Source organism: Bufo gargarizans, chromosome 3 (genome assembly GCF_014858855.1).
Source record: "Bufo gargarizans isolate SCDJY-AF-19 chromosome 3, ASM1485885v1, whole genome shotgun sequence".
Taxonomy (NCBI): domain Eukaryota; kingdom Metazoa; phylum Chordata; class Amphibia; order Anura; family Bufonidae; genus Bufo; species Bufo gargarizans.
In genome coordinates, this window is record NC_058082.1 from 484,714,052 (window position 1) to 484,786,140 (window position 72,089).

The 72,089-nt window shown below is 43.0% G+C and overlaps 1 pseudogene; it reads left to right on the forward strand.

Moving 5' to 3' along the window:
- The first annotated feature begins 16,236 nt into the window (after window positions 1–16,236).
- On the forward strand, window positions 16,237–44,362 carry LOC122931697 (annotated as a pseudogene).
- Window positions 44,363–72,089: the final 27,727 nt, after the last annotated feature.

Below are 72,089 nucleotides of genomic sequence, written 5' to 3' on the forward strand. Positions count from 1 at the left end.
ACTACACCCATCAAGGTATTCAAAACGGATTATACTAACTTTATTAACCCTTTAGGTGTTCCTCAACAGTTAATGGCAAATGGAGATGAAATTTCAGAATTTCAATTTTTGGTAACCTTGCCTCACAAAAATGTAATATAGAGCAACCAAAAATCATATGTACGCTAAAAATAGTCTAGTCCCCCCAAAAATGCCACCTTATCCCGTAGTTTCCAAAATGGGGTCACTTTTAGGGAGTTTCTACTTCAGGGGTGCATCAGGGGGGTTGAAACAGGACATGGTGTAAATAAACCGGTCCATAAAAATCAGCCCTTCAAAAACTAAACAGCGCACCTTTCACTCTACGCCCCACTGTGTGGCCGTACAGTAGTTTACGGCCACATATTGGGTGTTTCTGTAAACGGCAGAGTCAGGGCAATAAAGATACAGTCTTGTTTGGCTGTTAACCCTTGCTTTGTTAGTGGAAAAAATGGGTTAAATCAGTTTTGAATACCTTGAGGGGTGTAGTTTCTTAGATGGGGTCATTTTTGGGTGGTTTCTATTATGTAAGCCTCGCAAAGTGACTTCAGACCTGAACTGGTCCCTAAAAATTGGGTTTTTGTAAATTTAAGAAAAATTTCAATATTTGCTTCTAAACTTCTAAGCCTTGTAACATCCCCAAAAAATAAAATAGCATTCCCAAAATAATTCAAACATGAAGTAGACATATGGGGAATGTCAAGTCATCACAATTTTTTGGGATATTACTATGTATTACAGAAGTAGAGAAACTGAAACTTTGAAATTTGCCAATTTTTCTAATTTTTTTGTAAATTAGGTATTATTTTGTGCAAAAAAAAAAAAATGTTGGACTTCATTTTACCAGTGTCATGAAGTACAATATGTGACGAAAAAACTATCTCAGAACGGCCTGGATAAGTCAAAGCGTTTTAAAGTTATCAGCACTTAAAGTGACAGTGGTCAGATTTGCAAAAAATGGCCTGATCCAAGAAATACCCCAGGCAGGAAACAAGTGACAAAATGATGGCCTTCAGGGTGAATGTAGAGAGAGAATTGAGACAAAAAAAAACTAGGAACAGAAATAATCTAAGTAGAAAGGAGATTGAGACGATCCAACAACTGCAGAAGACACACAACATTACTATACGCTCTGCAGATAAGGGTGGTGCCGTTGTGATCTTGGATACAGAGGCGTATAGAGCAGAGTGTCTTAGGCAGTTGAATGAGGATGGTACATATAAAAGATTGAGAAGGGATCCGAAGGGAAGACTTTTTTCAAGTACTAACTGAGCTAAGCCGGAAGGGAGCAGAGGGAGGTTTTTTATTAGAACATGAGTCTCGTTTTATTGTAGGTACTGATAAGAGGATCCCAGCCTTTTATTGTATCCCCAAGATCCATAAGGATTTAAAATCTCCCCCCGGTAGGCTGATTGTATCGGGGATCGAATCTATTTCGGCTAATCTGTCGCAATATATAGATGAGTGGCTCCAACCAGTGGTCAAAAAAGTCCCATCATATATCAAAAATACAACTGATATAATTAAGACCATAGAATTGTTGGAATGGGAGGAACACTGGATCATGGGCACCTTAGATGTCAGTTTGTTATATACGATAATTAGGCATTTTGTCACACTAAGGGCATAGAGGCCTTGAACAGCCAACTCAGAAAGAATAGTGGATTGGAAGACGTGCAGATTGGTTTTATTTTGAAGGCAGTTCAGTTCATTTTGTCACATAATTATTTCATGTTTGAGAATCAGTTCTTTTTACAACTGACAGGTACCGCCATGGGCACCAGATTCGCCCCCAGCTATGCCAACCTTTTTTTGGCCCAATGAGAGGACGACATCATCCGTCCAAAGCTGGGGACGAGTCTGGTGCTCTGGCGTCGATACATCGATGATGTATTTTTCATCTGGCAGGGTGATCAGGAATCATTAAATATGTTTTTAATTGATATCAATCAGAATGACAGGAATTTGAAGTTTACCCCTGATATTAGACACGGAGAGGCCACGTTTCTGGATATTAATTTAAAAGTTGAGGGGCCCCAAATTATCTGTGGTACCCACTTCAAAACGGTTGCCAGGAACAGCTATATTAGGTTTTCAAGTTGCAATCTGCCTAGATGGCTTACCAATATACCTGCTAGTCAGTTCAGGAGGTTGAGGCGTAATTGTACTCATAGGGACCAATTTGAAACAGAGGCTTCAATATTAAGGGACCAGTTTCTGGAGAAGGAATACCCACCCACGATCATTATGGAAGCTATGGACAAAGTAAGGGGAATGGAAAGGGATATGTTTTTTAGACCGAAAGAGGCCATTGAACAGAACTAAATTTTGAGACTCATTCTACCATTTCATACACAACACAAGCAGGTAGAGAGAATTTTCAGAAAAAGCTGGCACTTTTTATTAGAGGACAAACTTCTGGGCCCTTTTCTCACAGAATCCCCACGAATAACATACACTAAAGCTAACAGTTTAGCATCGAAAGTAGCTCCCACCATTAAACAACAAAAGACCACAACGGGTTCCCTGTGGATGACTCCGAAAGGGTTCTTTAGATGTGGGAGGTGTCTGAACTGTAAAAATACTTTCTTCCCCCAAAAAACTATAAAAGTCAAATCTTCACAGAATGAGTTTGAGATTAGGGAAACATTAACATGTGATTCCCAAAATGTTATTTATCTCCTCGAATGTCCGTGCCGCAAACAATATGTAGGCAGAACCAAAAGGCCCTTGAAAAAGAGAGTGAGGGAGCACGTGTTGAAGATTTTAAAGGGAGATGAATTACATTCACTCTCCAAACATTTTAAGGTCTTTCACAATTGTGACCCAACCTCTCTCCATTTTACAGCTATTGAAAGGGTACACCAATCAAAAAGAGGAGGGAATCCCATTATTCGTATGTCCAGACAGGAGTCCTGGAGGATATTCGAGTTCGATACGTTGGCCCCAAAAGGGTTAAATGCAAAAATGGAGTTGTTTGGGTTCCTATGATTGAGTCAAATACACACCACTGAGGGGGGTTGCCCGGTGGGGACAGGGGATACAAGTCAGGCTGTTTCCCAGCACTTGGATCCCCTCTCCCCACCTGACTGCCCCTCCGATACTTCTGGAACCCACCTCTTGAGTAACAAAGTATGGTTCCGTGTAATATTTTTGCAAGTGATTGACAAGGTTTAAATATATAGGCTATTTTAAGTGATTTAAGTGTTTTTACATTGTTTTTACAGTGTTTTTTTACATTGGTCTGACCGCAAACTGTGATCAAGCAGGATAGCACCAAAAAACGCACCTCTGCAGCAAAAAACGCACAGATATCGCAAGTGCGTTTTTCAAAACATAGTGCGTTTTTTAAAATAGTTTATATTGGTTCATCCATAAATTGTGATTCAGCAGGATTGCCGTAGAAAACGCACAGATATCGCCAGTGCGTTTATTGAATTTTTGAAGTCTTGATTTAATAATTTTATGTGGAAAGAGCTAGCAAGTGGTTTTATGGTGTTGTAATTCATATGTTGGACCTAATGAATATCGCATGTTCGGATATATATATATATATATATATATGAAGAAAATGAATACGTTGCCAAAAGATGTGATCCACATCAGGATCTCAATGTGGCTGAGGTCCCAGAATGCCTCACTGAAATGAAGGAGGGTATATAAGGGAAAGTGATTGTAGTAACTGTCATCACCGCTGAGGAAGGGGCTTAATCCCCCGAAACGCGTCCGGTTCATGACAGCAAAGGTTTTACGTTGATGTCCTGAGGTGCCGACATTGAAAGGCAGCCCCCCCGGACCCCCGTGGAGTGAACTTTTGTGCGAATACAGGCACACCGTCTGGACTCTAGGACTTAACTCACTCACCAGTCTTCCAAAGAGCTGTGTGAATCACGTGGGATGCAGCCAGGTCACGTGGGACGCTGCGTTCGAGACCTTCAGACCACACGGGACGCCGATGTGAGTCTAAGTGGGTGATTAAGGATTTTCCTATGGTGACACAAGAGGGGTAACGTACTTTGCCCCACGGGGCTATATTGATGCATCAACTTATGCGATTTACATCAAGTGCATACGCCACACTTGGCGATTGAATGCGGTCATATACACGCCACACACGGCGATTGAGTGTGGTCACGGATTCGACCATATAAGATCGCACATCTCGATAATAGCACTGCTGCTAGATTCAGACTACCCACATTGGGATCCAGTCCATAGTTTGGATCGGCGGTTATTTGTGCATTGACATTCGTGTATTTGTACGTTACATTGTAATAGGGTCCAACAGGTGCACTCTTTATGCATATATATTTTTATCACAGCCTTTTATGTCAGTATTTTATTTGTAATAAATAGGTTATTTGACACCCTATACTGGATGTTTTCAGTTAATTGAGTGCCCTCCAACAAGTTATTTATCTTTAATTTAGACGCCATGCCTCACCTGTTTTTGAAAAAATAACTGGCGCCGTTCACTATATGGTGCATGGATCTCTCGCCATGTGAGCAGGGAGCGCACGCCAACCCCGAGGTCTGGAGGAGGGGAATTGCACGAGTGTACAGGCGACGCCCGTCCTCACGGAGCCCGGAGCGCACCACAAACGCCATATTTGGTGAGGGCAACAAGGCTGGCAATAGTTTTAATATATCAGTATATGCAGTGCCAAAAAGGCAGTAAGGCTGTCAATAGTGTCAATGTGTCGACATGTATAGTACCTTAGATGGAGGTAATATATTGTACCTAAATATTAATATCCTTGTGCTAAAAGTGAAAGTTGCATAAAGAACAAAATGTATGAAAAATATTTTTTTTAAATATAAAATAAAGTGTGCAAACTATTTTTGAAAAAAAATGTGAAAAATTTAGTGTGTATGGTGTAACATACATAGTAACATAGTACATAAGGCCGAAAAAAGACATTTGTCCATCCAGTTCGGCCTGTTAACCTGCAAGTTGATCCAGAGGAAGGCAAAAAAAAAACCTTGTGAGGTAGAAGCCAATTTTCCCCACTTTAGGGGAATAAAAAATTCCTTCCTGACTCCAATCAGGCAATCAGAATAACTCCCTGGATCAACGATCTCTCTCTAGTAGCTATAGCCTGTAATATTATTACGCTCCAGAAATACATCCAGGCCCCTCTTGAATTCCTTTATTGTACTCACCATCACCACCTCCTCAGGCAGAGAGTTCCATAGTCTCACTGCTCTTACCGTAAAGAATCCTCTTCTATGTTTGTGTACAAACCTTCTTTCCTCCAGACGCAGAGGATGTCCCCTCGTCACAGTCACAGTCCTGGGAATGAATAGATGATGGGATAGATCTCTGTACTGACCCCTGATATATTTATACATATTAATTAGATCTCCCCTCAGTCGTCTTTTTTCTAAAGTGAATAACCCTAATTTTGATAATCTTTCAGGGTACTGTAGATTATCAAAATTAGGGTTATTCACTTTAGAAAAAAGACGACTGAGGGAGATAAAAATAAATATGATGAATGTAAAGGTGAATAAATGGATGACAGTTGTGATTGATAAGTGAATGCAATAAATCTAAAAAGTATTTTTTTACAGCAATTAACAAATAAAATATAAATACATAAAAAAAAATCACTACAAAAGATACCACATCACATCAGGACTACAAGCGACATGGAATAAGTGAGAAAAATTCATATATGCAACATAGTACATAGAGCACAAATGATGACAATTTTAACCCATAAATAGATCATCCTCGTGCCCAAGCCATTCAAAGACATTATCTGCACTTCCTTCACTATGAAACCAAATACACCACGCATCCAAGGGAATAGGTGATCTACGTAAAATCCTCCCTAGGGACCAACAACATGAAGACCTACAAGATAGAAACATATATATAAAGTCACCACCAACATTTACAAACATGATAAAAAATAAGGATTACAGAAAGGATGCAAAAGGAATCTTATCGTTAAGGCCATTGCCACTGCATTTTCAATTTGACAATTCACCTACTTTTCACTTGTTCTAGGCGTCTGAACAAATCACCTCCTCGAGAGCCAAGCAAAACCTTGTCGATACCTCAAAACTTCAAATCTTGCCAGCGATTGCCATGTTTCTGTCAAAAATGTCCTGCTAGCTGTTTCACCTTAACAGTCTTGTCCCTCTCATGGTTCTCGATCTTAACAGCTGCACGTATATATCTTTCTGATGTTCCTGAATGCAAATGCGTAACTCTCGTGTGGTCATACCCACATATATAAGCCCACAAGCGCACATAGCATAATAGATAACTCCAGATGTGCTGCAATTAATGAAATGTACTATGTTGTAGACTTGTTGACCTGTTGAGTCACAAAAACTGTCCGGTTTCATCATAACTTTGCACGCACTGCAATGACCACACTGAATCGAACCCTATTTCGGGCCACTAGAATTAAATAGGAAGCGCGATTTAGGTGGCACATAATGACTTTGCACTAATAGATTTTTGCTACGTTTAGCTACAAAGGCTGGAGCCAATGGAAGCACCCGTTCTAGATCCAAATCCGATCTCAGGATAGGACAGAATTTAGTAAAGATCTGTCTCATGCTGTGCCACTGTGTATTATAATTGGTGATCATACAGACCACTTGGGAAGATGAAGAAGCGTCCCTGTATCTGGGAGTAAGTAATGTTTCCCGTTTTGTATTCTTTGCACGTTGGTATCCCCGCTGAATGTCTTGAGGTGAATATCCCCTTTGTTGGAACCGTTGTTTTAAAATGTCAGATTCTCTCTCAAAATCGCCACTAGAGGTACAAATCCGTTTGGCCTATAAGAATTGTCCAGTAGGTATGGATGCCTTCTGGTGCCTATGGTGAAAGGAAGAGGCATGAAGTAGGGTGTTAACGGCAGTTTCCTCACGAAGCACAGATCTCTGTAACTGTCCATCTTCAGACACATTAATCCTGATGTCCAAGAAATCTATTTGTTTCAGGGACACGGTTTGAGTCAGGACTATATTCCAGTCATTGGTGTTTATAACCTTAAGAAACAAGTCAAAAGCATTCTCTGAACCCTGCCACACGAACAAGATGTCGTCGATAAAACGCATCCATGACAACACTTGTCCCTGGGCCTCAGCCATGGCAACCTGAACAAACTCACGTTCCCAGTACCCAAGAAAAAGGTTTGCATATGAGGGTGCGTATGACGCAGCCATTGCCACCCGTTCATAACTGTAAATAATTATAATCTTTGAAAAGGAAATAATTGTGAGCAAAAACAAAATACATCAGTTCCAGTAGGAGGTCTACCAATTCAGGTGTTAAATTACTCGTCTGTGAAAAAAAAACTAGACGCTCCCAAGCCCAAATTGTGACGGATACACGTGTACAGAGATTCAACATCACAGGACACCAAGACCATGTTACTCTCCATCTTTATGTCCTCAAGTTGTTTAAGTACATCTGTGGAGTCCCGTACATAAGAGGGTAAACATTCAACACAGGATTTCAAATAATAATCCTAAAAGCCATCCACGACCTGAGACAATAGGCCTGCCCGGTGGTCGTGATAGGGATTTGTGCACTTTAGGCAACATATATAAAGTGGGGGTTACCAGATGTTTAACTATAAGCCCCTCATAAACACTCTTGGTGATGATACCTGTTGCCACAGCTTCCTTGAGAATAAGGTCCAATTGGGTTTTGAAATTGGTGGTGGGATTGTCAAGAAGTAGTTGGTAACACTCCTCATCACTGAGTTGGCGAGAGGCCTCAGCCTCATACATGTCAATTGGCCATACAACCACATTCCCACCCTTGTCAGCCGGCTTAAGAACCACCTCCTTCTTCTCTCATAGTAGTTTCAACATATATCTGTGATCTTTCGTTAGATTATGATACTTTCGTCCGCCGGGAAGCTTGTACAATTCCGCCACCACCATTCTGACAAACATCTCAATAGGCGGACTGAGAGACAGGAGTGGGAATGTGGACAACTGGCCCCGAATAAATGGTGGAAATTTGGAGGCACCTACCTCTTGTTTGACTAATAAAGATTCTAACGCCCTGAGTTCTTCTAACTCCTCTGGGGCTGAAAATATATAATCAGTCAAAGTTCTAGAATTTTTTTTTTTGAAAATCTATTTTCTAGCAAACAGAAAAGTATCCTTGATGGCTAAAAAATTATCATAGGCCAATACTGGACTGAAAGACACCCCCAGAGACAAAACTTAGTTAACTGTAGTTTGAAAAAATTTATTACCTTAAGTTCACTGTTTCCAGAGTCGCTAGAGTGGTTATATTTTCTCTTCATGGGTGTACGTGCTTGTGGTAGTGGATATCCAGCCATCCGTGGCACCTGTGGCTGTTATAAGCATTACTGTTAAATTAAGTTATTTAACTGGCCCCTGACTTGTATGTCTTACGCCGGTGTTGCCATTTGAAGATCCTATTTTGTTGGTAATCCTGGATATCTCTTTGAAATTTCCTTGCTTTTATTTCCTGAATCTCCTTATCCCATCTGGAATGTTCAATATTTAATTCCTGTTCAAATCGTGCCCATCCCTCAGAATCTGCCACCTCACGCAACTTCTCTTGTAACAGACCAATTGATTTCTCAATTTCCTCAAGGTGCTTTTTCTCATATCCTATGAGTACTTCGATTTGCACGCATCTTCCCATCTTTGTTTAAGTAGATCATCATCTAGTGGAAAGGAAGGAGATACTTGTACCCGCAGGCCTCTTAGGGTCAATAATAATCATTTTCCCACAGTGCCAGTAGTAATAATGCCACCATAGAGCCCCAATATTTATAATGCCCCTCCTGCAGTGCCACCTGTAGCTCTTATGCCCCCACAGATATAACTCCCCTGTAGTGCCTATAGTGAGACACGACACAGGAGTGGTGATGTCATGTGGACCACCTGTGACGGGTCTCACACAATGACATGATCATGTGGGATCCAGTGAAGGAGGTCATGGCGATCATCGCAGGTGGTTATCTCTACCACTTATGCCGCTCTACTCTAGCAGCCTGAAGCCTATTAGACTGAATGGCCACAGATGTGCTCCCTCTTATGGTTAGCAAGGTGGCACCCAAGATGGGCGCCTACCCTTGCCTGCCCATTGTCCCGGCTCTGACACTAGTTACAGAATCAATCTGCATCTCTGCTATGCCTTGGGGGTTCTGGGGATATTTTCCTTCAAATCTTGTCATTCTTGCAGTACGTAATGTGATCAGGACATCTAAACACACTGACATCAGGAATAATGTTAAAATTCACACTGGTCTTTAGTTGTATAAGCAAGGGCAACAGGACATTCACATAAGAAAATACTTAGGCTTAAAAATAACTGTAAAAGTTGTCCGAAATTCACTGTGGTTACTAGGATGGGATGATACTGCTAGGGATGAGCAAATTTTTTGAAATTCGTTTTGGGTCTAATTTGCACAAATTGGTTGTCGGATTTGATTCAGGTCTGAATAAGTTTGAGCCAAATCGGAGATTCCCTAGTTGCCCTAAAGTTGTGTAAAACACTCTGAGATCTCCTAGGACTCTATTCAACCCCTGTCAAGCTCTTTGAAGGGGTTGTCCAAATTATTTTCTTGTTCTTTGTATGTTTTTAACTAAGTAAATGGAAAGGGTTTTCAATTCACTTACTTCATCTACAGTGGCCCTGTTTTCCTAGTTAAGGTCACATGACTTGTGATGTCAGCTTCGTTCCCTGCTCTGATGACGTCTCGTATTTGTACTGAGAAAATACCGGTTGTTATTACAATATATGTTCATTGCTTTTGTGTATGGTTACAATAACATCTTCAATGCATTTTACTTTATTCAATACATCCCTCACTTCAAGAAATCTACAGTACGTCCAGTTGCCTTGATTTATTCTTTACAGATATTCCATGACCTGGACAAATGAGAACCTTCACAGACATCCCTCACTTATGTTTATGGTTACTGTAACTTATTCATGGCATGTTTACTTTACTCATTATATGCATTACTTGTGTGTATGGTTACTGTGACATATTCATGACACATTTCCTAAGAGGGGAAATCCAGAGAACTTTACTGATTCAATAGTCTCACTTAAAGAAGTTTTCCCAACACTACAAACATACCCTGTATGTACATGATTGCGGGGGGTCTGACTGCTGTACTTGGAAATCTCCAATAGTCCCATGGTAAATAGAGTGGCAGCATGCAGACTCAACATCCCGCTGCATTCATTCAGGGGGTCAGGATCCCAATTCGCATAGTTGGTGGGGTCCCCAGTGGTCGGACCCCATCCTGTGGATCACAGTTGCCAACCAGAATTTTTCTTTTTTCTGGAAAATGTATCCCAAAATCACGGACAGACATTTTGGAAAATCATAATGAATTATACATATTATAATTAATAAATGTCTATAGCTCAACATACTGATAACACCTCATTACCACCATTTTCTGTGAGCTGTAAAATTATGATAATTACCTCCAAAATAATCTAGTCAAGTACCACCAACCTCAAAAAAAATCACAACTATTTTTACAGACTGTCCAGGAATTTCTAGATGGTTGGCAACCCAGCTGTGGATATTGGAGAAATCAGCAAAGATAAAACTCCATGTGAGCAGGGCCTAATGGAAAGACTTGTGGCTCTTCCATGTTGCGGACCTACTACTGGATGTGTCTTACAAAGGCCTCATGCACACGACCGTTGTTGTGTTTCGTTTCGCAAAACGGGGTTCTGTTGTTTCGTGATCTGTTTCCGTTTTTGTTTCCGTGTGTCTTCCTTTATTTTTAGAGGATCACCAGACATGAAAGAAAGTAAAAAGTCAAGTTTGCCATGCAAACAATAGGAAAAAAATGGACGCGGATGACAATCTTGTGTGCCTCCGCGTTTTTTCACGGACCCATTGACTTGAATGGGTCCGCGAACCGTTTTCCGTGAAAAAAATAGGACAGGTTATATTTTTTTGACGAACTGGAACCACGGATCACGGACGCGGAAGAAAAACGGTGCATTAGCTGAGTTTTCAACGGACCCATTGAAAGTCAATGGGTCTGCAGAAAATCACGAAAAACGGAACAACGGACACGGAATGAAACAACGGTCGTGTGCATGAGGCCAAATATTGATGAAAAATGCTGACTGTGTGAATGTGGCCTAAAGATTGTCTGATAATGAACTTTTCTCTCATTACTTTTCATCTCTTCTTGTTGTCTTATGTAAGAATGGTTTTAAGTCGAAACATTGTACAGGGAATTTGTCATGCAGAGTATTTTGAAGTCCGTTTTTCCGGAGTCTGGGTTGACATACTGTAATTTGTGCCAAATTTATCACAGTACAATTTTTTTTACCAATTGATAGTTAATAAATCTGGCGTACACCTAATTAACTTAGATAACCATGGTCACTTTCCCATCCATTCTTCAAAAGTGGCAAGAGTGGTGCAAAATCACAAAAAAGTTGCAAAGTTTTGGCCACAAACAATAAAGTTCATCAAAGTTTCTGACTTTTTCATGGCAGAAAATCAGTGCATATCTTTATGTTCTGTCATCAAATGGACGAGCTGATTCCAGCCCCTCACATCCTTTTACTCTTCTATGTAAATGTCCTGCTGTAGGTGAGGTAGACACTGGTTAAACAAGGACCATTGTGGATTTTAACTTCATAGAAATGACAATGACATTTTCATTTCGTTATTGTTTCCTGGAAAGGGCCTGTTTCACACGGTCAGTATTTGGTCAGTATTTTGAATCACTATTTGGTCAGTATTTGTAAGCCAAAACCAGAAGTGGAACCTACAGAGAAAAGGTATAATATAAATATTTTTGCCTCTTGTGTGTTTTGGACTCACTCCTGGTTTTGGCTTACAAATACCAATGCAAAAATACTGACCAAATACTGACCGCGTGAAAGAGGCCATAGTCAAATTTTCTGAAGTCCCAGCCACATTATCTACTGCCCCATACAAGTCCTGGTAAACATGGCACAAATTTTACCAGTGTTTGCCAAAGGTATAAAAGCTATCTCAGCCCTCGTTGTGTGTGTCTGTCCGGGTTGTGTGCCATAACCAAACTTCTCGCAGTGGCATTTTGTTAATAAATCCCAACAGGCCCAGATTTACTAATCCTGTAGATGGCGTGAACTTAGAAAGGTTGTTTAGATGTTCACCAGATTTATCACAAGGGCTCCAGCTGGATGATAAATGTGGTGCAGCGACAGGCACTTTTGTTTATCTCTACCAATTATTGATTGGGATAGTTTGAGACAAAATTTTATGCCAGAATTGTGTCACAATTATATTTCTAAATGTAGCCACCTTTCCGGTAAGCCCCACCACTTGTTAAGCTTGGCGGAGAGGATTTCTTAAGGATTTCTCTTACACCAGTTGGATAAATCTCCCCCTAGATGCGTCAAGGTGTGCTAAATATGCATCAGATTACATTCAATTGTGTCAGTTTGTCTTAAAATTTTGGTGCAGTTTACAGTACTGCCAATATTAAATTAGCCATTATATTTTCATATAATGTATATTTTTCTATTTATACAAATACTTCCTTCTAAAAATCTAATATTGCAACACATTCTTTTCATATACAATGTGACATATGTATACTTCATTGTTATCTAGAAAGAGTCAACAGTTTACAAAAAGCCTTGTAAGGTTCCCTAGGTATTTCTTTCTCACTCAGTTTTTTTTTTCTTTTTTTTTTACCTGTAATTTCCTGTTTCGTGATTGACAGGATCTCATCAACAGTTGCTGCAACATTACTAGGCCTGCCCATGGGGTGTATCTGTGTCCAGGGACAGTACTCAGCCATTACTATAAATTGTGGCTGTCCAGTAACAGCTTTTACCTTTTAAGAGGGAGGTAAGAGATGCTCAGAATCTTCTAAATACTTACAATAATATATATATACACAATATGTAAATACAATATCTTCTACTCTACATATACTACTATGTTTTAATATATTATAATTTTTCCAGGAATCTTAAAATGAATCATCAACATATTTGTGCTGTATTTCTGCTAGCATGTTTCCTGGCACAGTCAAATCCAGCTTCCATTCAAGGTAATTTTTTGCCATGTCATTGTGTCATAATATAATAAGATCTAAATGTAATCAAAATTGAATTAAAAAAAACCATTGTATTACTTTTATGTGCAATGCAATTGTTACAAGCATTCGTATTGATCCATGACATATGTATTCTGTCTAAATAATGCTAATAAATTGTGCAATGGGAAAGGGGAGAATTTATTAAATAAGTTTTGACCCTTTTGTGGTGTTCAAAAGTTTCAAATTTTGACACATGCCATTTTTTGCACAATTATTTGTAACTTTTTTTTATTTTTGCCCCACACTTGTCTATTTATTCACCTAGTGGGTGATGTTAGCTATGTTAATTAGGTGCACGCCAGATTTATGAACTCTGACTTTTTAAACAGTCACAAAAAATGTAACAATTTATATAAAAAGCTGGATTAGGGCTTGTTCACATCACCATTATGGATTCCGCCTTGTTTTCCATTATAACATGGTTATAACGGAAAGTAACGGAATCCATAAGACGGAAGTCAAAACGGAAACCTTTTAGAGGCATTTAGTTTTGATCCTTCATAACACAAGTCTATGGGCTGCATAACGGATCCATCCTGGTTTCCATTATGCAGGAGTCCAGTCCTGCATAACGGAAACCAGGATGGATCGGTTATGCTGCCCATAGACTTGTGTTATGACGGAATGCAAAACGGAAGGCTTTCCATTTTGCTTTCCATCATAATAGAAGTCTATGGGAACAATAACGGATCCATCTGGTCTCCGTTATGCTGAACGGAAAAAAAAGTCCTGTCGACAGGACTTTGTTTTCCGTCTTGCACAACAGGAACAAGATGGATCCATTATGCTGCCCATAGACTTCTATTATGGTGGATCAAAACGGAATGCCTCTTTAAGGCTTCCGTTTTGATTTCCGTCTTATGGATTCCGTTTTTCCCCCCGTTATAACCATGTTATAGCGGGAAATAAAAGGAATCTATAACGGTGATGTGAACCCGCCCTTAATCTGTAGATATATTTAACAAGGCACTACATTTATCAAAGTGCAACGCTCATGAATAATATGGCAACAAAGACATAATAAGGCCTCTTTCACATGATCATATGGCTTTTTCAGTGTTTTGTGGTCCGTTTTTCACAGATCCGTTGTTCCGTTTTTTTTGTTTCCGTTGTGTTTCCATTTCTGTTCCGTTTTTCCGTATGGCATATACAATATACAGTAATTACATAGGAAAAATTGGACTGGGCATAACATTTTCAATAGATGGTTCCGCAAAAACGGAACGGAAACGGAAGACATACGGACGCATTTCCGTATGTGTTCCGTATTTTTTTTCAGACCCATTGACTTGAATAGAGCCACGGAACATGATTTGCGGGCAATAGAAGGACATGTTCTATCTTTCATATGGAGTACATGAAAGATAAATACGCAAAATATATGGATGGCATCCGTGTTCATTCCATATTTTGCGGAATGGAACAGCTGGCCCTTCATAGAACAGTACTATCTTTGTCCGTAATGCGAACAATAATAGAACATGTTCTATTTTTTTGCGGAACGCAAATACGGACATACGGAAACTGAATGCACACAGACTAACTTCCGTTTTTTTTGTGGACCCATTGAAGTGAATCGTTCCGCATACAATCCTTAAAAAAAAACTGAATGGACACGGAAAGAAAATATGTTCGTGTGCATGAGCCCTAACTGATACAACCGAATCCTGTTATTTTTTTCTCTTCTTCTGATGGATTAGAAGAACGGAAAGCTAAACGGTGATGTGAACTCAGCCTTAGGGCTGATTTTTGGGATCCGCAAAAAACTGATGCCGCCCGTGTGCCTTCCGTAATTTGCGGAACAGAACAGGAGGCCCATTATAGAAATGCCTAATCTTGTCCGGAAAACGGACAAGAATAGGACATGCCTCATCATTTTTGCGGGGCCACGGAACGGAGCAATGGATGTGGACCGCACACAGAGTGCTATCCGCATCTTTTGCGGACCCATTGAAATGAATGGTTACGTATACGGACCATATAAGGAACACCAAATACGGCCCGTATACGGAACGCAAAAAACGTTCGTGTGAACGAGCCCTTAAACACACAGTGGCCTAGATTTACTAATCCTAAAGAGACAAGCTTAGACAGGGTGTGTAGACCGGCAACAGATTTATCACAGGGACTCAGGCTCTGCTGCAATCTTTGTTTAAATAAAGTTTTCTGACATTTTTTAACTGATAAATAGAGATGAGCGAATCTAATCCCTCGAAGTGGAATTCGATCCAAATTTCAGGATAAATTCAATTCGCCTAGAAGCTGAATTCCTCGTGCTTCGTGTCAGCGAATCGATTTAACCTGAAATAGTATAAAAAACTAAAATTCAAACTTACCTTCTCCATTTGCTCACGACGGGCCGCCAGCCTCCATCTTGCTTAAAGATCTCGGCCGAAATCCTGTGCGGCGCAAGATTACATCATTACGCGGCCGGCGAGAGGTCATATGTCACCACGCCAGCCAGCGTGATGATGTAATCTCATGCCACACAGGATTTCAGACGAGATCTTCAAGCAAGATACAAATGGAGGAGGTAAAAAAAAATCCTGTGTATGGCAGATAGATGCTTGGTAGCTTTCCAATAGCGGATCAGTTGTTGCACTTGTCAATAGCAATATATTACCAAGGACATCTCATGCCAACTTGCCAGACAAAAGTAGCTTTTAGGTTATGTACATTCTACTAAGGCTACTTTCACACTGGCGTTTTGGTTTCCGTTTGTGAGATCCGTTCAGGGCTCTCACAGGCGGTCCAAAATGGATCAGTTTTGCCTTTAATGCATTCTGAATGGATAAGGATCCGCTCAGAATGCATCAGTTTGGCTGCTCGCAGCGTTTTGGTGTCCGTCTGACAAAACTGAGCCAAACGGATCCGTCCTGACACACAATGTAAGTTAATGGGGACGGATCCGTTTTCACTGACACAATCTGGCACAATAGAAAACTGATCCGTCCCCCATTGACTTTCAATGGTGTTCAAGACGGATCAGTTTTGGCTATGCTAAAGATAATACAAACGCATCCATTCTGAACGGATGCATGCGGTTGTGCGTTTGTGCAGATCAATGATGGATCCGCACCAAACGCGAGTGTGAAAGTAGCCTAATTTGTTCAATCAAAATGAATGAACTTTAAAGCATTAGAAGACCAACCCCTTAAAGCTGTTGTATTGTATGATAAATTGATCTTTACTTTTTAAGATGGAGAAAAGATCCAACTTGATGACAGTGTTATTCGAGAATCTGTTGAAGAAGCGAAGAAGAGGGTGGATTCGGCATATGTCCAGACTAGGAAAGAGTAAGATAACTGCCGACTGGGTTAAAAAATGCACCACAAGACAACTATTGATGTATGAGCGCTTAAAGAGCAATGTTATTCCCCTAGTGTAATGTAATCTAGGCCAAGATATACAGGTTCGTATGTAGCAAGTATACTAAACTAATGATCGCGAGGGCCACTTACGATCAGGTGAAGGTCCGAACTGCAAACAACAATCCTGGAATACTAAATACGTGCAAAAGTTCATTTATTTCAGTAATACAACTTAAAAAGAAGTTGCAAGGTTCAATATTCTAGGCTCACACTCTAGTCAGCTAATTAATCCATATTCCCTGAGCAAAGGGTACCTGAGATTGTGACTTTGGGGTTTTCATAAGCTGTAAGGGTGGGTTCACACTAGCGTTAGGGATTCCTTTATGGCTTTCCGTTATAATAATGGTTATACCGGAAAAAAACGGAATCCATAAGACGGAAGGACGGATCCGTTCTTCTTCCCATAGACTTCCCAAATCTTGAAAAACGAACTTTAATCCCCTGCACGCACTATGTAACAGCAGAGTTCAAAGTCAAGGGGACAGCGGCCTCCTCGCTTCAAGTCAGGATAACCACGCCCCCTTTCTCTGCCCCTTTGCTTTTAATTATCGGCTAGCTGTCAATTCAAAGCGAAGGGGCAGGGAAAGGGGGCGTGGTTATCCTGACTTGAAGCGAGGAGGCCGCTGTCCCCTTGACTTCGAACTCTGCTGTTACATAGCGCGTGCAGGGGATTAAAGTTTGTTTTTCAAGATTTTGGTGCATCTGGCCGGAGGAAGAAAAGGAACTTTAGAAACATACTGCTGGCGACTTTAAGGTAATGCTGGTGGTTTGGGAGGTGTTTTTAGGCGACAGGTTCCCTTTAAAGCTGCACTAACTTTTCAAAAGAACTTTAGATATGTCAAAGAGATATATGAAAAGCTTTGATCTGTGAAGGTTTGAGTGCTGAGAACCTCACCAATCTCTAGAAGGGTAGAAAGGCATGTACATATTGCACAACATCTCTCGCTTCTGAGGAGGGAATCGAGACAGCCCATACACTTCCATGTCCCCCTTCTCATACAGCGAGGAGAGAGAGAGAGCGCAATATGTGCTTCTCTCCCTTCATTGTAGAGATTGGTGCGGGTCTCAGCACTCACACCCTATGACATATCAAATGTTTTTGGGAAAGTTAGTGATGCTTTAAAATCAATTAGAACCCAGACTAGCCCCTAAAATTAATCAGACCTGAGATCAGAGGGAAAACAATGAAGAGAATCACTTTCTACTGTATTTTGACATTTTTGGGTTATCATTTCACATTAATAATAATTCCTTTGGAGAGAGTTCAGAGAAGAGCTACTAAACTGGTACATGGATTGCAGGATAAAACTTACCAGGAAAGATTAAAGGACCTTAACATGTATAGCTTGGAAGAAAGACGAGACAGAGGGGATATGACTAGATGGGCCAAATGGTTCTTATCTGCCGAGACATTCTATGTTTCTATTGATGGTGTGGATCTTATGTGAAATGATAAAAACATCATGACATGTTGTTGGTCTGTAAAGTGGGTGGTGGTGGGTCTTCAAACAAAATTTTTCCAGTGGGCCTAAGATATTACAGTCCGACACTTAGTCTCCCTAATCATTAATGTCATATCCCTACAGAAATCTCAATGTTGATCACTAGATCCTCCTGGATATGTTTATTCAGTCCAGAGTTTAAGCAAGTATTTGTGATGCCCTTGGATAAAGGTCCAGGAATATTAATTTGTCCCTTTTATCCCTCTTTTCTAAGTTGTCTTAGATAATTAGAATATTTTTGTCTAATATTCTTACTAATTAAAAAATTTCAATGTGCTTTAAGTTTGAAGGAACGTTCCAAAAGGGAAGCTGCAAGACTTTCAGATATTATGGCATTCTTCAAACAAGCAGTAGGAGCAACTAGAAATATCATCCGATCAGCAGATTACTTTGACATCACTCATCAGCTCATAAATGAAAAGCTGAAAATCATCTACCCCGATTCTTTAAATGTTTCAGGTATTAAAATAAACAGCGCTCTTATCTCTTATGTGCATTAGAATATTATTAATCGTATTGATGTGTTTGAGTTTTGTTATGTAAAAGCTGTTGAAAAGGCAATATGTTTTTTTTTTCTAAAAAACATTGTCAAAAAGTGACAGCTGGAATTCGACCAGCTGATAATAATTATATAAGACAACATAGTCGTATTCATTTTTCATTGCAATATTTAAAACCATCCTCTAAAAGTAAACAGCAATTAGTCCTTTTTAGTAATCAGTAGAGGTAGAATAAGCTTCCATAGTAAAGCTGCACATTTTAAGATGTAGCCAACGTGAAGCAATTAAAAGATCTCTGTTTGCTGTCGTAGAGTAGGAACTTTGTTTGTTTGCTGTCGTAGAGTAGGAACTTTGATTGTTTGCTGTCGTAGAGTAGGAACTTTGATTGTTTGCTGTCGTAGAGTAGGAACTTTGATTGTTCACCAGTGAATAAAAAAATCTGGATCATGTGATGGATAAACCTGGTGCACAGCTCATAGAAGGTACAGAACAATTATCAGACTTGCATCTTGCAATAGGCCAAGCACGTGTGGGACCATCACCTCAGATAGGTCATCAATATCAGATTGTCAGGGGTCGGACTCCCGCAATCCCTGGCGATCAGCTGTTTGAAAATAACACAGCATTCATACGAGCGCTGCCTTACCTACACTGTTTACCTGCATGCTGTTGCAATCGCAATGGTTAGCAGGTGTAATTACAACTTCAATGGAACGGCTCTGGCTTCAAGTGAATACGAAGGAGCCATCCCATAGAAGTGAATGCGAACGGCTTATTTGTAATTACATCTGCTCACCTCTGCAATTGCCGCAAAAGCAGGTAACAGGGAAGAGAAGGCGGCACTCATATGAATGCTGTGTTATCTTCAAACAGCTAATCGGTGGAGGTTCTAGGAGTCGGACACCTGCCGATCTGATATTGATGAACTATCCTGAGGATAGGTCATCAATATAAAAAAAAACAGACAGCCCCTTTAAAATATACCTCTAATTATAAACAACTGTCCATAAATAAAAGCAGTGATAATAAACTTTGTATTAGTAACATAGTTTGTAAGGCTGAAAAAAGCCATCTGTCCTCCAGTTCAGCCTGTTATCCTGCAAGTTGATCCAGAGGAAGGCAAAAAAAACTGTGAGGTAGAAGCCAATTTTCCTCATTTTGGAGGAAAAAAATTCCTTCCCAACTCCAATCAGGCAATCAGAATAACTCCCTGGATCAACGACCCCTCTCTAGTAGCTATAGCCTGTAATATTATTACGCTCCAGAAATACATCCAGGCACCTCTTGAATTCCTTTATTGTACTCACCATCACCACCTCCTCAGGCAGAGAGTTCCATAGTCTCACTGCTCTTACCGTAAAGAATCCTCTTCAATAATCCTTTTCTGCAATAAAATATTTTATTGCATAAAAAAGGCCTCTTTCTCCACTTACCAGATTTCCTTTCTCAACATCCTGCACTGATCAGTTATTCTCAGAAGAGGAGATGGATTTTCAGAAACGCTTCAAATATTTTAACATCACATTCTTACCTCTTCCTATTGCATCTTCGATGAATTTTTATACTATCATAATGGAGCGGCTTTTTATATGTATTTACTCAGCCTCTGATGTCAATGCTGAGCATTGTACAAATGTTTTTGATCGCTCTACAAACATTTATCTGCATATTGCTCTTTCATACAATGCTTTTAGGGGTGAAAACATTCAGAATACAGCCAGTAATGGAACATGCTATGATTTTTTACTTCCCACAGATTCTAGAGACTAAAGATCACACGGCCAGGTTTCCTGATGCAAAATTATGAGTGGATATTACAAGGCGAGAAAGTATACAGGACATGTACCGTACATCTTTTCTTTTTTAGTCACTTCTAATTCACTCCTGAGTTTGACTTCCAAAACTGCATCAGGAAACCTCACTGTGTGGCCATACCCTAAATCTCTGCATACCCCCTTAGGAAATCAGAGGTGCACAGAGGTATAGTACAGGCCCCTTAGCATCTATTGCAAATCCATACAACACAGATCTGAAAAGGACAATTGTATGCGCCGTTACACGTGTGCAGCATTCTTCACTCACCTCCTCTGTATAGGTGACCCTTACTGGAAAGCACAGAAAATACTATGTTCCCGCACTGATTTCACACATCTACAATGTACATTTGGATGCTATACTAGTAATACAATACAATACAATATCATGTTGTTATTAATGTGCACGTTTCTTGGTAGATGTTTTAACAGAGGAACAAAATAAAATAATTTCTCAGCTAACTGGATGCGCCTATCAGTTCTTACCAAAAGTGTGTGACCCTTCACCGTACCGCAGCATCACTGGAGAGTGTAATAATAGGTAAGGAAAATCTCAGCAGAGGAGTAATGACCTGCCTTATATCAATATCAGTCAAAGTATTAAATAATCATACTATCTGAGATAAAGCTAAGAATTAATTGTTTTCAATACTCCAACCTCTAATCAGGGGAAATATCTAAGGCCCCTTTCACACGGGCGAGAATTCCGCACGGGTGCAATGCGTGAGGTGAACGCATTGCACCCCCACTGAATCCGGACCTATTTACTTTAATGGGGCTGTGCAGATGAGCGGTGATTTTCACGCATCACTTGTGCGTTGCGTGAAAATCGCAGCATGTTCTATATTCAGTGTTTTTCATGCAACGCAGGCCCATAGAAATGAATGGGGGTGCGCAAAAATCGCATAGCATCCGCAAGCAAGTGCGTATGCAATGCGATTTTCACGCATGGTTGCTAGGAGAGAATGTTAGTAAATTGATTAAAGTCAATGTACTATATTATTTTACCTTATAACATGGTTATAAAAGAAAAATAATAGCATTCTTAATACAGAATGCTTACTAAAATGTTGCTTGAGGGGTTAAAAAAAAATTATTAACTCACCTCATCCACTTGATCACGCAGCTGGCATCGTCTTCTTTCTTCTTCTTTCAGAACCTGCAAAAAGACCTTTGATGATGTAATCGAGCTCACCATTTATTTATGTTTTTTACAGAAAGACAGCTATTCTCGGTGCATCCAACACTGCGTACAAACGCCTTCTCAAACCAGAATACGAGGATGGTATATCACTGCCACGAGGCTGGACTCAAAGCCGTCCCATCAATAGGTTTACTCTACCATTGGTAAGAGTATCTTACACACTGTAGTTGCATAGTTCATAAGGTTGAAAACAAACATCCATCTAGAGCAACCTATAATCCTACTGTGTTGATCCAGTGAAAGGCAAAACCCTTATGAGATGGTTTCCAGTAGCCCAGTATTGGAGGAACATTTCATTCCTGACTCCAAATATAGCAATCAGAATAAATCTCTGGATTAATGTCCCATCTTCAGAAAGCTAGTACCATAAAATCAAGAAAGGCGGGGGGCGCATGCGCGAGGCTCACGAGGAGGACATGCTTCTGTGAGCTCCGCTCCGCTTATCGAACCGACCTGCTCTAAGCGCCTTTTATTAGGCTCCAATCAGCCTCAAATTCGATGCAGGGATCCCCGAAGATGACCCGCACCAAAGGGAGGTCAAGAATCCCGGGCACCCCGGTCCCGTCGCAGACTTTACCAGAGCTCTTCAGACAGACCAGGCAGACTGTCATGGCGGACGCACCTTCAGAGCCCACCAGTCCTGTTTCATCGGACGGTAGCGGTCTCACAACAGACACGGCGGCTCCGGTTACAGGTCAGAACGACTTATACAAGAATATAGCGGCCCTGTTCAAAACGGAGTTATCCCAAGCCGTTACCGAATTCTCCCGCCAAATTCAGGACCTGGGGAATAGAGTCTCTGACATGGAGACTAGAATGGATGACATGTCGGACGCCTTGGAGCGCGACAAGGAGGACTTAGTCTCCCATGATGCCCACCTGATTGAATTGGAACTTAAGCTCGAAGACCTCGAGAACAGATCCAGGAGGGGCAATCTGAGGGTCAGAGGCCTCCCGGAGTCCTTCAATGATCTGCAAGCCACCCTCACCACACTGTTCGTCGCCCTGCTACCACAGACTGAACTCAGTCTCCTCAAGATGGATAGAGTTCACAGGGCCTTGGGGAAGCCTCGTACTCCGGACCTACCCAGAGATGTAATTCTTAAGTTTCATCATCCGGAAATGAGAGACAGAATCCTGCATGCAGCGAGAGACTTACCTGAACTCCCTGGACTTCCAGCCTCAGTGCATCTGTATGCGGATTTGGCGCCGTCCACACTTCGTAGACGCCGGGAGATGAGACCAGTCACACAGTCCCTGCAGAAAGCTCACATTCGTTACAGGTGGGGATTCCCCTTTAACCTGTCGTTTCAGCTGAACTCTCGCCTTCATACAGTCCATTCATCGACGGAGGGGTTGGAGGTCCTGCAGAGAGCAGGGATACCCTGCGAACCTCAAGTCCAGTTACCCACATCGCCGAAGCCTCAAAGGCCAGCTAGAGTTTGGACCAAGGTTCCTGCAACCCCGAGTGGATCGAGCAGATCGAGAACCACATGAACTACTCCCTACAGGATTTTGGCAAGGTTTTATATTGCTGATTGCGGTCTCATTGGGGTCCCATGTTGTTTTTCTTCTTTTAGATGGCACGAGGCCAACCCTCTTGAATCAGGGGTTCGATAATGTGGTTTATCATGTTGTCCCTGTTTATGGGTTTTTGTGAGAGAGTAAGGCCAGTCAAGTACGAGCTGGCTCTCTGCTCACTCTTCCCACTTACGATAGCTTTTTGTTTAGGGCCAATCAGCCCTACTTTTTGTTTTACGTTATTCTATGTTATTTTGTTATGTAATTGTACGGTTCTATGCTTCTTGGAGACGCGGCATGGAGTTTCATACTATGAGGTCCCGGGGGGAGGTACTGCTGGGGTGCGGTTGTCCCTGGAGGCGGATGAGATCAGGCTTCACTATTGCATTGCTCCAACCCCGATATCATGTGTAAGATACTAACACATAATGTAAAGGGTATTAATTCCCCACGGAAGAGGAAAACAGCATTCTCCATTTATGTTAAACACAAGCCGGATGTCATCTGCCTCCAGGAGACCCATTTCACTCCCACATCCCACCCTAAGTATTTTAATCCACAGTATTCTACTTTCTATTCCTCCTCATTCACTTCAAAATGTAGGGGTGTAGTGACACTGCTGAAAAACTCCTTCCCTTTCACCGTATCCCAAACTTGCATAGACCCGGAAGGGAGATACGTAATTTTATTGGGGACTTATAGGGATGAGTCCCTTTGCCTGGTCAACTCGTATGCCCCTAATGAAGATCCCATTACCTTTTTTGAAAGGGTTGGAAAAGTGATTGCATCCCTAACTTTCCATAAACTAGTGTGGTGTGGGGACTTTAACTTTACTTTCAATCCGGTGCTAGATCGCTCCTCCCCACCTTCTACCTTGCGACCTATAGCGCAGACAAATAAGATCCAGCGAGTCTTCCAGTCCTTGGCCCTAGCTGACACCTGGCGAGAACACAATGGCGCACAGAGAGGTTATACCTTTTATTCAGCAGCTCATAGGGTGTATTCACGCATAGATATGATTTTATCTTCCACCTCCCTTCTCCCCTACATGTCCTATTCCAGACATGTAGTGTCCTCATGGTCGGATCATGATATGGTTATATCAGATTTTACGGTTCCACAGGTCAGTCCGGTTCCGTTTCACTGGAGGCTTAACGAGTCGCTTCTGACACATACGATACAATTTGCTCAATTAAAAGATGACCTCTCAAACTTCTTGTCTGAGAACGTCTCTCCTGAAATTAATCCTATGACTTTGTGGCTGACACACAAGGCATTCATGAGGGGAAGGCTGATAGGTTTAGCCTCCAGGAGAAAGAAAGAACGAACTCAGGCTCAAGTTGGGCTGGAAGCAAAGCTGAGCAGACTTGTATGGGCTCATCAGAGATCCCCATCCCTCTACCTACTTAAGGCCATTAGAGATGTCAAAGTACAACTTAATATGATACTTACAAATTCCACTGAAAAGGCCCTCAGATGGACAAACTCCTTCTATTACAGGTACGCCAATAAGCCAGATAAACTTTTAGCCAGCCAACTTAAAAATAAACAGAAGATCAACCAGGTATTTAAAATTAGTACGAGATCAGGTCAGACCACCTCCAACCCTGACACAATCTATGCTATGTTCCAGGAATTCTATACGCGCCTTTATTCAGCTCCCCTAGGAGACTCTGGATCAAAGATAAATGAGTTTTTAGCGTCGGTCCGTCTCACTGTTCTGCCCTTGGAGTCCCAATCGGAACTTAATAAACCAGTCTCAGCGGATGAAGTACAATATGCTATCAATTCCTTAAAATTAGGGAAAGCCCCAGGCCCTGACGGCTATTCAGCCTTATACTACAAAAAGTTTGCCACACTACTTATCCCACATATAGTTAATTATTGCAACTATATGATGCAAGGATCTACCCCTCTAGGAGAATTCTTAAAGGCTTCTATTACTGTCATACCCAAGCCCAACAAAGACCCTCTTCTCATTGCTAACTATAGGCCGATCTCCTTATTGAACATTGACAACAAACTCTTCACTGCTATCCTGGCCGGAAGACTCAACAGATATCTCCCAAGTCTTATTAATAAGGACCAAGTGGGTTTCATACCCGGCAGGGAAGCCCCTGATAACATCAGAAAAATACTTAACATCATCCAGTACTCCAATAGGTGCAAAACCCCACTAGCCTTATTGGCCCTAGATATAGAGAAGGCCTTTGATTCTGTTACATGGTCGTATCTATATGGGGTTCTCTCGACAATGGGAATCAAAGGTCCCTTCTTGGCCGCTATTCAAGCCCTATACTCCAAACCTGAAGCTCAACTTAAATTACCCTCCGCTAGGACCTCTCTCATCCCCATTAGAAGGGGAACTAGGCAGGGGTGCCCCCTATCCCCGGCCCTATTTGCCCTAGCCATTGAACCACTAGCAGCCCACATAAGATCCCATCCAGATATTACAGGTCTGAATATCGGGGGAACAGAATATAAACTTAATCTATTTGCGGATGACCTTATGTTAACCGTCACCAACCCCATTATATCTTTTCCCTCGCTACTGAAATTATTGGACTCATTTTCCAAAGCCTCGGGCCTCTCCATAAATCACGCTAAGTCTGACTTACTTCTGTGTAACACCCCTACTTCTACTAGAACACTGCTCACTCAAAATTTCCCTTTCCAGTATAGACCCCAATATCTCCCATATTTGGGAGTTATGCTGCCGAACACTCTAGACGCAACATATAGGATTAATTATCTGCCCATGTATAAAAAAATACGTCAGGACTTGGGGAACTGGCAATCCCTCCAAGTATCTTGGGTGGGAAAGATAAATATCTTTAAGATGGTTGTCCTCCCGAGACTCCTTTATTTATTCAGGGCTTTACCAATTCCAGTTCGGGTTGGGGACCTGAGGGCAGTTCAGGGAGATGTTCTGAGATTTATATGGGCTAATAAACGTCCGCGTATATCCAAGGCTGTGATGTGCAGGCATAGGTCTCAAGGGGGTCTATCAGTACCGGACTGAGTAAAATATTACCAGGCGGCTAGGCTGGCTCAAATGTTTCTGACCCATTTGAAATCGCAGGATCATCCCCTATGGGTCCCGCTTGAAAGTGCTGTCCTTCTCCCTTACACATGGAAGGCTCTGGTCTGGAATACTGCTCCCATTCCCTCGGCAGTTCGTAATAATTCCCTTTTGACTTATTACTCACTGATCCTCTGGAGGTCGGTTAGGTTTAGATTTTCCCTGCAATCTAGGCCTTCGCCCTTACTGACCATTGTGGGTAACCCGGCTTTCCTTCCAGGCCTAGGAAGCAATAACCTTAGTTGGTGGTCATCTAACCAGCTATGTACCCTTCACAAACTCCTGGTGAGAGGTAAATTGTTATCCATCTCAGACTTTAAAGAGAAATACGCACCTCCTGTAGGTGGCTGCCTCCTCATGAACCAGGTTTTCTCTTATTTTAGGTCCAACCTGATACCAGACCGTAGTGTAGAGTTTTCTCCCTTTGAGCGCTCTATTAACTATTCGCTATACTGGCAGGGCCTCCTTTCAAGAATGTATGCTGCCCTGAATTCCGTTCCCGAAGGTCATAAATTAGAATATATGAGGGCGTGGGAGAGGGACCTGCAACAGGAATTCTCTGCCTCTAGATGGTCTCAACGCTCACTCACTCTTACGAAGGGTTCTTGGCAGGTTACCCTGGCGGAAACTTCCATCAAAGTGCTGCATAGAACCTATATGGTACCAGCAAGGCTCCATACGATTTACCCTGAGGTTTCTCCCTTATGCTTTAGAGGTTGTACGGAGGAGGGAACCTTACTTCATACGTGGTGGTCATGCCCTGTGGCCGAAAGGTTTTGGACCCAAATAATAGACTTGATATCTGCTGTTTTGGATTGTAGTTATCCACGTACACTGCCTATATGCATTCTGGGAGATAAACCTCATTGGCTGCCCTTTGCCAGATTCAAACTTTCCCAATATATTCTGTTGGCTGCGAGAATACACTTAGCTTTTAAATGGCGAACTGATTCGCTATCTTACCAGAGTGTTATTGACAGGGTTAATAAAATAATGGTCTTTGAAAAGTTATCAGCTATACGCACAGACACATTCCCGATGTTTGAGAAGGTTTGGGAACCTTGGCTAGCCTCCTCCCATGCTCCGGACTTGCGATATACTATCACCCTGTGATTTAGCTATCTATACATTCCAGTGCCGCGTCTTTGTCTATCGTTGCTTCTTTCTCCTTTAAAAAGCACTACTACTTTCTATAGTATGATGTACCAATAAGTAAAAGAAAGCTTAGTTCTCCGAGAATTGTTAATGTTTGTGTATAACATTTTATTACTTGTTCATGTCTATGCAGGAATACGGCTGTATTCGATAATATGACGTAACAATGTGCATTATGACTTATATTTTTCCGAGAATTGCTTTTGTTCTTGTATACCATATCCTTTTATTTGCGCATGTTCACGCATGTCATTCTATGCTAATGCCCAATAAATATTTTTTGAAACATAAAATCAAGAAAGGCATCCAGTCTTGTGAAATGAATCAACATCTCAATATCTTGTGCAGATAGTTCCATAGTCTCACTGCTCTTACAGTAAAGAACCTCCAGCTAAGATGATAGACGTAAAGGATGCCCACTTGTCATGGTTACAGGCCTAGATATAAAAAGGTCATTATACAGATCTCTGTACTGTCCAGTCATATATTTACACTGTAATTAGATCTCCCCATCTTTTTTTAAGACTAAGCAAACTGTGTCGGTACTACAGATGACCTTCTTTATTACCTTGGTCACCATCCTTTGCACCCGCTCTAGTTCAGTCATGTTCTTGTTATATACAGCTGTGCTAAATCGTACACAATATTCCACATGTGCTCTGTGATTTATATAGATGCAAAACTATGTTCTTCTCATGAGTATCTATGCCTCTTTTCATGCATCCCATGACTTAGCATTGGTAGCTCAAGTGGCAGTGGCAATGTCTACCAATATCTCTAAGTCTCAGTGGGAGTTTTAGTCAGTGCTCTACTATTTGCTACATAAATGTACTTTCTGTTTCTTGGCCTACATGCATGACCATATTGATCTTAACCCCTTAAGGACTCAGCCCTATTTCACCTTAAGGACTTGGCCATTTTTTGCAAATCTGACCAGTGTCACTTTAAGTGCTCATAACTTTAAAACGCTTTGACTTACCCAGGCCGTTCTGAGATTGTTTTTTCGTCACATATTGTACTTCATGACACTGCTAAAATTGGGTCAAAAAAGTTAATTTTTTTGCATAAAAAAATACCATATTTACCAAACATTTTGAAAAATTAGCAAATTTCAAAGTTTCAGTTTCTCTACTTCTGTAATACATAGTAATACCCCCCAAAATGTGATGACTTTACATTCCCCATATGTCTACTTCATTTTTGTAGAATTTTGGGAATGATATTTTATTTTTTGGGGATGTTACAATGCTTAGAAGTTTAGAAGCAAATTTAGAAATTTTTCAGAAATCTTCAAAATCCAGTTCAGGTTTGAAGTCATATTGTGAGGCTTAGATAATAGAAACCTCCCAAAAATTTTAACCCCATTCTAGAAACTACACCCCTCAAGGTATTCAAAACTGTTTTTTCAAACTTGATTAACCCTTTAGGTCTTCCACAACAGTTAATGGCAGAATGAGAGGAAATTTCTATTTTTTGGAAAATCTTCCAATATAATCAATTGTTTCCAGGAATAAAACAAGGGTTAACTGCCAAACAAAACTAAAAATGGGTTGCCCTGATTCTGTAGTTTGCAGAAACACCCCATATGTGGTCGTAAACTACTGTTTGGCCGAACAGGACGACATAGAAGGAGCGGAACACCATATGGGTTATGGGAAGGCAGATTTTGCAGGACTGGTTTTGTTTATACCATGTCCCATTTGAAGCCCCCTGTTGCACCCCTAGAATAGAAATTTCAAAAAAGTGACTCAATCTAAGAAATTAGACCCCTCAAGGTATTCAAAACTGGGTTTACAAACTTTGTTTACCCTTTAGGTGTTCCACAAGAGTTAATGGCAGATGGAGAAACAATTTAGAAATTTCTATTTTTTGGAAAATTTTCCAATATAATAAATTTTTTCCAGGAGTAAAACAAGGGTTAACTGCCAAACAAAACTCAAAATGGGTTGCCCTGATTCTGTAGTTTGCAGAAACACCCCATATGTTGTCGTAAACTACTATTTGGCTAAACAGCAGGACATAGAAGAAGGGGAACATCATATGGTTTTTGGAAGGCAGATGTTGCTGGACTGATTTATTCACACCATGTACCCTTTCAAGCCCCCTGATGCACCCCTAGAGTAGAAACTCCATAAAAGTGACCCCATCTAGGAAACTACGGAATAAGTTGGTTGTTGTTTTGGGACTATTTTAGGGGTAAATATGATTTTTGGTTGCTCTATATTACTCTTTTTTGAGGCAAGGTAACAAAAAATTTAAATTCTAAAATTGTTTCTACATTCGCTATTTAGTTTTGTGGAACACCTAAAGGGTTAACATAGTTTGTAAAGTAACTTTGGAATACCTTGAGGGGTTTAGTTTCTTATATGGGGTCACTTTTTTTGAGTTTCTAGTCTAGGCTACATCAGGGGGGCTTCTAATGGGACATGGTGTCAAAAAAAAAAACAGTCCATCAAAATCTGCCTTCCAGAAACCGTATGGAGTTCCCTTCGTTCTATGCCCTGCCGTGCGGCTATATAGCCATTTACGACCACATATGGGGTGTTTTTGCAAACTACAGAATCAGGGCAATAAATATTTAGTTTTGTTTGGCTGTTAACCCTTGCTTTATTACCGGAAAAAAGGATTCAAATGGAAATTTTGCCCAAAAATTGGTGTTTTGGCACGTTTTTTATTTTATATTTTTAACACCGTTCATCCGAGGCGTTTGGTCAAAAGTTATTTTTATAGCGACAACTTTTACGCACACGACGATGCCCAATATGTATGGCTCTCAGACTTTGGAGACACTAATCAGGCATCCTAAAACTGCGGCCCTCCAGATGTTGTAAAACTACAATTCCCACCATTCCCTGCTGATGGCTGTAGGTTGTCTGTGCATGCTGGGAGTTTAGCAACATCTGGAGGGCCGCAGTTTATGGATGCCTGCACTAAAACTAATATTTTTTTTGGGGAAAAAAATTGTTTCCGTGTCTCCAAAGTCTGAGAGCCATAGTTTTTTATGTTCTCTAGTGGACTGTTGGGGATTATAAAAATGTAGTACTCCATGGAAGTGTGATACTCCCTGAAGCAATCGATAACGCAGAGGCCCGGATGATCGGGGCACGTGTCACACTGAGTGGTGGTGTCCTTCCGTATCCCCCTCCTGCGACACACTCTGCACTTTTTTTGGGTTCGTCCCTTCTTTCCAGTATGGGGGACCACACCTGGAAAGTGTTGGCCAGGGACGATCCGGGTGCCTCCAGTTCCCGAGGTACTCCGGCCTGCTCTTTCCTGGTCTGAAAATATCAGGGCCTTGAGGACTGCCTCATAGAATTGGAGGAATGTCCCTGTGCTGCCAGCGCTTCGGGATAGTACAAAAGAGTTGTACATGGCAACCTGTACCAAGTAGACCGCAACTTTTTTGTACCATGCCCGGGTTTTGCGCATGGCGTTATATGGCTTTAGGACTTGATCAGAGAGATCAACTCCTCCCATATACCGATTGTAGTCGACGATACAATCGGGCTTGCGGACCGTTGCCGCGGTACCTCGCACAGAGACGGGGGTGGTGCTGTTACCGTGGATTGTGGACAGCATAAGGACATCCCTCTTGTCCTTATACCTGACCAGCAACAGGTTTCCACTGGTAAGGGCACGGGTCTCACCCCTGGGGATAGGTACCTGGAGGGGGTAGGCAGGGAGGCCGCGTTGATTTTTCCGCACGGTCCCACAAGTGAACGTGGATCTGGCGGCAAGGGACCTGAACAAGGGGATACTGGTATAAAAGTTATCTTCATACAAGTGGTAACCGTTATCCAGCAGTGGGTACAAAAGGTCCTACACGAGTTTCCCGCTAACACCCAGAGTGGGGGGACATTCTGGGGGTTGAATACGGGAATCTCGCCCCTCGTACACACAAAATTTGTAAGTGTACCCTAAGGTACTCTCACAAATTTTGCATAGCTTCACGCCATACCTCGCCTGCTTTGTGTGAATATATTGGCGGAAACTAAGTCTCCCCTTGAACGCAACAAGAGACTTATCAACCGCGACCTCCCTTCCAGGTACGTAGGCCTCCATGAATTTGGCCCCTAAGTGATCGATGACCGGCCGTATCTTATACAGACGGTCATAGGCAGGATCACCTCGGGGGGGGACATGCTGCATTATCGGAATAATGCTGACATTTCCGGATGGCCTCAAACCGGGGACGTGTCATGACCATACTGTACAGTGGGGTCTGGTATAGGACGTCCCCACTCCAGTATTGCCTGACACTGGGTTTTTGGACTAGACCCATATGCAGCACGAGGCCCCAAAATGTCCTCATCTCGGCTGCACTGACCGGCGTCCAGCCACCGGGTTTTGAGCGACGAACTGTTGGGCGTACAGATTCGTCTGCTCCACCATCAGATTCACCAGTGGGTTACTGAAAAAAAAACTGTGGCAGGGGGGGGCTGGGGTCTGAGAGATGGAACACAGAAAGTTTTATATAAAAGTTATTTATTTTTATTTTTTTCCTAACTAACTTTTCCCTTCTTTCCCTGCCTAACGGTGCCTCTCCCTCACTGACCCTAACCTACCTGGATGGCGATGGGTGCAGGAGGGTGATGGATGCCGATTTAGGGGGACGCAGGAGCTGGTGCTGGACGGTGCTGCACGGTGCGGGTGCTGGACAGGAAGAGGAGGGGAGAGGAAGTTTAAATCTCGCGCCTCTCTCCCCTGCACGAATCAGCACCCTGGACAGCAGCGTTCAGCACCAGGGCCAGCACCGCCTCTCCAAATCTTCGTACTGCAATTGGTGGTGTATAATCACGCCACCGATCGCAGTCTTTTTCCGGTTCATCGGGTCACAGGAGACCCGAATGGACCGGAAACGCAGAAAACCGCAGGTCTGAATTGACCTGCGGTTTTCTGCGATCGCCGATACGGGGGTCAAATGACCCCCCCTGCGTTGTTACAGGATGCCGGCTGAATGATTTCAGCCGGTGTCCGGTTCCGATTAACCCCCACGGCGCCGGAATCCCGATTTAAAGTTAGGACGTACCGGTACGCACTGAGTCCTTAAGGAGTCAGGAAATAGGGCGTACCGGTACTCCCTGCGTCCTTAAGGGGTTAAAGGGGTTTTCCAGGTTCTCAAACAGCCCCACTATGTGCCGAGTCACTCACATGTAATATACTTACCCCGCTTCCCGCGCCGCTCCTGGTCCCCACACAGCCGCTGCAGATTTTACCTGTACACGAATGAAAACATCTGGTGTCGGAGGGGGGGACGAGCCTCCCTAGCATCGCCGGTGACGCTAGTGAGGCTCATCCTCGTCCCCGCCTGCCATTGGCTGCTCCCCCAGACACTGGATGTCAGGGGTCCGGCACATGGGCTGGCTGTTGGAGAACTTGGATAACCCCTCTAAATTGCCATCCTTCTTCCCAAGCCTCAATCTTACCCAAAATATTCTGCAATACTATATTATCATGCTATTTGTGGATCACTTTGCAGGAACTTTGTATCATCTGCAAATACTGTAATTCTGCTGCAAAAACCCTCAGCCCTCAACCCTCATTAATAAACATATAAAAAAAACAGGGTTCAATATTGACCCCTGTGGCACCCCACTGGTGACTGTGACACAGTCTGAAGATGGACCATTAATTCCTCTGAGACAGTTGTTAATCCATGTACACATAGTCTCACCTAGTCCCAGCATTCTTATTTTATGTACCAGCATTACCCTGGTACTGTCACGGATGGTGTTGCAGAAAGCTGGAACTTATAATCAAACATCTGACTCGCTTGATCCCAAACTAAGGAGCATATGGATGAGCACTATAAAACCCCTAGAGCTTGGGGGTGGCCAACTGCCGGCATGAGAGCACGCGTTTGAGAGCAGCTCCGCTTACCCTCTATAATCCTGCTCCATCAATAGCAGCAGAAATGCGACGACTTAGAAAATAGATCGCGCCGCAATAACGTGAGGATTCTGGGCCTACCTGAGAAGACTGAGGGTAGAGATCCGGCAGCGTTCCTGGAGGCCTGGTTCAAAGAGGCTGAGGACTGGGTCTCGAGAGCGGCTGCACGTCCGCCCCTGCGTTGAGTTGGCCCCCTTTATCACAGCAAGTATTACCTGTTCCCCCATTTGAGAGGGGCATTAATAGAGCTTAATGACGTTTCTGTGAGTCATCCTCCTCCCGTGAAGTGTTATGCAGTCCATGACGTTTCTGGACCTTAAAAGCTGGCAATCCTTCTAAATGGGGGGCTCTATGGCTGCATAGCAGGACACTGCGTTATCGAGCTTCGCTCCATTAAGCAAATGGCAGCGGTTTTCATGATTATGTTGTAATGAGGGTTGGGGCATCACCTGTGTGGTATTACCAACCATCTACGCCATGCAGGTCCCCGAGTTTAGGACCACTCAGTTAGCTGGTCCAGTACCTGACACACTCAGGTCTTTCATGTTATTGTTATGTGTTCTTTTATTGCACGCTCATGTATACTCTTATCAAGTATGGCCAGATGTCTATCACCTTTTTGCAGTAAGGTTGCTGTATTGGCGTATTCTGATGCGCACAATGTTGAGGCATGGATTGTATGAGGGGTTATTTGTCCTGGATATAGATCTTGCGTCCTTATGGCCCCCCTGAGAGTTATGTCGTGGAATGTCAGGGGACTGGGAGACCCAAAGAAGAGGATTGCTGTGTTCTCTCAGGTGCGGTCTTTTAGTCCTCACATTCTGGGACTTCAGGAGACCCATCTCACCCCGGAAACGGGACATAGGCTTAAAAAACCCTGGGCCCAGCACCTATTTAACGCCTATGGTAGCACACATTCTAGGGGAGTAGCGCTCCTGTTTCATAGGAGTTTGAGATGCGAGGTCCACCACTCCATGATTGACCCAGGAGGTCAATACATTTTCTTATTTGCCCATGTCGACTCTGTCCCTTATGTAATTATCAACCTGTACAATTCACCCCCTGCCTCTGTCTCTCTGTTGCAGTCAGTTGTGGGCTTTGTGACTCAATACCTCAATGCTCGATTTTTATGTATGGGAGATTTTAATCAGGTTGTGAGCGAGGACATGGATAGACTTAGATGTAGGACTGATAGACTGGGGATGAGTGGTGAGGCTACGCCCCTTGCTAGGATTTCTCAGGAGATGGGGTGGATAGACATGTGGAGGGCTAGGAACCCACTTCTCAGAGAATATTCTTGCTTCACGCCCTCTCGGGGCGCCCTCTCTCGAATAGATTACCTATTTGGCAATTCCACAGCCTACACTGACCTGGTAGACATTCGACATGGTCCGCAGGGTCCCTCTGATCATGCCCCAGTACTGGCTGAGCTGGAACCCTCTAACTCTCCTGGATTAGGCAGTAAAATGCGCATCCACCCTTTTTGGCTCATCAGACAGAGTCCCTGATCAGCTAAAGATGTTTTTTGAGGTCCAGGTTGCTTCCACTGATCCCTTAATACTTTGGGAGACATTGAAGGCATATCTCAGAGGTTGCCTCAAGTCTTCCATTTCATATGTCTAGAGAGAAGCGCAGCGTACAGAGGAGGAATTACTTGCAAGCTGTAAGGAAGCAGAGAGAGTATTCGTTGAGTCCCCCACGGAGGAGCATAGAGTGGAGTGGATGACCAAAGGTAGACAATATACTATGCAATTGGAAGAGAAAAGCAAGAGGAAACTCTTTTTCCTAAAGCAGCAGGCGTTTGAGACAGGCAATCAGGCAGGGAAATTACTGGCTCATATAGCGCGGGCTAACACTATGGCTCCACCAGTACTTCGTCTTCGGGAGACTGATGGTCGCATAATGGAAACGGTCCATGATATATTAAAATGTCTCCACGCTTTCTATGCGGACCTATATAAGTCTGCGGCAAATTATACTGAGCAGGACTTGGAGGCTTACCTTACTGAGGTCTCCTATCCCTGACTTAGTGATCTGGATAGGGGTATCATGGAAGAGGACATCACTTTGGAGGAAGTGGAGAGAGCCATCTCGGACCTTTCCTCTGGGAAGGCTCCGGGCCCTGATGGCATCCCAGTGGAAGTGTACTCTAGGTATAAGGAGGAACTGGCGCCACAGTTATTGAGGTTGTATGGGGCTGTGCACTCCGGCGGATCATTGCCAGATTCAATGTACGATGCTTCCATTGTTTTGATTTTGAAACCTGGCAAGGACCCGCTGGACTGTGGATCTTATCGTCCAATCTCGCTCCTGAACTTGGATTATAAAATCCTGACTAGGATATTAGCTAACAGACTGAATAAGGCGATAACATCTGTGATTCACTCTGACCAATCAGGATTTATGCCAGGAAGGTCCACTTCGGATAACATCAGGAGAACGCAGGTGGTTGCGCAGATAGGCTCTGCAGGGAGTGAAAGGTGGGCCTTAGCCTCACTGGACACGGCCAAAGCTTTTGACTCCCTAGAATGGCCCTTCTTGGTAGCTGTACTGAGGAGCTTTGGATTTGGCCCTAATTTTATTAAATGGATCACTATACTCTATAATAACCCCTCTGCAAGCATCCAGCTCAATGGCTCACACTCCGAAAAGATCTCTCTACATAGAGGAACCAGGCAGGGTTGTCCGCTCTCACCTCTTTTGTTTGCAGTCTATAAGCATAGGGGATGCCCGCAAAAATTTGACAGGGTCTGGGGGGACTGGTGCTCGTCCTCACTCACCATGCACGACTCGAGCCGGTACCAGGCGGCCGACGGCTCTCGCTAGCCCTTTTATAGCAAGTAGCTGGGCTTGATAGTTAGCTTTGACTGACCTATTTAAGCTTATAGTGTTAGCCTGTATGTGTTATGTACATGCATGTCTCTGTTCCATGATAGTACAGTCTGTGTTGCTACTCTGCATACTGTGCCTTGACGACCATGGTTGATCAAATGTTACCGTAGCCTCTACTGTGCACTGTATCTGCATTTATGAATGGCTCCTGCGAGGGTCACTGTGGTTTTCTATGTGCCATACTTGTCATATTACTCTGCAATAAAACGAGTTAAAAAAACAACAACCTAGAGCTCTCCCTGACTGCTATGCCCATGCAAAGGTCTTTATGGTAGACGATTGCATGTCCACGTACCTCATACTATGTGACACCTGAAAACCCTATAATAGTGAGGGGACACGACCACCGGCTCCCTGCACTAAATACGGACGGAGTCAGGGTCACATAGAATCAAGCCAGCAAGGAAACACAAATAAAGGAAACAGACTTATCTGAGGAAGCAGCCTCTAGCAGTGAACACAATCCAGGAAGAGGTATAAACCGCAAAGTGAGGCAGTATGGGAGGGAGACAATCAGTGCAAATAGGTGACAGCTGGGAGAAGGAAAGGAGATGACAAAGTGAAACCAAAACAAAGAACTTCATGCAGGTAGAGAAGAACATCTAACAGACCTTCTCACAGAAGTGGCGGTGACAGGTACAGTCCAGAACGTATCTCCACATGGAGATAAGATTACCTTGACAGATCCAATCCTTTATGAATCCATTCTTTTCTAACAATCTTCCATGCAGGGGTGAAAGAATGGAATTAGGGCTTGGGGTGTTTTCAGTAACTTGCATAGTAATTTGGGGTTTACTACTTCTACAACTACATTGTTTCTGGCTAGCCATTATATACACAGTTTGAGAGGTCCATCATTTCTATTTGAATCCATAATATGCCTTTAAAGCTTATGTAGTTTGCTGGAAACAGCTGATTTGTCACAGTAAAGTGAATGTAATGGCATTATGTAAGAGGACGTGCTGTGCCCCCCCCCCCCCTCCGCTCACCAGCTGCAGCCCATGATTTGCAGAAACATGAGATTTGTCTACTAAAGGGGCTGTCTAGCATTTTACATTCATGGCCTATCCCTGAGATATCAGCTGTTCTGTAGTGGCTCCGGCGCTGGAACTAGTACATGTTGCTGTTTACTAAAACGCTGCTCCAAGTCACTTCAATGGCAGTAACCAGCTCCATACACTATACAATAGATTGAGCTGTGTAGTTCTCATGCCAATGTCCCGTGACAGAGCTACTCCTGAAAAGCTGTTGGTCCCCCACATATCGGATATTGATGGCCTATCCTGATGAGACTGGGAAACTTACAGGTTGATGTTATTGAGGTAAGAATTATTCTATGACATTAGAGATGAGCGAAGTTTAGAAAACTTAATTTCACAAAGAAATTAGCTTCATGATGAATTGCTTTGTCACTTAACTAGTTTCCTTGTGAGTAGCAGGCGCATTGACGGGGAACGACAATTGTGACGCCCCAATCATTGAATACCGCAGATGCCGGGTTCATCACTGATCGCGGCATCTGAGAACGAAAATTAGGGCTTTCAGAGCTTGATCAGTGAAAAAAATAAAAATACTCGCCTCATCCATTTGAGTGCGAAGAGGCCGCCGTGGCCATCTTGATTGAAGATCTTGCGCAAAATCTCACGTGGCATATGATTATATTATAATGCTGGCCGGCATGGTGACGTCATAAGTCATCGCGCGCAAGATTTTGAGCGGGATCTTCAATCAAATGGATGAGACGAGCATGATTTTTTTTTTTACCACCATTTCAGGGAAAATTTATTCGTTACCATGAAGCACAAGGAAATTCGGCTTTGCAGCAAATTGAATTTTCTCTGAAATTCGTATCAAAGTTCACTTCACTTCATCACTATTTGGGATGCTTATAACATAATGCCTTTTTTTTGCAACAGGCACGTGAAGTATCAAATCAAATTGTTAAATTATCTACGAAATCATTGAAACTGGATGACGGTCGATCTCTTATGTTCATGCAATGGGGTCAGTGGTTGGATCATGACCTTGACCTCTCTGTTGGTACACCAACAACTTCATCATTTTTGCAAAATGTGAATTGTGCTAAGAGCTGCGTCAACACATACCCTTGTTTCCCTTTGATGGTAAGACTTTTTTCATTGACGTATTCACATATCAATGCTCAGGTTATTTTACTGATGAAATTGTAAGATTATAATATAAACATATTTAAGAATTTGACATATATCTGTCTTTTTGTGCTGGACATTTTTCAAAAAGTGACAAGTTTTTCATGTTTGACACGGACCCCATACACTCTCATCAGAGCTATGTGCACGAAGCCGGTACAGATGTGCATGGAGGCCATACTGCTCCTAGTACTGAGCCACATGGAGTCTGTGTACTGCCATATAGACAGCAATGCATCTACAGGTAATAGCTCCATAATGTGTCATTAGATTTGTATAGAATCTGACACAAGTAATCCTCTGTTTGCCTCCATACATTTCTGCGGGTACAGTAAAGGCCACATGCAGTTTGAATAGGAATCCTATGCATGAAGCCTTAGCTTCTAAGATGTAATTTGTCAGCATGTTTAATCAATATAATAGAATCAATAATCAAAAAAAACAATCAATTTATTATAAAAGGTGTGTGTTATTCCCTCATTATCCCAATTACAATGAGCAGATAAAAGGTCCAGAGTTCATTTCAAGTATGCTATTTGCATTTGGAGTCTGTTGCTGTCAACTCTCAAGATGAGATCCAAAGAGCTGTCACTATTAGTGAAGCAAGCCATCATTAGGATGAAAAAACAAAACAACCCATCAGAGACATAGCAGAAACTTTTGGCGTGGCCAAAACAACTGTTCGGAACATTCTTAAAAAAAGGAACGCACCGGTGAGCTCAGCAACACCATAAGACTCAAAAGACCACGGATGGATGACCGAAGAATTCTTTCCCTGGTGAAGAAAACACCCTTCACAACAGTTGGCCAGATCAAGAACACTCTCCAGGAGTGTGTGTGTCAATGTCAACAGTCAAGAGAAGACTTCACTAAAGTGAATACAGAGGGTTCACCACAAAATGTAAGCCATTGGTGAACCTCAAAAACAGGAAGGCCAGATTAGAGTTTGCCAAACGACATCTAAAAAAGCCTTTACAGTTCTGGAATAACATCCTATGGACAGATGAGACCAAGATCAACTTGTACCAGAGTGATGGGAACAGAAGAGTATGGAGAAGGAAAGGAACTGCTCATGATCCTAAGCATACCACCTTATCAGTGAAGCATGGTGGTAGTAGTGTCATGGCGTGGGCATGCATGGCTGCCAATGGAACTGGTTCTCTTGTATTTATTGATGATGTGACTGCTGACAAAAGCAGCAGGATGAATTCCGAAGTGTTTTGGGCAATATTATTTGCTCATATTCAGCCAAATGCTTCAGAACTCATTGGACGGCGCTTCACAGTGCAGATGGACAATGACCCAAAGCATACTGCAAAAGCAACCAAAGAGTTTTTAAGGGAAAGAAGTGGAATGTTATGCAATGGCCAAGTCAATCACCAGACCTGAATCTGATTGAGCATGCATTTCACTTGCTGAAGACAAAACTAAACGGAAAATTCCCCCAGAACAAGCAGGAACTGAAGACAGTTGCAGTAAAGGCCTGGCAGAGCATCACCAAGGATGAAACCCAGCGTCTGGTGATGTCTATGCCTTCCAGACTTCACGCTTTAATTGACTGTAAAAGATTTTCAACCAAGTATTAAAAAGTGAAAGTTTGATTTATAATTATTATTATGTCCCATTACGTTTGGTCCCTTAACAAGTGGGAGGCACATATACAAACTGTTGTAATTCCTACACCGTTCACCTGATTTGGATGTAAGTACCCTCAAACTAAAACGGGCAGTTAAAGCACATCTTGTTTGTTTCATTTCAAATCCATTGTGGTGGTGTATAGAGCCAAAAATGTTAGAATTGTGTCGATGTCCCAATATTTATGGAACTGACTGTATTTCTACATTGACTATCGGTTGCTTATATTTCCAGATTCCACCAACTGACCCTCGGTATGTCAATGGCAGTGAATGTATATCTATGATTCGTACTGCATCAGTGTGCAGTCTGACAAGTCCCGTGCGTGAGCAAATGAATGGCCTGACTTCATTCATTGACGGAAGCCAGGTGTATGGAAGTGAGCAGAATCTCGCCACCTTGCTTCGAAACAAGACAAACCAACTGGGTCTTTTGGCTGTTAATCAGAACTTCACAGACAATGGATTTCCCTACCTGCCTTTTAGTGGGAATGGACCTGACCAATGTTCTAGGACCAACTCAACATTGGGATTACCGTGTTTCGTGGCAGGTGAGTTTATGAAAGTTTTTTTGTGGTGCTTGTGGCATTTCTAAGTGTACCCATGCTTGGACTGGCCCACAGGTGTACAGGTGAATCCCCGGTGGGCCCCTGAGCAAGATGGGCCCCTAGTCTCCCACCCCCTGCACAAGTGGCACAAAACACAGTAGTCTTACCGCACAACATACACATTTTTAATGTACAGCACCTCAACCAGCCTATGTTCATATAAAAAACTTGATAGATTATTAAAGAAACTGCCCAGTTTATTATTATAGACATGATCAGAGCTGACATTCCTTATAGGTATAGAGGAAAGCTGCCAGTGTCTTCTTCTCCCACGTAGGAACGCGCTGTAAAACGCTCAGGTGTGAACCCAGCCTCAGACTCCCACTATCCTGAGAACGGGTCATCAATGTCCTCCCCATATATCTGGTTATATTTCTTCATCTTTGCAATGGTTTTGATTATTATTTTCAGGGGATAGCCGTTCCAACGAGCAACCCATGCTGACGACATTCCATACACTTTTCTTGAGAGAGCACAACCGCATTGCTACACAGTTGCGTAAGTTAAACCCACACTGGTCAGGAGAGACGCTATACCAAGAAACCCGCAAGATAATAGGAGCAGTCCTGCAGGTGCAGTATCATTTTTGAGTATTATACCATCAAATACCATAGATTATGTTGCCAGAGAATTTTCCTTTTACTAAAGCATATTTTTTTTAAACAGAAAATAACATACAAAGACTGGCTGCCTCTACTATTGGGCGGTGAGATGTCAAAAGTTCTACCTCCTTATACATCCTATGACGAAGATGAGGACCCAAGATTATCAAATGTCTTCACTATTGCCTTCAGAATGGGTCACACAATGATACAGCCATTCATTTACAGATTGGCAAAGGATTTCTCTCCATACAGCCCCGAGCCAGTTGTCCCACTTCATGAAACATTTTTCGCTTCGTGGAGAATAGTGAGACAAGGTAACTTCTACTTCTCTATTAATTATTTTTCTATCATAACCTATTTCTGTCATTTTGCATACTATGTAGAATTTATAGTATTTGTATAGTGCAACATAGTACAGTATATGTAATCCTTTTAGTCTTACTCTACTTTTCTGACAACCCTATATTACGCCCGCAGGAGGAATTGATCCTTTACTCAGGGGTACGATGGTCAATAAAGCGAAACTGAACCGCCAGGATCAGATAATGGTTGATGAATTGAGGGAACGTCTTTTTCCAGTGGTTAATAGCATTGGCCGTGATCTAGCATCTTTTAACATACAACGGGGTAGAGACCATGGCTTACCAGGTAGGTGGGAACACATTAGCCCCTTACCCCTTATGTCCACACATAGAGAAAAAAATGCAGTCTTTTTGATTAAAGAGGACCTTTCACCAGAATAACTTCTAAAGTAACTATACAGGCATGTAGAGCGGCGCCCAGGGACCCGCCTGCACTTACTGTTATACCTGGGCGCCGCTCCGTTCTCCCGTAATTGCCTCCGGTATCTTCATAGTTAGGCTCCACCCAGTGGAACCTGCCGGCGCCTCCTTCTCCCATGCTGCAGCGCTGGCCAATCACAGCGCTCAGCTCATAGCCTGAGAGGCTTTTTTCTCTCTCAGGCTATGAGCTGAGCGCTGTGATTGGCCAGCGCTACATGAATACATACATGGGAGAATGAGCCGACGGCAGGTTCCCCTGGGTGGAGCCTAACTGTGAAGATACCGGAGGCAATAACGGGAGAACAGAGCGGTTCCCAGGTATAACAGTAAGTGCAGGGGGATCCCTGGGCACCGCTCTACATGCCTGTATAGTTACTTTAGAAGTTTTATTCTGGTGAAAGGTCCTCTTTAAATTGATCTTTTTCAATTACTATTTAAAAACAGTCAGTAAATAAACTGGACACACAATCCCATAATATTTCTCTGATGATAGTGAAGTAATTCTACAATTTCTTTACCTCCTAGGATACAATGCTTGGAGAAGGTTCTGTAATCTTTCTGCACCACGTGATGTTGATGAATTAGCTGCTGTGCTGAATAATCGGGAAGTTGCCAAAAAGCTCATTGATTTGTATGGAACTCCGGAAAATATTGACATCTGGGTTGGTGGAGTCTCTGAGCCCTCAGTTCCCAAGGGAAGAACTGGGCAGTTACTATCTTGTTTGATTGGAAACCAGTTTCGTAGGGCTAGAAATGGAGATAGGTATGTGCCAATTATTAATACAACATGAAAATATATAAGTTTCTGGGGGGTTTTTGGGGCTAGCTTTTAAAAACACAAGAATAAATTATCAGGTTCCAAAATAAATGTTCATATAGTAAATGTTTGTGAAGCAGCAACAGATTTGTTGCAGTCTGCCCCATTCATCTGAATGGACTTGTAGAACTTTATGTGTTTGACACAAAAATAACTCCATTCAACTGAATAGAAAAAAAATCATTGGCAGAGATCTCAGTAACAAATCTGTATGTAAATCTGCCCAATATTTTTATTTTACCTAGTACTCAAGATCAAATAGAAAACATAGATTGATGTGGGTCTGATTCTCAGCACCCCCATCGGGCAGCTGTTTAACCATTTCCTGACCTTCCCCATGGACAGTAGAAGTTGGGTCTTAAAATATGGTGCCCGCTAGCGAGTGCAGCAAGCGCCATAGCAGCCTGGTTTCTGCTGTTTTAAACAGCAGACCCACGGAGCTAATGTCTGCTATAGGCAGTAATGCTGTTCGCAGAAATTTAACCCTTCAGATGCTGTGGTCAAAAGTGACCATGGCATCTGAGAGCTGAAAATCTGGAAGCACCCTAGCTTCCAGGCCTGAAACGGCTTCCATGCCAGTGATCGGGCATGCCGTTCCTTTGTTCTGATGTGTTGAGTCTCATTGAAGAAACCCAGCGTATCAGAGCTTTAGTTGCTATGGGGTCAGAGCTCCATAGGATAACAGCAAGTGGGGCTTACAGGGCTTTTACAAAATGGAAAAAATATATATAGAAATTCAAATCACCCCCTTTTCCCCAGTATCACAATAACAAAAAAAAAACTATAAAAGTACATCATAAGCATCACTGTGTCCCTAAATGCTGAAACTATTTATACCATACTGTGAATGGTATAACTGAAAAAAATCTAAATTGCCATTTTGCGATGGTATCAATAAAAACGACAGATCTTCCTGCAAAAAATGAGCTCTTACACAGCTCTATAGACCTAACTATAAAAAGTTATGGGATCAGGATATGAAGATGAAAAGAGAAAATAAAAAATCCAAAGTTTTTTTTTCTTTAATGAAAGAAAACTTATATAAATGTGGTATTGTTGTGATCATACTGACTAAGAGAATGAAGGGCATGGGTCAGTTTGCATCGAAAACATTGTAAAAACTAAATATTAAACTGCATTTTTTTATGATTTTTTTCCATATTCACACTACATTGCATGCAACAGTAAATGGTGCCATTAGAAAGTTTAAATACAAGTACTGCACAAACAAGCCCTCATATGTCTATGTGAATTGACAAATAAAAAGTTATGACTCTAGGGGGGCAGGGAATAAATCTCAAGGGGTTGAAAGGACTGTAGTGATTGTCCTTTTCATTGTTTATATGGGTCTGCCACCCAGCACGGTATTGGATATGATGACTTCTTCCCATTGACATGAATGACTGTATTACCTGTGTGCCTGTAAACTAAGCCATGCAAACAATAATAGAGACTTCAGCTCTTGGTCAAATGTCTCAGCCACTGAATCTTTCTTTACCTTTCTAGTTTTTTTTATGAAAATTCTTCGGTATTCAGCCTGCAACAAAGAAAATCAATAAAGGCAGTGACACTGGCACATATCATATGTGCTAATACCAAAATTAAACGAGTTCCTCGAAATGTCTTTTTGGCCAGTAACTTCCCAGCAGATTTCATTGACTGTTCCATATTCCCAGCAATGGACCTGAGTCCTTGGAAAGCTTAGATCACTGATGGTAAGTACACGCTAATACAACAATAAGACTTAAAGGGCATCAGAAAATGATCTAAGCTTTCGTTCGCCGAACGAACTCTCGCACAGGCGCAGTACCCACTGAGGGCTGCGCCTGTGCGATCAGCAGGAGACTGAGGGCAGGAGCTTCATCCTCGTCACTGGGCATGCGCTGAGCCCAGTGACGTCCGATGCTTGCTCTTCCCTGCTGACTGAGGGAAGAGCGAGCATCGGACGTCACTGGGCTCAGCGCATGCCCAGTGACGAGGATGAAGCTCCTGCCCTCAGTCTCCTGCAGATCGCACAGGCGCAGCCCTCAGTGGGTACTGCGCCTGTGCGAGAGTTCGTTCGGCGTGAGGGAGGGGGGTGGAGAGGCTGTGGCAGGCTGGGGGCGGTTAGACAGTGCAAGGAAGGCGGGCTGGGCACTGTAAGAGGGGCGGTACTGGGCTCTCTAAGAAGAACAAAACGCCCCTCTGGGCACCTTCAGGACACATTTGCATATCAATAAAAGTCGTTTTTTGCAGTAACTGCTGGACGGATTACAAGATAAAAGAGCACAGCCTAATCCAGGTAAGCTGTGCTTCATGGCTGCTTTAAAATCGTTTTTTGGCTTAGGGGAGGTGACAGAATCCCTTTAATGCTTTCTAAATGCTGTTAAGAACAGCTCAAGCAAGATGGCCGCGCCCATAATCATGTTCAGAAAATAGAATAAAAATATCTGTAATCAGAAAATAAAAACGGATTAGGAAAAAGGGATATGTGCTTTAGGCTTCATTTTACATCACCGTTCAGCCTTTCCGTTCTCCTGCTCCGTTCAGGAGCAGGAGAACGGAAAGGACTGAAAAGGCACATAGCTGATGCCAAACGGAGTCAAACTGAGCCCTTAGAACCCCATAGACTATAATGGGGTCCGTTATGTTTCCGCACAGAAGATGATTTTTAAGCGGAGACAAAACTCCTGCATGCACAACTTTTGTCTCTGCTTAAAAATCATCTTCTGAGCGGAAACATAACGGACCCCATTATAGTCTAAGGGCTCCGTTTGACTCAGTTTGGCATCAGTTATGTGCCTTTTCCGTCCTTTTCGTTCTCCTGCTCCTAAAGGGAGCAGGAGAACGGAAAGGCTGAACGGTGATGTGAACGAAGCCTAAAATGGCAGATAACATTTTTGGTGACACATTTCCGGTAAAAAAATGAAACATTAAATTAGATGAGCTGCTGAAGGTTTACAGCATACTGCTTTTACACTGGTGCTACAGGTGACGGCCATTAATTTAGGATGACGTATTGTTTAAGATGATTATGGATACAGATCATTTTGCTGATTCAATAGGCATAGGTCCAAATCGTGTCCGAATAGTACATAGTACGTTAGGAATTATATGTGTTATGAATATATAAGTTATGGGTCATACCTCATGGCATGCTAAAACCAAATATAGTAAAAATGTAGTAATTGGCACAAGCTAGAAGGATTCATATAGGGAGATATTTATCAAAGCTAATGTAAAGGGCAACTGGCTTAGTTGCCCCTAACAACCAATCAGATTCCGCCTTTCATTTCCCAGAGCTCCTTGAGAAAAAAGAAGGGTGATTGTGATTGGTTGCTTTGTGAACTATGCTGGTTTTCCTTTACACCAGTTTTGATAAATCTACCTCATAATGTCTGGCCAGAAAGATAAACTTGGATGTTCCATTCAGGATATATTACAGAGCGGAAAGTTTGCTGAGGGGAAAACCTATGATTTGCCGTTCTTGAAGGGCTGGTATATTTCACTCTATATGTATCACTATGAGTAGTGACTGCTCATTCTGTAGTCATAATCAACAGAAGAGGTTTCTCACGCTTGGAGGGGTTAATCACAGGGTAAGGGCTCGTTCACACTACCGTGCAGTCCGCAATGCACGGGCACCTTCCGTGGGGCAGGCGCATGGGGATCGCAGACCCATTCACTTGAGTAGGTCCGGGATCCCTCCGTTCCGCAAAAAGATAGAGCATGTTCTATCTTTTTGCGGTGTGGAGGCACGGAACGGAACGCCAGAAAGCACTCGGTAGTTTCCGCATCTCCGGATTTGCAGACCCATTGAAATGAATGGGTCAGCATCAGTGATGCGGAATAACAACGGAAAGGTGCCCGTGTATTGCGGCCCGCAATATTGGAACGGGACACCAACGGTCGTGTGAATGAGCCCTATCTCAGTTTATTACCTGCAAGACCAGCTACGTTGTGTGTGTTGTCATGTGCCGATATTAGAGTTTTGCGGGCATCGAGGTCGTTCCTCCAATGATGCAGGGAGGCGATAGACACCGCCTTTTGCTCCAAAAGGAAGCAAGGTGGATAATTCGCTCAGATGCTGTAGGTGCATTCGGACTTAACGAGAGGAACGATCTCAGTGCATTTATTTAATAGCTTAGTAGTGCTGTGTGTTAGTTAAAATACTTATCGTGTTTTGGTTTTAATGTGAATTGTAGCGTCATATGTTGCTATGTAAATTGCACATGATGACGCTTAAAAAGGGCGCAGATTCAGTGCCATGACTCCAGTAGCCGGAAGAAGCACAGTTGCACGAAACGGCAGGTGCTACTTAGCTCTCTGGGAGAAGCTAGTCTGCCCCAGCCCTGTTTTTATCTCTACTCATATTGATGAATAAAGAAGATTGAGGATTCCAGTGGTGAGTGCCGCCTGTTCTATGTCTACAATCAATTGTTGAAGCTGTACCTTCTTCAGGGCAGTGAACCACGTACACTGTATTATACAAAGTGTCGGAAGACGCAGTTTTGGTGGAGAAAGTACCGAGCGGTGCCACCTGTGGCTTTTTTCTTTCTACGCGTTTGATATTTGATTTGGGTTCAATTTGACCAAATAGGGCATTCGATTTGGATCCAAATCGATTAGACAGGAATTGAAAGTGCTTCAATTGCGATGAAAAGCTAGGGGTGGTCTTCTGTTTACTATTTCTATAAAAAAAATGCTCCTGAATCGAATCGCCTAAAATTTTGATTCTTTAGAATTTTTATTTTTTTATTTGAATCAAAATTTTATTCTACAGAATTGATTAACTCATCTTTAATCACAATCAGTTTCTATAACTGTATTTTATATTTATCTGTATTTGTCTTCCTTACAGATACAATAATCCCATGGAAACCTTCAAGAAGCAAAACTGAAGACCCTTGAATTCCTTTGCTGATCTTCTGTACAAATATACATATATATATTTTTTTTTTACTGTTGTTGATTCTGCAGCTGTAATGATGTTCCCTCCACAACATTTCATCAGGGCTGGTACACACACTTATTAAAACACAAAGCTTGTTACACCATTGATAAATGCTACCAGTGTTATACTGAAGCCAAATGCATAAGATAATGATTGGCAGCGGAACTGTTTTTCATGCCTATACTTTCTTTCCCCTGTTCTATGCATCATTTCATCTGGGCAGGATGTTTATACGAAGAACTTCCTGTTAGGTGAAACAATTACAAACATCAGAGAGCAAAGCATGCTGGGTTTGGTTTGCTGAGGAAAACAGGAAGTTCTGCATGTAAACATCCTCCACAGATGAAATAATGCCAAGAACAGGGGGATGAAAGCACTGACATGAAAAACAGGTACCGTACTTAAGGCAAAAATAGAAAGTGGTTAGGGTATTGAATACAGATTAAAAATATGTGCCACAAACCTATTTTTTTCTGGGGACTGTTGTTGCAGGGTGTTAATGAGATTTTGTAAAATCTCATCTATTTTGCTGCTATTGCAATACACTGCAGAAGTTTTGTGCACAAATCTGTGGCGGCAGCGTATCCCCAAGTGTGAACATGCCCTAAATGCTTTGTTCTGATTATAATGGTTGTACCAGTATCTTAAATGTTTATTTCATTAAAAACAATCATTAGATATTATAAATAAATTTTATGTGCAATATGTGGTCTGTGTGTGTGTTTTTTAACATTTTGAAGGAAAGCAGCAGTTTGAACATTGTTTAAATGAATGCTCGTGATGTCATGTGAGCGTGCAGTAATGTAATCAGCATTAATTAGTCTTTTGGGGTTTTGGTACAGTCATGTGAATTAGTAAGAACACCCCATTTATTTTTTTCATAATTTGATCTTTATTCAAACAATATATATGAAATACTGAACAAAGATAAAAAGACTTCGCAGAAATTCAGACGTGTCAATTACTTCTGTGCATTATCCCACATCTACCACTGGAAGGGGGTTGTACAGATAGATTTTACAGCTTCTATTGAGTTCAATAGTAGCTGTATGAATACCTATGCTCTGAGCCCCTAGACAATTTTATAATATTCTATATGAAAGGAAGCTGGAGACATAGAGCTGTACGGGGGATATTCATCCATATTGTGTGATGTAAATAGATTAAATATGGTGTTTAAAAAGAGTGCTATATATAAAGCACATGTTCTATAGAAGGGGAGTAATGCAGGTGAGGCAAAGTGGAACATTCTTTTTTTTTTATTAAGAAATGTATCAACTTACATAGTAACATGTTTATAAGGCTAAAAAAAGACATCACTCCATCCAGTTCTGCCTGTTATCCTGCAAGTTGATCCAGAGGAAGTAAAAAAAAAAAAAACTGTGAGGTAGAAGCCAATTTTCCTCACTTCCAAACAGGCAATTAGAATAACTCCCTTGATCAACAGCCCATCTTTAGTAACTATAGCCTGTAATATTATTACACTCCAGAAATATATCCAGGACCCTCTTATACTCTTTTAGTGAATTCTCCCTCACCACCTCTTCAGACAGAGAGTTCCATAGTCTCACTGCTCTTACCGTAAAGAATCCTCTTCTATGTTTGTGTACAAACCTTCTTTTCTCCAGACGTAGAGGATGTCCCCTCATCACAGTCACAGTCCTGGGGATAAATAGATGATGGGAGAGATCTCTGTACTGACCCCTGATGTATTTAAACATAGTATAAATCTCCCCTTAGTCATCTTTTTTTTCTAAAGTGAATAACTCTAATTTTGATAATCATTCTGGGTACTGTAGTCCACTCTTTCCAGTTATTACTTTAGTTGCCCTTCTCTGAACCCTCTCCAGCTCCGCTATGTCTGCCTTGTTCACAGGAGCCCAGAAATGTACACAGTATTCCATGCGATTTGAAAAGTGGTAGGACTATGTTCTCATCATGGGCATCTATGCCCCTTTTAAGGCAACCCATTATTATTGGCCTTGGCAGCAGCTGCTTGACACTGGTTTCTACAGCTTAGTTTGCTGTCCACTAAAATTCCTAAGTCCTTTTCCATGTCAGTGTTACCGAGTGTTTTACCATTTAGTATGTACGGGTGACTTGCATTATTCCTTCCCATGTGTATAACTTTACATTTGTCAGTGTTAAACCTCATCTGCCACTTCTCTGCCTAAGCCTCTAATCTATCCAGATCCATCTGTAGCTGTATAGTGTCCTCTTCAGTGTTAATTACTTTACACAGTTTAGTGTCATCTGCAAAAATGTATATTTTACTGTGCAAGCCCTCTACAAGATCATTAATAAATATATTGAAGAGAATAGGGCCCAATACTGACCCCTGAGGTACCCCACTAGTGACAGTGACCCAATCTGAGTATGTACCATTAATAACCACCCTTTCTATCATTGAGCCAGTTACTTACCCACATACAGACATTTTCTCCCAGTCCGAGCATTCTCATTTTATATACTAACCTTTTGTGTGGTACAGTGTCAAATGCTTAATAATAAAAATTCATAAATTTAGCAAAAAATCTCACAGGAAGTGGGGCCCACACTAAGTTTTGCAGTAGGGCCCTATGATATCTGTGGTGTATTATTTCAACTCTGCGATGTTTGAGTTTTTTTTTTTTTTATATGAAAAGCCCATTTCAATTCCCGTGGTATTTAGATCCTTACCATCTTTTTATTTAGCTTTTTCTTGATAGCGTTTCCAAAGTAAACTAATAACAACAACATTTGTTCTTTAGAGGAATACAGTAGGATTTGCCAATGGGTTAAAGGTGGGGAAGAAAAGACAGATCTGAATCATTTAGGGCGGTGTTCCTGAACACCAGTCCTTAGGGCCCACCTACCGGTCATGTTAGGATTCACCACAAGTGTTCATTCTGTGGGATATTCTCAAATCCTGACTGGTAGGTGGGCCCTGATGACTTGAGTTGGGGAACTCTGATTTATGGCTCATGCAAACAAACATATTTTTTCCCTGTGTCTGTTGCGTTTTTTTTTTGCAGCCCATATGTGGAAACAGTCCCCGTTGCTGCAAAAAAATGGAAATGTCTGTCCATGTCTGTATGACCATTCCACAAATAAATAGAACATGCCCTATTATTGTCTGCATTACAGACAAGGATAGGACTGTTCTATTAGGGCTGACCTATGTATGATCTGATAGCTCAGAGATTGGGACTCTGACAACTAACCAAAGGTGAAAGAAATTGCCTTTGCACCAAGGAGACCTGGTGATGGTGCGGAGCCGAGCAGGTCGAGGGGCTGGGAAACTACGCTGGAAATGGCCTTATGAGGTGGTGCAACAGCCGGATCCAGATATTCCAGTGTTTGAGGTGAGGCCAGAGGATGGGTGAGGATCCTCGCGAGTGGTGCACCGGAATATATTGTGAAAATCAGGGGTTTGAGCAGCTCTCACTTGCCAAGGATTCCACTGATGTAGCGCGGACCGGCTCCTTCACCCGAAATAGGAGAAATATAAATATGAAGAAAAAAAAGGATTGGTTGGTCCAGCTTGTATTCGTGGTAATCCAAAGGCTTTATTCAATATTCAATAAAATCCAGGTACAAGAATGCAGGTCTACATGTTTCGGGCACAATATAATCCTAGCCCTTACTCATGAGTAAGGGCTAGGATTATATTGTGCCCGAAATATGTAGACCTGCATTCTTGTACCTGGATTTTATTGAATATTGAATAAAGCCTTTGGATTACCACGAATACAAGCTGGACCAACCAATCCTTTTTTTTCACCGGAATATATTGCCGCCTTGCAACTTTGTGGGAAGGCTACCCAAGGTAGAATCGGTGCAGACATCTATGAGGAGCAGTGGTTTCTCCAACTTCTGACCCGGAGCCCCTGGAAAGACGGGAAGATCAATCCACATCGCCAATAGCTGAAAAGGAGAGATGGGACAGTAGAGGCCGAGGACCCCACAGCTTTTCATAATTCACAGCGCACTAACTTTGGATGAATGCCAGACAGGTGCGAAGACTTTTTCTTGTGCAATGAAGTTGCCAGGGCGACAACCCTTAAGCTAGGGGAAGGGGGCAGTGTAATGCCACAGGACTACCTCCAAGCCAGCAGAAGGAGCTGTGTGAGAGGTATACAGCAACCTGGAGGAAGCCAGAACCCAGGGGTGAGAGGTTGATGTGTGCTGGGTGAGACAGTGGAAACTCAGCTGCTGAATGAGCAGGTTCAAGGGGCTCTGGCTCTGTCAGCCACAAAGCAGGCCACAGACTTGGCTGAAAGCCGGAAGAGGAGATTCCGAAACAGGTTTACCAACAGGGACAAAGGGCGGCAAGAGAACTGTAGACTGTACACCGCAGATTACCAGAGAGTCCTGAGCGGACCTTGTGAGGACTGTCGGCCAAAGTGAGACGCACGTGCAGGCCGCAACGGTGAGCGTAGCATTGCCCAGGACAGGGAATATATGTTGTTTAAGATTAGACACAGTAATTTCAGAATCACTTCCCAGTGTCTTAGTTGTTGTTAAATATACCCTGAGAGACTACATGTAGGGGCTCATGCAAACGAACAGCAGAGAGTACTGGCTTAACTGGGTGAGAGGCCAAGTCAGACTGATGAGGGGCAATCACCCCAAAATAGCTGTCTGCAGGTGCTGGCTTAGTGAATATCTGAGACATGTCTCAAGGCCTATTTAAATGGTTGAACATTGCTTTATAAGATAGCTGCCTTACATCTGGTGGCATTAGAGGCAGAGTTTGTTAAGAGCTCATTTGCATCCCCTTATTCCCATTTACTGCCAGTTTTACAGAAAAATCTTAAGGAAAAAACGCTTCCAGTGTCCTGTACTTTACAGGGGCGGGAATTTTACTTTGTAAAATGGAAAATAGCCTTTTTAATTGTAAACTAATGAGCGATTCCTTTGTAGAAACTTGCACTAGTGCAGGAGGCCCAGGGAGCGGTGACTGTAGGGTTGCTAGTGCTTTATTAATCGTTCCCTGGTCACCCACTCTTGGAACCCACGCTGCACCGTGGGGAGATTTATAGAGAAGGGATAGGGGAGATTTATCAAACCTGGTGCAAAGGAAAACTGTCTGAGTTGTCCATAGCAACCAATCAGATTGATCCTTTCATTATCCATAGAAGCTCTGAAGCATGAAAGGTGGAATCGGATTGGTTGCTATGGGCAAATAAGCCACTAATTCCTATTCCATAGGCATTCATCTTTTAATATGACATAAAATATATCTAAGTTAAGAAAACAGTTAAGAAAAAAACATAATGGGCTTCATGGATAAAAAATGGTGCCAAAAGGACTAATGACATCACTGTCTTCACAAGTTTAAATGCTGTGATATGATTATTTTAATTTAATTATATGGTTACTGTCACGGAAGGTGTGCAGGAAACTAGAAAACACAAAATGAATATACGACTGACTGGATCCAAAACTAAGGAACAAAAAGGGAAAGCCCTGCATCAGACCTGGCTATCTCCCTGACTGCTCAGCCTATGCGAAAATCCCAATGGTAGATGATCGCATATCCTCGTACCTCGACTGTATAACACCTGAACACCCTATTATAGTGAGGGGACCCGACCACCGGCTCCCTACTCTAGATACGGAGGGAGTCAGGGTCACAGGTGGTGACAGTTACCCAGGAAATAGGGTTTAGAAAACCCTGAGATATAAAGTATGAACTAACACTGAATAAAGTATTTTTTTATTTGGCATGACATATGGGGTAATTTATCAAACTGGTGTGAAGTAGAACTGGCTTAGTTGCCCATAGCAACCAATCAGATTCCACCTTTCATTTTTGACAGTTTCTTTGTAAAATGAAAGGTGGAATCTGATTGGTTGCTATGGGCAACTAAGCAAGTTCTACTTTACACCAGTTTGATAAATGACCCCATTCGTTTATAAAGCTTTACACTTTGGCCCATGGCTAACCCTACTTTAATATGGTCATACACCTAATGATTATTGTTAAACATGTCTCCATGTACGACCACAGCCATTTCTCCTACCAGAAGTTTACGTGATGGTGGGAGACAGCTAAGAGAATGGACCAGCTGGTCTACCAGGCAGTCACACAACTCCCCAGGCCCAATAAGTTTTGCATAAGAGGCGTATGGAAGCCCGAACAACCAGACAATCTGCTTGTGGTTTCAACTCCCGCCATCACTTTTAATTTTCAAAATTATTGGTTTGATCCTCAGCAGCTCGCTTATTTCCCTGAGACATGGTGTGTGATAGGCAACTATGCATTAAGCAGATATCATTATGAGCAGCATTTACCTTTACCAACATACTTCTCATAACAGTTTGTCAAGATGTATAATATACAGTTATAATGTATTAAAAATATACCTGCTAGGTTACAAAAAAATAAAAAATAAAATAAAAAAAATGACCTGACTGTACAAGCCTTGTACTGTGAAGGATCATCTAGGAAGGATGTTGTATAGGCAAATATTGGTAAACTGTTTTATGATCATCTGAGCCTAATAAAGCTGACCATATGTCCCGATCAGTGTGGGGTGGAACTCCACACTGAACACAGGAGGGAAGGGGAACAGTAACTGGGCCTGGAAACTAGGGAAGAAACAGGTCACCTCTTAGACAACCCTAATCCAGGTCCTGACTACCTATCAATATGAATAGACCTTGAAGGTAGGAATATTCATATGCAGGAAACCTAGGCCCTGATTTCCCTATAAGGCCCTGGAATAAGGTTAGGACCAGAGACAACCCATTCCTCCCCAGATGGATGAATGGAAGTCTCTGTCTCAGGCCCAGATACAACAACAGGGAATATAACACAAAACACAAACAAACATGATACTTAACTTCTGTAGAGATTGATAAACGGGAACACCAGAGACGACCTCACACCAGCTGAGCCAAACCCAAATTAAGCTATCTACCCCGTAGTCAGAAGGATGGGGTCAGACTATAAAGAGTAGAAGTGATGACCACTGAGCAACAGCTGAGAAAAGGGAAGTGGTCATTAACCCTATCAACACTGAATCTAGAGAAATCAAGGAGGCTGTTAGATTCCTCCACCCTCAGCCAGTCTCCCTGATCTCCTGACACCAGTCACCTGAGGGACCATGACACCATAGCTGTAGACAGTTTTTTTTTCTTTTCCTTTTCACTTGTGCCTCCAACACAATACGTTGCCTCCTTATGTGCTCGCAACACAGAATGCTACCCTCTTATATGCCCGAAAAACTGTTTGTTACACCCTTGTGTGTCCTCAACATGATATGGTGCCCCCTTATAGGCTTCCAGCACAATATGGTGCCTCCTTATGTGCCGCTAACACAATATGATGACCCTTTAGTGTCTCCAAAATGAATACTCACCTAGCGCATATTCTTACAACAAATGAAGCAGATCTCTCAGTGCTCTGGTCTGTCGGGCAGCTAGGCAGGGTGAATGGTGGAACAGGTAGTTGACACCTTCCTGCTTCACTATTTTATTTAATTGTATCTGCATCTTGAGGACACTGATCCATTTGAAAACTGTGCTACTGCTGTGGTGGAGGCCTGAGGCAGATGCACCATTTGCCCTATTGTTAAAGAGGCCCTGCATTAGAGCGCCCCTGATCTCTGGTGCCCTACGCATTTATATGGTTTGCATGATAGTAAACAATTGTCCAGACCTCTGTGGACACCATAGGATCTTATTACATTGTTTGTAGGATGGCCCACATACTGTACACAGCTCAACTTCACATATCTCCGCATAAATGAAACCGATCTCATTCCATGTAAACATTTCCCTAAACTGAACAAGCCTTATCCACTATGAAAGCTTGTAACTTCAGTGCCTGAATATCGGAACGATTATTGTAAGGCTTCATGCACATGACCGTTGTGTGCATCCGCTTCCGTTCTGTCATTTTTCACAGTTTAGCGGAGGTCCCATTCATTTCTATGGAGCTGTGGAAAAAAAACGATAGTCCTCAGTTTTTTCTCCGCGTCTGTAATCCGTGATTCCAGTCCGTCAAAAAAATATAACCTGTCCTATTCTTGTCAGTGGAAAACGGAGGACAGACCCATTCAAGTCAATGGGTCCGTCAAAAAAACTGATGCACAACTGGTATGTCACCCGTGTCCGCGTCCGTTTTTTTCTACAAGACCTTGGTGCAATAAAATTACACTTTTCATTAACCTTTCTTTTTTTCCCCCTGTCAGACAGAAAAAAAGGAAGAACACAACTGAAGCAAAATTGGACACGGACCACTGAAGCCAAATCCCTGACAGTGAAAAAACACTGTCGTGTGCATGAGGCCTAAGAAACATTCATATGAACGCTTGTTAGTGATAATTTGTCACTGTAAAGGTGGCGCTAATTACCCAAGACACTCTTTCATCGAGTAATAGGATCATTCATGCGGTCACCTACCGTAAATCATTGCTAACTGCAGATTGTGCCGTCTAAACAGGACTCTGCTGCTGGCAAACAGTGATTCTGTATGGGGATGAGCAGTGACATTACTGATCACTCCTCCCCATACTGTGGAGGGGATTGCTGCATGTAAATGCCGCTGTCTCCTCCACTGATGAGCAGACAGATGTTGGTAAGGAATGCTTCCTTCCGAAGAATCATCTGCTCAATTGAGTAGTGTAAAGGAGCCTTTAGACACAATAAAAGATATTATAGCTATAGTGATTAATCACTATTAAATTACAAATAATACCTAGCTAGAAGTTGGTTGAACAAGATGACGCAAGATAACAAGGAAATCAATTAAAGTTAATTATTTATCTCTACTTAGATTTATTATAAGAAATTATACTGATATTACAGTTCACAGGAAAACGGGGGTGGATATACAGTATTTACTTACCCTTAAATAAATTCTACAGTGTTTTCTTTTCCTTGTGCGATATCATCTTCGCTTCCTGGTAAAATACGGTGTAATTACTTTTGGTTATTTTATTGATGGGTAAATTGAGATAAAGATGCTCGATTGTAAAGAGGATTAAAACCTTGATGCAATATTGTATAATATATTATCTTGCCCCTATTGTAGAAAAATTGTGAGACCAAATAAATGACCAAATAAATGAGGAAGTTTTATTTGAAAAATTTGAATTCAGTGGGTAATGCATGGGATTTTTTGCCCTTTGGGCAATTAGTACAGGGTGAGTAAAAAGTTGCAGGACACCCTTTTATTTCAGAAATGAAAGGGAAATATCTGAATACCCAGCAGGTAAAGGGTCAGGGGGCCTATCTTTTAGGGTATGTCGTGAACATGGCCACCATCTTGAAAGCCGCCATATTGGATCAAGGGAACATTTTCCAACAGGAAGGGGGTCACTTAGTATATTAAAGACGACCAAAGGTTTCTCAGAAATCGATGGCCGCAGTCAGATTTGCAATATCTCTTGTGGTTCAAAAGTTATCAACACAAAAAGTTGCTACAACAACTGAGAATGTCCCCTGTGATGCACAGTAGCTAACCAATCCATTTGGCCTCTTTGTGTCAGGGTGTGTTTGGGAAAAAACTGATGGTTTTGCACATAACTTTAATCAGTTTTATCTGCAATTGTAGTGTGTGTGTGCATTTTTTCCATCTGGATTGTATCCGGATTGCATCTGTTTTTCATGCATGAAAAAAAACCCTTAAAAATTTAAGAATAACACTGAACATCTCCTAGCAACATTCAGTAAAAAGCACATTGCACCCGGGTGCTTCTATTTTCAAAGAAGCCTCATTCACTTCTACAGAGCTGTGTGAAAAATGCACAATATAGAACATGCTACAATTTTCCCGGAATGCAGAGATGATGCGTGAAAAATTTACACAGACCTATTGAAATGAAGGTGTCAGGATTCAGTCTGGATTCTATGCATTCGCTACACGCATTGCATCTGGACAGAAAACCCACTTGCTTGAAAGAGCCTTTTAAAAAATTAAAACACTATCAAGTTGGATAGCAACCAGCCGTTTAAAAAAAACAAAAAAAAACAACACTATGGAACATTAGCAAAAGAGTAGTTTTTAGAAAACCTCTATCTGACAATTTCAGATGCTCTGTGACACCACTGAACCACCATAGAGAAGAAGACATCTAGGAATTCATCCATGAAAGTGGTCTCGAAAAACTGTAGGCTTCTCTTCTGCAGGTTTCTCGCCTGTTTTTACAACCCATTATGTCTAACGTAGCAAGTACTGCACTCCAAAGTGGGAACATCATACCAACAAACATAGAAGCAGTAGTTTTATGGAGTTGGGATCTTATGATCTGGACAAAACAACTATCTCATGACCGGAACAGCACAATAGCTTTTAAGACTGCCAGATGCATACCGTGCCTTTGGTAGCCCATGAGTAGGGATGAGCGAACTCGAACTGTATAGTTCGGGTTCGTACCGAATTTTGGGGTGTCCGTGACACGGACCCGAACCCGGACATTTTCGTAAAAGTCCGGGTTCGGGTTCGGTGTTCGTCGCTTTCTTCGCGCTTTTGTGACGCTTTCTTGGCGCTTTTTGAAAGGCTGCAAAGCAGCCAATCAACAAGCGTCATACTACTTGCCCCAAGAGGCCATCACAGCCATGCCTACTATTGGCATGGCTGTGATTGGCCAGAGCACCATGTGACCCAGCCTCTATTTAAGCTGGAGTCACATAGCGCCGCCCGTCACTCTGCTCTGATTAGCGTAGGGAGAGGTTGCGGCTGCGACAGTAGGGCGAGATTAGGCAGATTAACTCCTCCAAAGGACTTGATTAACTGATCGATCTGCAGCTGTGGATCATTGAGCTGCTGATCCTCAATTGCTCACTGTTTTTAGGCTGCCCAGACCGTTTGTCAGTCACATTTTTCTGGGGTGATCGGCGGCCATTTTGTGTCTTGTGGTGCGCCAGCACAAGCTGCGACCAAGTGCATTTAACCCTCAATGGTGTGGTTGTTTTTTGGCTAAAGCCTACATCAGGGTGAAGCTGTCACACCAAGTGCATTTAACCAGCAATAGTCTGTTTATTTTTTGGCCATATACTACATCAGGGGCAAGCTGCGCCTGTCACCAAGTGCATTTAACCCTCAATGGTGCGTTTGTTTTTTGGCTAAAGCCTACATCAGGGTGAAGCTGTCACACCAAGTGCATTTAACCAGCAATAGTCTGTTTATTTTTTGGCCATATACTACATCAGGGGCAAGCTGCGCCCGTCACCAAGTGCATTTAACCCTCAGTAGTGTGGTTGGTCAAGCTATCACACCAAGTGCATTTAACCAGCAATAGTCTGTTCATTTTTTGGCCATATACAAAATCAGGGGCAAGCTGCGCCTGTCACCAAGTGCATTTAACCCTCAATGGTGTGGTTGTTTTTTGGCTAAAGCCTACATCAGGGTGAAGCTGTCACACCAAGTGCATTTAACCAGCAATAGTCTGTTCATTTTTTGGCCATATACAAAATCAGGGGCAAGCTGCGCCTGTCACCAAGTGCATTTAACCCTCAATGGTGTGGTTGTTTTCTGGCTAAAGCCTACATCAGGGTGAAGCTGTCACACCAAGTGCATTTAACCAGCAATAGTCTGTTTATTTTTTGGCCATATACTACATCAGGGGCAAGCTGCGCCCGTCACCAAGTGCATTTAACCCTCAGTAGTGTGGTTGGTCAAGCTGTGACACCAAGTGCATTTAACCAGCAATAGTCTGTTCATTTTTTGGCCATATACTACATCAGGGGCAAGCTGCGCCCGTCACCAAGTGCATTTAACCAGCAATAGTGTGGTTATTTTTTGGCCATATCCCAGTCTAATTCTGTCACTAAATCCATACCGGTCACCCAGCGCCTAAATACTAGGCCTCAAATTTATATCCCGCTAAATCTCTCGTTACCGCTGTCCTGTTGTAGCTGGGAAAGTTATTTAGTGTCCGTCAAAGCACATTTTTTGTTCTGGGTTGAAGTACAATTCCCAATTTAGCAATTTCATAATTTAGTGGTTTCTGCTATATCAGAGCTATTTGAAATCTATCCCTAAAAGGGTATATAATATTCAAGGTGCACATTGGGTCATTCAGAATAACTTCACACACACCCGCTACTGTGTATTTTCAAGTCTAATTCTGTCACTAAACCCATACCTGTCACCCAGCGCCTAAATACTAGGCCTCAAATTTATATCCTGCTAAATCTCTCGTTACCGCTGTCCTGTTGTAGCTGGGAAAGTTATTTAGTGTCCGTCAAAGCACATTTTTTGTTCTGGGTTGAAGTACAATTCCCAATTTAGCAATTTCATAATTTAGTGGTTTCTGCTATATCAGAGCTATTTGAAATCTATCCCTAAAAGGGTATATAATATTCAAGGTGCACATTGGGTCATTCAGAATAACTTCACACACACCCGCTACTGTGTATTTTCAAGTCTAATTCTGTCACTAAACCCATACCTGTCACCCAGCGCCTAAATACTAGGCCTCAAATTTATATCCTGCTAAATCTCTCGTTACCGCTGTCCTGTTGTAGCTGGGAAAGTTATTTAGTGTCCGTCAAAGCACATTTTTTGTTCTGGGTTGAAATACAATTCCCAATTTAGCAATTTCATAATTTAGTGGTTTCTGCTATATCAGAGCTATTTGAAATCTATCCCTAAAAGGGTAGATCATATTGAAGGTGCACATAGGGTCATTCAGAATAACTTCACACACACCCGCTACTGTGTATTTCCAAGTCTAATTCTGTCACTAAACCCATACCTGTCACCCAGCGCCTAAATACTAGGCCTCAAATTTATATCCCGCTAAATCTCTCGTTACCGCTGTCCTGTTGTAGCTGGGAAAGTTATTTAGTGTCCGTCAAAGCACATTTTTTGTTCTGGGTTGAAGTACAATTCCCAATTTAGCAATTTCATAATTTAGTGGTTTCTGCTATATCAGAGCTATTTGAAATCTATCCCTAAAAGGGTATATAATATTCAAGGTGCACATTGGGTCATTCAGAATAACTTCACACACACCCGCTACTGTGTATTTTCAAGTCTAATTCTGTCACTAAACCCATACCTGTCACCCAGCGCCTAAATACTAGGCCTCAAATTTATATCCTGCTAAATCTCTCGTTACCGCTGTCCTGTTGTAGCTGGGAAAGTTATTTAGTGTCCGTCAAAGCACATTTTTTCTTCTGGGTTGAAATACAATTCCCAATTTAGCAATTTCATAATTTAGTGGTTTCTGCTATATCAGAGCTATTTGAAATCTATCCCTAAAAGGGTAGATCATATTGAAGGTGCACATAGGGTCATTCAGAATAACTTCACACACACCCGCTACTGTGTATTTCCAAGTCTAATTCTGTCACTAAACCCATACCTGTCACCCAGCGCCTAAATACTAGGCCTCAAATTTATATCCCGCTAAATCTCTCGTTACCGCTGTCCTGTTGTAGCTGGGAAAGTTATTTAGTGTCCGTCAAAGCACATTTTTTGTTCTGGGTTGAAGTACAATTCCCAATTTAGCAATTTCATAATTTAGTGGTTTCTGCTATATCAGAGCTATTTGAAATCTATCCCTAAAAGGGTATATAATATTCAAGGTGCACATTGGGTCATTCAGAATAACTTCACACACACCCGCTACTGTGTATTTCCAAGTCTAATTCTGTCACTAAACCCATACCTGTCACCCAGCGCCTAAATACTAGGCCTCAAATTTATATCCTGCTAAATCTCTCGTTACCGCTGTACTGTTGTTGCTTGGAAAGATATTTAGTGTCCGTCAAAGCACATTTTTGTTCTGGGTTGAAGTACAATTCCCAATTTAGCAATTTCATAATTTAGTGGTTTCTGCTATATCAGAGCTATTTGAAATCTATCCCTAAAAGGGTATATAATATTCAAGGTGCACATTGGGTCATTCAGAATAACTTCACACACACCCGCTACTGTGTATTTTCAAGTCTAATTCTGTCACTAAACCCATACCTGTCACCCAGCGCCTAAATACTAGGCCTCAAATTTATATCCTGCTAAATCTCTCGTTACCGCTGTACTGTTGTTGCTGGGCAAGATATTTAGTGTCCGTCAAAGCACATTTTTTGTTCTGGGTTGAAATACAATTCCCAATTTAGCAATTTCATAATTTAGTGGTTTCTGCTATATCAGAGCTATTTGAAATCTATCCCTAAAAGGGTATATAATATTCAAGGTGCACATTGGGTCATTCAGAATAACTTCACACACACCCGCTACTGTGTATTTCCAAGTCTAATTCTGGCACTAAACCCATACCTGTCACCCAGCGCCTAAATACTAGGCCTCAAATTTATATCCCGCTAAATCTGTCCTTAGTGCTGTAGCTGGGCGAGTTATTTAGTGTCCGTTCAAGCACATTTCTTGTTCTGGGTTGAAATACAATTCCCAATTTAGCAATTTCATAATTTAGTGGTTTCTGCTATATCAGAGCTATTTGAAATCTATCCCTAAAAGGGTATATAATATTCAAGGTGCACATTGGGTCATTCAGAATAACTTCACACACACCCGCTACTGTGTATTTCCAAGTCTAATTCTGTCACTAAACCCATACCTGTCACCCAGCGCCTAAATACTAGGCCTCAAATTTATATCCCGCTAAATCTGTCCTTAGTGCTGTAGCTGGGCGAGTTATTTAGTGTCCGTTCAAGCACATTTCTTGTTCTGGGTTGAAATACAATTCCCAATTTAGCAATTTCATAATTTAGTGGTTTCTGCTATATCAGAGCTATTTGAAATCTATCCCTAAAAGGGTATATAATATTCAAGGTGCACATTGGGTCATTCAGAATAACTTCACACACACCCGCTACTGTGTATTTCCAAGTCTAATTCTGGCACTAAACCCATACCTGTCACCCAGCGCCTAAATACTAGGCCTCAAATTTATATCCCGCTAAATCTGTCCTTAGTGCTGTAGCTGGGCGAGTTATTTAGTGTCCGTTCAAGCACATTTCTTGTTCTGGGTTGAAATACAATTCCCAATTTAGCAATTTCATAATTTAGTGGTTTCTGCTATATCAGAGCTATTTGAAATCTATCCCTAAAAGGGTATATAATATTCAAGGTGCACATTGGGTCATTCAGAATAACTTCACACACACCCGCTACTGTGTATTTCCAAGTCTAATTCTGTCACTAAACCCATACCTGTCACCCAGCGCCTAAATACTAGGCCTCAAATTTATATCCAGCTAAATCTGTCCCTAGTGCTGTAGCTGGGCGAGTTATTTAGTGTCCGTTCAAGCACATTTCTTGTTCTGGGTTGAAATACAATTCCCAATTTAGCAATTTCATAATTTAGTGGTTTCTGCTATATCAGAGCTATTTGAAATCTATCCCTAAAAGGGTATATAATATTCAAGGTGCACATTGGGTCATTCAGAATAACTTCACACACACCCGCTACTGTGTATTTCCAAGTCTAATTCTGGCACTAAACCCATACCTGTCACCCAGCGCCTAAATACTAGGCCTCAAATTTATATCCAGCTAAATCTGTCCTTAGTGCTGTAGCTGGGCGAGTTATTTAGTGTCCGTTCAAGCACATTTCTTGTTCTGGGTTGAAATACAATTCCCAATTTAGCAATTTCATAATTTAGTGGTTTCTGCTATATCAGAGCTATTTGAAATCTATCCCTAAAAGGGTATATAATATTCAAGGTGCACATTGGGTCATTCAGAATAACTTCACACACACCCGCTACTGTGTATTTCCAAGTCTAATTCTGTCACTAAATCCATACCTGTCACCCAGCGCCTAAATACTAGGCCTCAAATTTATATCCAGCTAAATCTGTCCTTAGTGCTGTAGCTGGGCGAGTTATTTAGTGTCCGTTCAAGCACATTTCTTGTTCTGGGTTGAAATACAATTCCCAATTTAGCAATTTCATAATTTAGTGGTTTCTGCTATATCAGAGCTATTTGAAATCTATCCCTAAAAGGGTATATAATATTCAAGGTGCACATTGGGTCATTCAGAATAACTTCACACACACCCGCTACTGTGTATTTCCAAGTCTAATTCTGGCACTAAACCCATACCTGTCACCCAGCGCCTAAATACTAGGCCTCAAATTTATATCCCGCTAAATCTGTCCTTAGTGCTGTAGCTGGGCGAGTTATTTAGTGTCCGTTCAAGCACATTTCTTGTTCTGGGTTGAAATACAATTCCCAATTTAGCAATTTCATAATTTAGTGGTTTCTGCTATATCAGAGCTATTTGAAATCTATCCCTAAAAGGGTATATAATATTCAAGGTGCACATTGGGTCATTCAGAATAACTTCACACACACCCGCTACTGTGTATTTCCAAGTCTAATTCTGGCACTAAACCCATACCTGTCACCCAGCGCCTAAATACTAGGTCCTCAAATTTATATCCCGCTAAATCTGTCCTTAGTGCTGTAGCTGGGCGAGTTATTTAGTGTCCGTTCAAGCACATTTCTTGTTCTGGGTTGAAATACAATTCCCAATTTAGCAATTTCATAATTTAGTGGTTTCTGCTATATCAGAGCTATTTGAAATCTATCCCTAAAAGGGTATATAATATTCAAGGTGCACATTGGGTCATTCAGAATAACTTCACACACACCCGCTACTGTGTATTTCCAAGTCTAATTCTGTCACTAAACCCATACCTGTCACCCAGCGCCTAAATACTAGGCCTCAAATTTATATCCAGCTAAATCTGTCCTTAGTGCTGTAGCTGGGCGAGTTATTTAGTGTCCGTTCAAGCACATTTCTTGTTCTGGGTTGAAATACAATTCCCAATTTAGCAATTTCATAATTTAGTGGTTTCTGCTATATCAGAGCTATTTGAAATCTATCCCTAAAAGGGTATATAATATTCAAGGTGCACATTGGGTCATTCAGAATAACTTCACACACACACGCTTCTGTGCATTTCCAAGTCTAATTCTGTCACTAAATCCATACCGGTCACCCAGCGCCTAAATACTAGGCCTCAAATTTATATCCCGCTGAATTTGAATACAATACATTGGGCCAAATAATATATTTGTTGTTGTGGTGAACCATAACAATGAGAAAAACATCTAGTAAGGGACGCGGACGTGGACATGGTCGTGGTGGTGTTAGTGGACCCTCTGGTGCTGGGAGAGGACGTGGCCGTTCTGCCACATCCACACGTCCTAGTGTACCAACTACCTCAGGTCCCAGTAGCCGCCAGAATTTACAGCGATATATGGTGGGGCCCAATGCCGTTCTAAGGATGGTAAGGCCTGAGCAGGTACAGGCATTAGTCAATTGGGTGGCCGACAGTGGATCCAGCACGTTCACATTATCTCCCACCCAGTCTTCTGCAGAAAGCGCACAGATGGCGCCTGAAAACCAACCCCATCAGTCTGTCACATCACCCCCATGCATACCAGGGAAACTGTCTCAGCCTCAAGTTATGCAGCAGTCTCTTATGCTGTTTGAAGACTCCGCTGGCAGGGTTTCCCAAGGGCATCCACCTAGCCCTTCCCCAGCGGTGAAAGACATAGAATGCACTGACGCACAACCACTTATGTTTCCTGATGATGAGGACATGGGAATACCACCTCAGCATGTCTCTGATGATGACGAAACACAGGTGCCAACTGCTGCGTCTTTCTGCAGTGTGCAGACTGAACAGGAGGTCAGGGATCAAGACTGGGTGGAAGACGATGCAGGGGACGATGAGGTCCTAGACCCCACATGGAATGAAGGTCGTGCCACTGACTTTCACAGTTCGGAGGAAGAGGCAGTGGTGAGACCGAGCCAACAGCGTAGCAAAAGAGGGAGCAGTGGGCAAAAGCAGAACACCCGCCGCCAAGAGACTCCGCCTGCTACTGACCGCCGCCATCTGGGACCGAGCACCCCAAAGGCAGCTTCAAGGAGTTCCCTGGCATGGCACTTCTTCAAACAATGTGCTGACGACAAGACCCGAGTGGTTTGCACGCTGTGCCATCAGAGCCTGAAGCGAGGCATTAACGTTCTGAACCTGAGCACAACCTGCATGACCAGGCACCTGCATGCAAAGCATGAACTGCAGTGGAGTAAACACCTTAAAACCAAGGAAGTCACTCAGGCTCCCCCTGCTACCTCTTCTGCTGCTGCCGCCTCGGCCTATTCTGCTGCTGCCGCCTCGGCCTCTTCCTCCGCCTCTGGAGGAACGTTGGCACCTGCCGCCCAGCAAACAGGGGATGTACCACCAACACCACCACCACCACCTCCGTCACCAAGCGTCTCAACCATGTCACACGCCAGCGTTCAGCTCTCCATCTCACAAACATTTGATAGAAAGCGTAAATTCCCACCTAGCCACCCTCGATCCCTGGCCCTGAATGCCAGCATTTCTAAACTACTGGCCTATGAAATGCTGTCATTTAGGCTGGTGGACACAGACAGCTTCAAACAGCTCATGTCGCTTGCTGTCCCACAGTATGTTGTTCCCAGCCGGCACTACTTCTCCAAGAGAGCCGTGCCTTCCCTGCACAACCAAGTATCCGATAAAATCAAGTGTGCACTGCGCAACGCCATCTGTGGCAAGGTCCACCTAACCACAGATACGTGGACCAGTAAGCACGGCCAGGGACGCTATATCTCCCTAACTGCACACTGGGTAAATGTAGTGGCAGCTGGGCCCCAGGCGGAGAGCTGTTTGGCGCACGTCCTTCCGCCGCCAAGGATCGCAGGGCAACATTCTTTGCCTCCTGTTGCCACCTCCTCCTTCTCGGCTTCCTCCTCCTCTTCTTCCACCTGCTCATCCAGTCAGCCACACACCTTCACCACCAACTTCAGCACAGCCCGGGGTAAACGTCAGCAGGCCATTCTGAAACTCATATGTTTGGGGGACAGGCCCCACACCGCACAGGAGTTGTGGCGGGGTATAGAACAACAGACCGACGAGTGGTTGCTGCCGGTGAGCCTCAAGCCCGGCCTGGTGGTGTGTGATAATGGGCGAAATCTCGTTGCAGCTCTGGGACTAGCCAATTTGACGCACATCCCTTGCTTGGCGCATGTGCTGAATTTGGTGGTGCAGAAGTTCATTCACAACTACCCCGACATGTCAGAGCTGCTGCATAAAGTGCGGGCCGTCTGTTCGCGCTTCCGGCGTTCACATCCTGCTGCTGCTCGCCTGTCTGCGCTACAGCGTAACTTCGGCCTTCCCGCTCACCGCCTCATATGCGACGTGCCCACCAGGTGGAACTCCACCTTGCACATGCTGGACAGACTGTGCGAGCAGCAGCAGGCCATAGTGGAGTTTCAGCTGCAGCACGCACGGGTCAGTCGCACTACAGAACAGCACCACTTCACCACCAATGACTGGGCCTCCATGCGAGACCTGTGTGCCCTGTTGCGCTGTTTCGAGTACTCCACCAACATGGCCAGTGGCGATGACACCGTTATCAGCGTTACAATACCACTTCTATGTCTCCTTGAGAAAACACTTAGGGCGATGATGGAAGAGGAGGTGGCCCAGGAGGAGGAGGAGGAGGAGGAGGAAGAGGGGTCATTTTTAGCACTTTCAGGCCAGTCTCTTCGAAGTGACTCAGAGGGAGGTTTTTGGCAACAGCAGAGGCCAGGTACAAATGTGGCCAGCCAGGGCCCACTACTGGAGGACGAGGAGGACGAGGATGAGGAGGAGGTGGAGGAGGATGAGGATGAAGCATGGTCACAGCGGGGTGGCACCCAACGCAGCTCGGGTCCATCACTGGTGCGTGGCTGGGGGGAAAGGCAGGACGATGACGATACGCCTCCCACAGAGGACAGCTTGTCCTTATCCCTGGGCAGCCTGGCACACATGAGCGACTACATGCTGCAGTGCCTGCGCAACGACAGCAGAGTTGCCCACATTTTAACCTGTGCGGACTACTGGGTTGCCACCCTGCTGGATCCACGCTACAAAGACAATGTGCCCACCTTACTTCCTGCACTGGAGCGTGATAGGAAGATGCGCGAGTACAAGCGCACGTTGGTAGACGCGCTACTGAGAGCATTCCCAAATGTCACAGGGGAACAAGTGGAAGCCCAAGGCCAAGGCAGAGGAGGAGCAAGAGGTCGCCAAGGCAGCTGTGTCACGGCCAGCTCCTCTGAGGGCAGGGTTAGCATGGCAGAGATGTGGAAAACTTTTGTCAACACGCCACAGCTAACTGCACCACCACCTGATACGCAACGTGTTAGCAGGAGGCAACATTTCACTAACATGGTGGAACAGTACGTGTGCACACCCCTCCACGTACTGACTGATGGTTCGGCCCCATTCAACTTCTGGGTCTCTAAATTGTCCACGTGGCCAGAGCTAGCCTTTTATGCCTTGGAGGTGCTGGCCTGCCCGGCAGCCAGCGTTTTGTCTGAACGTGTATTCAGCACGGCAGGGGGCGTCATTACAGACAAACGCAGCCGCCTGTCTACAGCCAATGTGGACAAGCTGACGTTCATAAAAATGAACCAGGCATGGATCCCACAGGACCTGTCCGTCCCTTGTCCAGATTAGACATTAACTACCTCCCCATAACCATATATTATTGGACTCCAGGGCACTTCCTCATTCAATCCTATTTTTATTTTCATTTTACCATTATATTGCGATGCTACCCAAAGTTGAATGAACCTCTCCTCTGCCTGTGTGCTAGGCCTAAATATATGCCAATGGACTGTTGCAGTGGTGGCTGACATGAAGCCTGATTCTCTGCTATGACATGCAGACTAATTCTCTGCTGACATGAAGCCAGATTGTCTGTTACGGGACCTCTCTCCTCTGCCTGGGTGCTGGGCCTAAATTTATGACAATGGACTGTTGCAGTGGTGGCTGACGTGAAGCCTCATTCTCTGCTATGACATGCAGACTGATTCTCTGCTGACATGAAGCCAGATTGTCTGTTACGGGACCTCTCTGCTCTGCCTGTGTGCTAGGCCTAAATATATGCCAATGGACTGTTGCAGTGGTGGCTGACGTGAAGCCTGATTCTCTGCTATGACATGCAGACTGATTCTCTGCTGTCATGAAGCCAGATTGTCTGTTACGGGACCTCTCTGCTCTGCCTGTGTGCTAGGCCTAAATATATGCCAATGGACTGTTGCAGTGGTGGGTGACGTGAAGCCTCATTCTCTGCTATGACATGCAGACTGATTCTCTGCTGACATGAAGCCAGATCCTCTGTTACGGGACCTCTCTCCTCTGCCTGGGTGCTGGGCCTAAATTTATGACAATGGACTGTTGCAGTGGTGGCTGACGTGAAGCCTCATTCTCTGCTATGACATGCAGACTGATTCTCTGCTGACATGAAGCCAGATCCTCTGTTACGGGACCTCTCTCCTCTGCCTGGGTGCTGGGCCTAAATTTATGACAATGGACTGTTGCAGTGGTGGCTGACGTGAAGCCTGATTCTCTGCTATGACATGCAGACTGATTCTCTGCTGTCATGAAGCCAGATTGTCTGTTACGGGACCTCTCTGCTCTGCCTGTGTGCTAGGCCTAAATATATGCCAATGGACTGTTGCAGTGGTGGGTGACGTGAAGCCTGATTCTCTGCTATGATATGAAGACTGATTCTCTGCTGACATGAAGCCAGATTGTCTGTTACGGGACCTTCTCTCCTCTGCCTGGGTTCTGGGCCTAAATTTATGAAAATTGACTCTTACAGTGGTGGGTGACGTGAAGCCTGATTCTCTGCTATGATATGAAGACTGATTCTCTGCTGACATGAAGCCAGATTGTCTGTTACGGGACCTTTCTCCTCTGCCTGGGTTCTGGGCCTAAATTTATGAAAATTGACTCTTACAGTGGTGGGTGACGTGAAGCCTGATTCTCTGCTATGATATGAAGACTGATTCTCTGCTGACATGAAGCCAGATTGTCTGTTACGGGACCTTTCTCCTCTGCCTGGGTTCTGGGCCTAAATTTATGAAAATTGACTCTTACAGTGGTGGGTGACGTGAAGCCTGATTCTCTGCTATGATATGAAGACTGATTCTCTGCTGACATGAAGCCAGATTGTCTGTTACGGGACCTTTCTCCTCTGCCTGGGTTCTGGGCCTAAATTTATGAAAATTGACTCTTACAGTGGTGGGTGACGTGAAGCCTGATTCTCTGCTATGATATGAAGACTGATTCTCTGCTGACATGAAGCCAGATTCTCTGTTACGGGACCTCTCTCCTCTGCCTGGGTGCTGGGCCTAAATTTATGACAATGGACTGTTGCAGTGGTGGCTGACGTGAAGCCTGATTCTCTGCTATGACATGCAGACTGATTCTCTGCTGACATGAAGCCAGATCCTCTGTTACGGGACCTCTCTCCTCTGCCTGTGTGTGCTGGGCCTAAATATATGCCAATGGACTGTTGCAGTGGTGGCTGACGTGAAGCCTCATTCTCTGCTATGACATGCAGACTGATTCTCTGCTGACATGAAGCCAGATTCTCTGTTACGGGACCTCTCTCCTCTGCCTGTGTGTGTGCTGGGCCTAAATATATGCCAATGGACTGTTGCAGTGGTGGCTGACGTGAAGCCTCATTCTCTGCTATGACATGCAGACTAATTCTCTGCTGACATGAAGACAGATTCTCTGTTACGGGACCTCCCTCCTCTGCCTGGGTGCTGGGCCTAAATATATGCCAATGGACTGTTGCAGTGGTGGCTGACGTGAAGCCTCATTCTCTGCTATGACATGCAGACTGATTCTCTGCTGACATGAAGCCAGATCCTCTGTTACGGGACCTCTCTCCTCTGCCTGTGTGTGTGCTGGGCCTAAATATATGCCAATGGACTGTTGCAGTGGTGGCTGACGTGAAGCCTCATTCTCTGCTATGACATGCAGACTGATTCTCTGCTGACATGAAGCCAGATTCTCTGTTACGGGACCTCTCTCCTCTGCCTGTGTGTGTGCTGGGCCTAAATATATGCCAATGGACTGTTGCAGTGGTGGCTGACGTGAAGCCTCATTCTCTGCTATGACATGCAGACTAATTCTCTGCTGACATGAAGACAGATTCTCTGTTACGGGACCTCCCTCCTCTGCCTGGGTGCTGGGCCTAAATATATGCCAATGGACTGTTGCAGTGGTGGCTGACGTGAAGCCTCATTCTCTGCTATGACATGCAGACTGATTCTCTGCTGACATGAAGCCAGATTCTCTGTTACGGGACCTCTCTCCTCTGCCTGTGTGTGTGCTGGGCCTAAATATATGCCAATGGACTGTTGCAGTGGTGGCTGACGTGAAGCCTCATTCTCTGCTATGACATGCAGACTGATTCTCTGCTGACATGAAGCCAGATTCTCTGTTACGGGACCTCTCTCCTCTGCCTGTGTGTGTGCTGGGCCTAAATATATGCCAATGGACTGTTGCAGTGGTGGCTGACGTGAAGCCTCATTCTCTGCTATGACATGCAGACTAATTCTCTGCTGACATGAAGACAGATTCTCTGTTACGGGACCTCCCTCCTCTGCCTGGGTGCTGGGCCTAAATATATGCCAATGGACTGTTGCAGTGGTGGCTGACGTGAAGCCTCATTCTCTGCTATGACATGCAGACTGATTCTCTGCTGACATGAAGCCAGATTCTCTGTTACGGGACCTCTCTCCTCTGCCTGTGTGTGTGCTGGGCCTAAATATATGCCAATGGACTGTTGCAGTGGTGGCTGACGTGAAGCCTCATTCTCTGCTATGACATGCAGACTAATTCTCTGCTGACATGAAGCCAGATTCTCTGTTACGGGACCTCTCTCCTCTGCCTGTGTGTGTGCTGGGCCTAAATATATGCCAATGGACTGTTGCAGTGGTGGCTGACGTGAAGCCTCATTCTCTGCTATGACATGCAGACTAATTCTCTGCTGACATGAAGACAGATTCTCTGTTACGGGACCTCCCTCCTCTGCCTGGGTGCTGGGCCTAAATATATGCCAATGGACTGTTGCAGTGGTGGCTGACGTGAAGCCTCATTCTCTGCTATGACATGCAGACTGATTCTCTGCTGACATGAAGCCAGATTGTCTGTTACGGGACCTCTCTCCTCTGCCTGGGTGCTGGGTAGTGTTGAGCGCGAATATTCGAAAAGCAAATTTTTTTCGCGAATATCGCAACTTCGCGATTTCGCGAATATTTCGAATATAGTGCTATATATTCGTAAAAACGAATATTCGTTTTTTGTTTTTTCCCCCCCCCCCACAAAATTACAGTACACATATAATTGATTGTTTCCCAAAGGTCCAACAGCTCAGATCTTACTCACATTGCCTAGAAAGTGATTGAGGCGCGAATCTTCGTAAGGCGATTTTATTAGCGCACATGCGAATATCGGCACGTCCCAGAACAGAGGCAAAGGGCTTTGCATTCATACATTAGTGAATTGAGTTGCGAATCTTCGTAAGGCGATTTTATTAGCGCACATGCGAATATCTACACTTGTCCCAGAACAGAGGCAAAGGGCTTTGCATTCATACATTAGTGATTGAATTGAGCTGCGAATCTTCGTAAGGCGATTTTATTAACGCAAATGCAAATATCTACACTTGTCCCCAGAACAGAGAGGCAAAGGCCTGTGCATTCAT